The 72,089-nt window shown below is 40.9% G+C and overlaps 1 protein-coding gene across 6 annotated transcripts; it reads right to left on the bottom strand.

Annotated features, from left to right (window-relative positions):
* Positions 1 to 52,464: 52,464 nt before the first annotated feature.
* LOC110607439 lies at positions 52,465 to 65,627 on the bottom strand. 6 transcript variants are annotated; one of them, XM_021746544.2, is made up of 12 exons: positions 65,447 to 65,623; positions 64,619 to 64,736; positions 64,245 to 64,324; positions 63,289 to 63,471; positions 63,069 to 63,180; positions 62,960 to 62,993; positions 61,107 to 61,144; positions 60,907 to 60,941; positions 60,670 to 60,822; positions 53,402 to 55,968; positions 53,113 to 53,199; positions 52,465 to 52,800 (listed from the first exon to the last, which is right to left on the bottom strand). In XM_021746544.2, the coding sequence occupies exons 3-12, from the start codon at positions 64,313 to 64,315 to the stop codon at positions 52,733 to 52,735; spliced, it is 3,348 nt and encodes a 1,115-aa protein (XP_021602236.1). In that variant the 5' UTR covers positions 64,316 to 64,324; positions 64,619 to 64,736; positions 65,447 to 65,623; the 3' UTR covers positions 52,465 to 52,732. The 6 variants fall into 6 exon arrangements, 4 of the variants coding, with proteins under 4 accessions (XP_021602236.1, XP_043816853.1, XP_021602235.1 ...); XR_002486724.2 differs by lacking the exon at positions 64,619 to 64,736 and having other exon boundaries at positions 53,334 to 55,968; positions 65,447 to 65,627; XM_043960918.1 differs by lacking the exon at positions 64,619 to 64,736 and having other exon boundaries at positions 64,245 to 64,383.
* Positions 65,628 to 72,089: the final 6,462 nt, after the last annotated feature.

Here is a 72,089-nt window from a genome sequence, read left to right as displayed (position 1 = left end):
GAAAAACTCCTCCATGTGGTTTTCCGCATCATCTGCAGACTGGAGCTGTGCCAGAGCTTGAGCCACTACCTATTCCCAGACCTGACTTGACTTTACTCCAGAACTTACTCTTTGTTCCTTTTGCTCTATCCCATCTTTTACTACTTGGTGTGGGGGCGTTAGAACCCGAAGCCTGTGCCTTTGACTGTTTCTGAATGTTGGCACTAGCTTCCATTTTCCTGGCTGCGTCTACTATAGTATGGAAACTCTCCTTTTCTGCTGGAAGAATCAAGGAAGCATACCTGGGATGCAGTCTCATAGTATATCTCCTTGCTTTCTTCTGATCAGTATCATAGGCTTGACCCACGTACTGAAGCAGATCCAGGAACTTATCTGTGAATTCATCAACACTCATCTCATCTGTCTGTCTCAACTGTTCAAATTCAATTACTTTCATCTCCCTCGAACTGTCAGGAAAAGCCCACCCTGCAAACTCATTGGCGAACTCTCCCCATGACATACTGTCCATTCGAGGCTCCACATAATTCTTAAACCATTCTCTGGCTTTCTTGCATTTTAATGTGAAACCTGCCATCTCAATGGCTCTCCTATCATCCGCTCCCAATTCACTCGTTATCATCCTAACTGCTCTGAGGTAATCAAATGGATCATCTCCCGTGTTGTATTTAGGAGCATCCAATTTCAAGTACTCCGTCATTTGGACTTTACCTCCAGATGAGCTAGGTTCATGCCTGTCAACAACAGGGACTACTTGTAATACCCGGCTAAACCCGGCATCGGAATTCTTACCGTCCGGTGGGATTCAAGGATGTCAGAGGTTTCCTGAGGGTAGAGTGAAGGTTTTCTAAAATGTTTTAAAGTATTTTAACAGTTTGATTAGGAAATAGTTGAGTTTTAGGGAGAAATGGCCAAAGGAGTTTCTGTCATGTTCGGCCCCCGAATGTTAAGTTCGGCCGCCGAAAGTGCCCAATGTTCGGCCCCCGAAGTTTATGTTCGGCCTCCGAAAGTTGCATGGTTTTGCATGCAGTTTCGGCAGCCGAAGCTGGGGTGGTCGGCTCAGCTGTGCATGCGCCTCGGTCCGTGGTTTGGCCAGCTGTTGCTTCCAGATCATGGCTAGAGGGTTATGCCACGTCTCCCATGACTCATCTATACACTTTTAATCACTCATGCACAGGTTTGAGGGTGGTAAAGTGTTTAGAACGTTTTGAAACAAAAGAAGAGAGTTTTGGTGTTTTGGTGAAGGGAAAGAGGTGTTGGTGCATAGTTTGGTGTTTAGGTTGTCCAGCTTCTGTTTTCAGGAGGTAAGGGAAGTCTTTATACTTGTTTTAATGATTTCTAATAGCTTTTAAAGTGGTTAAGGGTAGAGTGGCATGTTTAGATTTTAAAGTTGAGTTTTTGATGTTTTAATGGTGTAAGCATGATTATGTGTTATAGTTGCTGTTTTGTTGGGGTTAATAGGTAGTTTTGGACCCCTTTGAGCATATACCAGAGTATATGCAAGTTGAGGAGTTGTGTATGCAGGATTGTGTAGGGTTGGTGCTTGGCAGGAGATGGTTGTGCATGAAGCTGAGTTCTGGATGAACTCAGGTTCGGCCGCCGAAGGGAGGATTCGGCCGCCGAACCCCTTGTGAAGGCAGTTTCGGCTGCCTAAGGTTGCCTCCGAAAGAATGGACTTTCGGATCTGTCCAGCACATTCGGCCGCCGAAGGTGCCGCCGAAGGTGTCCTGCCTAGTTTTTCCTATGCATACTTTATGTGATTGTTTTATGAGCTTTTAGAGGGGTTTTGGGGAGTTGTTTAAGAGTTGATAAGAGTATGTTTGACACCTCATTCGAGTCCCTTTGTGTAGGAGTGGACCCGACAGTTCAGGGAGGTCGTCAGGATTAGCAGTTGCAGAGTCAGTCAGGTTTCTGCTTGAAGAGCAGAGGTGAGTAGAACTAAACTTAATCTTTTATTAAAGAAACATAATGCTTTAGCATAGTTCATGCATCATGAATGCTATGATATGTATTAGAATGTGCTTTTGCCTATTGTTTAGTGTATGTTAATCCCTAGTGTATGCATGTATCCTGTTTTACAGTTGCATGATGAGCAATGAGTCAAACCAGGCTTAATAACATGTTGTGTTTCGAAAACCCAGTGAATTATAACTGTGAGGGAAGACAGGGTTTAATTCCCTTGACCCAAGACCAGTGCGGAGGAAAGATCAGGTTTGATTCCTGTGATCCATAGAGAGGCCAATAGAGAAGATCAGGTTTGATTCCTGTGACTCTATGGTAGCCAAGTTAACTTATGATATGCTGACCCTTACAGAGTGGGTTCTATGCTGCAGAGCGCATAGGGTATGGAGGTTACTTGGTACAGCATCACTGGTGTATTACAGATAGCCCTGAGGGCTAGTTCAGATCAGTATGTCTGAGCATTTGGTTCATATGATTGGACCTATAGTACAGTGTTTTAAAGGTTAAGTCTGGTAGTTTTAAAGACAAGTTTTAAAAAGTAATAGTCCTGTCGGATCATGTATGGGATTTTATCAGGTACACAGAGTTCATAGCAGGCTTACTACGGGTCCCGGCGGCCTTAAGCCGATCTGGATCCTAGTGCCGAGCAGTTTGGGCCGTTACAAAGAGGGTACCGATTTCCGGGCTGTTACAGATGGTATCAGAGCATAGGGCCTCTGAAGTACGGTGTGTTGAGCATTTTTTGTTCAAGGATTAGAGATCCCACATCGGAAAGAGGTTGATTCAGTCATAGGAAGGCAAAGCACAATAAGTATAATCATGTCCACTACGATAGGAAGTTGTTTTGCATACTGATGTGAAATGCACATGTATATTCATGGGTATTAATGTGATGCTATGTATGCATATATATGTTTTATGTTCATGTGTTTCATATGAACTCTATGTGTGCTAATGTTTGTGTCTTGTGTTGTTCTTCAGGATAGCTAAGATGAGTGGTGTTAGTCCGCATATTGATTCAGATCCGTCTGAAGCATCTTATGATGAAAATAGAGGAGGCATGGTTTTAGGAAATAGGAGAGAGTTGGGAATAGATGTGCAAAGAAAGGATGTAGGATTACAGGTGAATATGGATGACGAGTCTTTAGATGATGCTCAGACCAAGGATACCAAAATGTCAGGTATAGGAGAAAATGATCCTTCTACTTGGAGTACAGCTACCTGGAAAGGAGCAAAGTGGGGGAAAGGTAAAAAGAAAAAGGTTAGGGGTCTTAAAGGGAAAAAGAAAAGAGAATATTGGAATAGGAAAGAACTTAGTTCTGGTGGTGGTGTTGATTCGAGTTCTGGTATAGATAGACCAAAATGTTTGAGGTGTGGAAGATTGCATAAGGGAGTTTGTCTTGTTGGCATGACAGGATGTTATAGATGTGGTCAGGAGGGACATGTGATTCGTGAGTGTCGTACGATGCCTTGGATGATTCAGTCCCGGCAGACATTTTCTGGTAGAGCTGTTCAGCAGGGGATAGTCCCATCAGATTCAGTGATGCCAGGTATGCTCATTTTGAGAGTTTTGATGTGTATGATTCTTTTGTGGACCCTAGTGGGATTGAGAGAGATAGATCAGAAAAAGAAAAAGAGGAAAAGAAAAAGTAACAGTGATCTTAGAAAGAGATTAGAATTAGTCTGGGATTGGGTGGTAGTGAGGCAAGGAAAAGGGTGAGCCTTTTCTTCAGCAGATTCCCGAGAGAGGTTCCATTAGCTTTGGCTTGGATCATCACCCTGATTCTATAGGAGGCTAACATATCGAATACGGCGACGTTAGGTACGTTTGCTTGTGAGTATTCGGATGTGTATGCTGTTTGTGTTGGACCCTAGTGTTTCGCTTTTCCTGTTGTTGTGAGCTATTGTTAGGATGGGTTTGATGACTTCTGGGCTTAGCGTGTTTTCTTTGGGTCAGTGGACCGGAGTGTGATCCATCTGAGGTAAAGTCAGTCAGTTCAGTTCAGAGGTTATGGTGAGTAGATGCAATCCAGCTGACCTTATGGTTCTAGAAGTGACTGTATGATGTCATTCTAGGGCGGATTGATGCATTACTCACAGTACTACCTGAGTCCACAGAGACAAGGTAGCAACGTTCAGAGCTAAGGATGGATCAGAGGTAGTCCTTTAGTGGGACAGTGTCTAGTGGTGCCTAGAAGTTGATGTCAGTCCATCAGGCTCATGGTTATTCAGGAAAGGTTATCAGAGGGTTGTGAGCAAGTTTGTCAGGACAGGGAATCAGCCTCAGTGCCCTTTACTAGAAGAGAGTTCTAGATGTTTCCCAGAATAGCTGTCAGGTTTACCATCTGTTAGGGAATTAGAGTTTGGAATAAGAGTGGTATCTGGACGCAGAATCATTTCTTTCCTTCTACCCTACAGGATGGCACCTGCAGAGAAAGAGAGAGTTCAGAAGAGTCAGAAAAGTATAAGAGAGCTTAGTAGATAAAGGGTGTATCTGACTTAGTACCTCACCCTGGAAGATTCCAGTGTTGTTGTGGAAAACGAAGGATAGACTCTTGCGATTTGATTATAACCGTTTTCAGGTAACAAGATCACTACTAAGCAGTTACAGGTGTTCCTAGATAGGATTGAATGCTCTTTTGAGTGGATTTACAGATTGGTATGATCAGAGTACAGATTGGTATCTGTTGAAAGAATTAAAGACTGAGAGTTTCACCAAGAGATTAGTCTAGGTAAGAATGATGATCTACTAGCTGATTTGACAAAAGAATTGATTATTATTTTGATGTAATCCGAGATTTGAGTATCACCTATTGAGAGTTAGACAGTGAAAGTTAAGAAAAGATAAAGAGAAAGAGGAGTAATGATCAGAGTAGCGCAGCGGAAGCTGTGAAGTTTAAGAGTAGTTTAAGAGCTTGATGTTCTTTGTTTGTTTGTTTGTTTTTAACATTCGAGGACGAATGTTTTTGTAAGGGGGGTAGATTGTAATACCCGGCTAAACCCGGCATCGGAATTCTTACCGTCCGGTGGGATTCAAGGATGTCAGAGGTTTCCTGAGGGTAGAGTGAAGGTTTTCTAAAATGTTTTAAAGTATTTTAACAGTTTGATTAGGAAATAGTTGAGTTTTAGGGAGAAATGGCCAAAGGAGTTTCTGTCATGTTCGGCCCCCGAATGTTAAGTTCGGCCGCCGAAAGTGCCCAATGTTCGGCCCCCGAAGTTTATGTTCGGCCTCCGAAAGTTGCATGGTTTTGCATGCAGTTTCGGCAGCCGAAGCTGGGGTGGTCGGCTCAGCTGTGCATGCGCCTCGGTCCGTGGTTTGGCCAGCTGTTGCTTCCAGATCATGGCTAGAGGGTTATGCCACGTCTCCCATGACTCATCTATACACTTTTAATCACTCATGCACAGGTTTGAGGGTGGTAAAGTGTTTAGAACGTTTTGAAACAAAAGAAGAGAGTTTTGGTGTTTTGGTGAAGGGAAAGAGGTGTTGGTGCATAGTTTGGTGTTTAGGTTGTCCAGCTTCTGTTTTCAGGAGGTAAGGGAAGTCTTTATACTTGTTTTAATGATTTCTAATAGCTTTTAAAGTGGTTAAGGGTAGAGTGGCATGTTTAGATTTTAAAGTTGAGTTTTTGATGTTTTAATGGTGTAAGCATGATTATGTGTTATAGTTGCTGTTTTGTTGGGGTTAATAGGTAGTTTTGGACCCCTTTGAGCATATACCAGAGTATATGCAAGTTGAGGAGTTGTGTATGCAGGATTGTGTAGGGTTGGTGCTTGGCAGGAGATGGTTGTGCATGAAGCTGAGTTCTGGATGAACTCAGGTTCGGCCGCCGAAGGGAGGATTCGGCCGCCGAACCCCTTGTGAAGGCAGTTTCGGCTGCCTAAGGTTGCCTCCGAAAGAATGGACTTTCGGATCTGTCCAGCACATTCGGCCGCCGAAGGTGCCGCCGAAGGTGTCCTGCCTAGTTTTTCCTATGCATACTTTATGTGATTGTTTTATGAGCTTTTAGAGGGGTTTTGGGGAGTTGTTTAAGAGTTGATAAGAGTATGTTTGACACCTCATTCGAGTCCCTTTGTGTAGGAGTGGACCCGACAGTTCAGGGAGGTCGTCAGGATTAGCAGTTGCAGAGTCAGTCAGGTTTCTGCTTGAAGAGCAGAGGTGAGTAGAACTAAACTTAATCTTTTATTAAAGAAACATAATGCTTTAGCATAGTTCATGCATCATGAATGCTATGATATGTATTAGAATGTGCTTTTGCCTATTGTTTAGTGTATGTTAATCCCTAGTGTATGCATGTATCCTGTTTTACAGTTGCATGATGAGCAATGAGTCAAACCAGGCTTAATAACATGTTGTGTTTCGAAAACCCAGTGAATTATAACTGTGAGGGAAGACAGGGTTTAATTCCCTTGACCCAAGACCAGTGCGGAGGAAAGATCAGGTTTGATTCCTGTGATCCATAGAGAGGCCAATAGAGAAGATCAGGTTTGATTCCTGTGACTCTATGGTAGCCAAGTTAACTTATGATATGCTGACCCTTACAGAGTGGGTTCTATGCTGCAGAGCGCATAGGGTATGGAGGTTACTTGGTACAGCATCACTGGTGTATTACAGATAGCCCTGAGGGCTAGTTCAGATCAGTATGTCTGAGCATTTGGTTCATATGATTGGACCTATAGTACAGTGTTTTAAAGGTTAAGTCTGGTAGTTTTAAAGACAAGTTTTAAAAAGTAATAGTCCTGTCGGATCATGTATGGGATTTTATCAGGTACACAGAGTTCATAGCAGGCTTACTACGGGTCCCGGCGGCCTTAAGCCGATCTGGATCCTAGTGCCGAGCAGTTTGGGCCGTTACAAAGAGGGTACCGGTTTCCGGGCTGTTACACTACTGGTTCTGGTGGTGGTACTGGTTCATTTGGCTCTAGGTGTGCTGCACTTGGATGGGTAGGGGAAGATGGATACATCGGATATGGTGGGTAATATGGAGGATAAGGCATATAAGGCATATAAGGAGGATATGGCACAAAACTCGAGTACTCCGACATACCTCCCATCGGATACTCTGGATAGCCAAAACCTGAGGTCTGAGCACCTCCCTGTGACTCTCCCATACCTTCCTCAAAACTGCCTATACCCATGCTGTCATCTCTAGACTGATCAATCTCCATAGCTTCCCTCCTTTCTTCTGATCTTCCTCCCCTAGCTGTTCCTCTTCTGCTCTCGTCGACAGACCTTCTAGGGTCTATTGACGTACCTTCCCTGCTAGATCTCTGAGACCTTGCCCTTGGCAATGCAGGAGGATGAGCAGCTGGTCTCTCATTCTCTGGTGGGACTCCAGTCAATCGAGCTGATCGACGAGTTCCTCGCATCGTTACTCTGGAAACACAACATATAACATACCACTTTAGCACATAAACATCATATATCAATCAATCATACACATACAATATTCATGGCATATCAGAGCAGATAGGACTCAAGACCCTATCCTAGTGGACATGATTTCCTATTGTGCTTGACCACTTCTAACCTGTCTGAGCCCAACACTGTCTCTATAGGTCCGATCATATGAACCTAGGGCTCTGATACCAATCTGTAACGACCCCAAAATGGACCGTCACCGGCGCTAGGATTCAGGTCGGCTTAAGGCCGCCAGAACCCGTAGCAAGCCTGCTATACTCTCTGTGTACCTGTAAACCTCATACATGATCATACATTTTATGTGAAAATAAAACTCTTTTCTGAACCAAGGCTTAACCTGTGCATGCACTATCTCTGTACTCTGTACTCATGTACTCTGTACTCTGTATCCCTGACTAGAGCTTGCTCTAGATGGGTTCACTCATACCTGTTAAGCCTGGTTTTCACATATAGGAAAACATATATACATATACAGATCATGTACAAAACATACATCACTAGGTCAAGCAACAACTATTACATCTCTTTAATATTACATGTCCACTCTAAGCTATTACAGATCTCTTTACTTTTCCTGTACTCTGCTGGACTGTCCCTGTACACTGTACACTGAACCTGCAAAACTGGGGTTAAGGGAGTGGGATGAGCTCTATAGCCCAGTGAGTAGAACAGTAAAACATCTCAGTAAAATATGATCTCATGGAATGCACCATATCACAGACAAGCCACATCAAGAGTAAACCTGTCACCACATAGTCCCAGTAACTCTGTGCCAGGGCGTAGAATCGAGCACCTGGTCTTCCTGTCATATATGTATATGTGTATATAACACCTCTGTACTTACCATTGCCAGGGCGTAGTCAAAGGCTCCTGGACTTTGCTATACCTGCCAGGGCGTAGTCAAAGGCTCCTGGACTTCCTGTCTGAGACTATTGGATCATTCAGCATTCACTCACATTACCAAATAACGATGCAATGCAACATATTCGTGAATACTAATGCAATCAACCTATGGCATAAACATGATGCATGAGATATGCTAAAAGCAGTTTGTGGTTCAATTAAAAGTCATAAGTTTAGTTCCACTCACCTCTGGCTATCTGGACTGACTGACTTGCAGGCTCTGAACCTCTGGAGCAGTACTCACTGCTGCTCTCTTTGGTTCCTCTGGTCTGTACCTATACAGATGGACTCCAATGAGGGACCAAACAAGTATAGAAATAACTCTCTTAACTTCCCTAAGAATCCCCTTATACTCACTCAACTATCCATGCAAAGCATGCAAAAGAAAGCTGGACAGGACACTTTCGGCGGCAGGTTCGGCGGCCGAAAGTCCTCTCCAGAGACGAAACTCAAGCATCTTCGGCGGCACCTTCGGCGGCCGAATCCCCCAAACAGAGCCGAACATGCACAACTCGCGGGGGCAAGCTGTGGCAGCCTAAGCCACCATGCAAGAGGTTCGGCGGCCGAATGAACCTTCGGCTGTCGAACCTGAGTTCATCCAGAACTCAGCTTCAACGGCAAACCATCTCCTCCTTCCTTTCAACCACTCAACCCATATATACTCCAACTCCTCAACACACATATACTCATGTATATGATCACAGGGGTCCAAAACTATCTAATAACCCCAAACAACAAATCAAACATAACACATAAACATGTATACATGCATCAAGCATCAAAACTATCATTACTAAGCCTACATCTCCTTCCACAAATCCCCCTAAAACCTTCAGAAAACATATTCAAGCACATCACTTACCTCCTGACGCAAGAAGCTAAACACTCTGAACACGGGAAAACAGACCAACTCGTCTTAACCTCTCAAACGCTCTCAAACACTTAGCTTTGTGAATGATCTGCATGAGCGGCTCAAACTCAGCAAATAAACCAAGGAAGACGTGGCCAACTTCTGGACATGCTCGAGTGATAACATCTGTCCAAAAGGCTGACTAAGGGATACATCCCTGCTGACTAAGCAACTCAGCTTCGGCTGCCCAATCGCATGCAAAACCATGCAACATTCGGGGGCCGAACTTACCTTCGGAAGCCGAACATTGGGCACTTTCGGCGGCCGAACTTCTCTTCGGCGGCCGAACTTGGCTCCTCTGCCTTGGTTCATTTCAACTCAAAACTGTAAAACTGTAAACCATAAAACACCTCATAACACTTAGAAAACAAAAATTCTACCCTTTTATCGAATCCCAGCACCCCGGATTCCACCAGACAACAGGAATTCCGGTGCCGGACTCAAGCCGGGTATTACAGACCCTATGTGTATGGTATCCCTTTTTAAGGCATGATCACTATTATTATTGATGAGATGAGTAATCAAGCTTAATGTATGTTATTGATACCCCATTGGAGCATGTGATGAGGGCTCCAGTGTGAGGTTTATGGTTATGTTAGTGTGCATGCACAGGTTAAGCTTGATTTATGAAAGAAAAAAAAAGTTACATGTTTACGTATTTGTATGATCATGTATGGGATTACACAGGTTTACAGGTGGTATGTCAGGCTTGCTACGGGTCCCGGTGGCCTTAAGTCGATCTGGATCCTAGCGCCGGTAGCGGTCCGATTTTCGGGTCGTTACATTCTTTTTCAAAATTTTAAAAGTTATAATTAAAAAATATATGTAGACAATCAATAATAAGTCTTATGTTTATTTTTTTTATATATTTTAATGTTTTTCTAATTGTATATACTTTATTTTATTTTTTATTTTATTAATAATCTTTTTTCTTAAAAAAATAAAATATCCACACTAGTAAACTTCTAATTATAAATAATATTGAGACCAACACAAGATTAATATAAAATTTTTTATGCATCTAAATACTCATCTAATATATATAATTGGCAAAATCTATTTTAGTTTTTCTTAATTTTTTTAGAGAGAATTTTTCTCTTTTCCTTTAGTTTCTCTTCCTAAGGATTAATCCCTTCATCCTTACCGTAAAGTTGGCTTCAACATTTCTACTCTCCTATCTGATAATGGTTTGCTTCCTCTCCACCATTGAGTGAGTTGTATATACTACTTTTTTGGTTCTTTAGAGGCAAATATGCACGAGATTTGTGAGAGTTACTTTCACATGTTGTTTCTCATGATGTTTATGTTGCTTTTGTCCTTACATGTTGGTTTTGGCTTTTGCATGTTTGTCTCTTTCACCCATCGATGCTGTGTGCATTCTTTGGTGGCTGCCTTCTTCAACTTTTTGGAAGTTGGGTATTGTCTCTGGAATGTCCATGATGCCTTCTTTGGGTTGCTCGATCCCCAGAGCTCTACCTCTTCAACGTCTTTTGAATATATTTTAATGCTACCTCAACAACTTCAGCCGGATCACTAGAGATGGTCAATATTACCAGGAAAAAAAAAATTTACTCTATCATAGATATCTTGAGAAATATCATATTTATATACAATTTAAGATAAGAAAAGAACTAACTATACTATTATAGAAACAATCAATTTTCCTTGTTTTCTTGAATAATTGAATCCCTTAATACCCTCGTGACTTGCGATTGTCGAAACCGGTAAAAAATAACCTTTCCGGTTATCAATAATATTACTACTGCAGATAGTGGTAAAGGATCGAATCTACAGAGAATTGAAAACTTACCTATCTTCCTTATCAAGACCAAGAGAATTAACGGAAATAAAAATAAAGTGAAAGAGAAATAAACTGAAAGCGACTAAACTGAAAGTAAAATGGGGGGTTTTGAGATTGATTTAATTAATCTAAAACTGAAAGCAATAAAAATAAAGCAAATAATAAAAATAAAGAGAAATCAATACTAAGAAAGATCTACTTAAAGAATTGGATCCACTTCAGTTGTTGGGATTGATCATTGACACTTAGTTTCTTTTGATTGATTCAATAGATTAGTTATGGAGATGGAAGAAGTTTCTCACCACCATGTCTCTCCTTATGATTAAAACAATTAGGGTACGTTCTCTAATTAATTACTAATTAACAAATTGCCAAGGAACGTCCTTGAGCCTTAGGCATCAAAACAATTGTTAATTACATTAAGAAAGAGAGACATCTAATCCTAGTTACCCAAACGTATGGTGACAACATTAGATCATGCAACTTCCTTAGTTTTTACACTAAGTGTCCTTATGTTTGAATAAGTCAAGCAATTACAGACTTAAATAATCCAAACTAACATATTATTACTTTGCAATCTAGAATCAACATAGATCTAAACAACAAAACAATATTGAAATCAAGCATGAAATTGCATAAATATTGAACAACCAAAAGTTAAACAATGTTTGATCAAGTCTCCCAATCCATAAAACAACTAAAGTATCACCTAATCTTCAACTAGAATAAAAGGTTTCAGTCTCTCATGGCTGAAACAAAAAACCAAAAATAAAAGAAAAGAAGAAAGGTAGAAGAAGAGATGTGGCCACTTGCAATCCCGTAGGTGTCTCCAAGGGGGGTTGAAAAAGCATGGAGAGGCTCCTTATGTGTCTTTTTATAGTTGAAAAGTGTTGCCCTAGGTCATACTTGCTTCCTTATTAGTGAAGAAGCTGCCCAAGGTGCTGAAAAGGAAAGAATCGCATTGCAAACTCTCCAGAATGAAGGAGGCGCGCGGCTTGCACTGAAGAAGGAAGGTGTGCGCGCGACTTGGATTCAGAAGAGGAAGGAGAGGCATCGCTTGAGCTTAGAAGGAAATAGGCACGTACCAAGGGATTTAGAAGAGGAAAGAGACGTGCCTTGGTCTTCAAAAGGCAGGTGGTGTGCGCATGCTTTCAGAAGAGGCAGTGGAGCGCGGATCATTGATTGTGCAGAAGTGGAAAGATATCTATCCTGTCTTTCCTTTTTAGGTGGAGCCTTCGTTTGAATTTTGAATGCTGAAATGCAGAAGAGGCAAGTGCGTCTTCATGAAATCTTGCTGCCTAAATAGGAAGATATGACTGCTGCAGTGTGTGCACATCTTTGAAGAAGGAAAGAAAGATATGCGAATTGAATTTCAAATAATCTTCTAACTGAGCTTTCCTTATTTGCTTTTACTTCTGCACTTTCCTTATTTGAAAACTTTCCTTTTCTGAAAACTTTCCTTATTTGAAAACTTTTCTTTTTTGGCACTTTCCATAATTGACACTTTTTGGCAGTTTTAAGAGCATTTTCTCCAGAATGTAATACCTGGCTAAACTCCGGTATCGGAATTTCTACCGTTCAGTGGAATCTCGGATGTCGTAAATCTCTAGAAGGGTAAAAATCATGTTTTTATAAAATGTTTTAAAGTATTTTATGTTTTAAGCAAGAAAGAAAATGAGTTTATGCATGGAAATAACCTTGGAGGAAAACTCAGGTTCGGCTGCCGAACATGCATGCGCTTTGGGAGTGCTTTAGGCCCCCGAAGGCATAAGAGGGAAATCCAGGTTCGGCCGCCGAACCTCAAGTTCGGCCGCTGAACATGGCATGCAAGCGGAGGCACGTTAGGCCCCCAAAAGTGGCCTGGCCAGCCACCTATAAAGGGGTCCCCTGTCCGAAATGGGCAAGCTTTTCTCCCCATTTTCGGCCAAGGTGAGTTCTCTGCTGTCCCTCGTCGATTTTGAGTTTCTTCCTTTGAGTTTTTATGATTTTCATGAGTTTTCAACTTGGTTTTGAAGATTTTCAAGCAAAGATCGAGTTTTGGGAGCTTGGAGACCAAAGAGTTGATTTCTCCCCATCTCCAAGCTAGGATCATCTTTCCTCTCGATTTTCAAGAGGTAAGCTTAGATCCTACCCTTCTTGTATGTTTTAAGTAAGTTTTAAGTTGATTTATGGGGTAGAAATGCATGTTTAGGTTAGTTTTTGAGTTTATGAGTTAATGTTGAGTTTTTGAGCAATGTGGGTTGTTTATGTATGTTGATGTGTTGTAGTTGGAGTTTAGGATAGTTTGAGACCCCTATATGCTTGTAGGCTTGAGTTTGCTTGTTGTAGAATAGGTAAATGCATGATTGAATAGTTTGGGAGGCATTTGTGCATGTTGGAGGCTGAGTTCTGCCCTTTGGAAGAACTCAGGTTCGGCAGCCGAAGGGACTTTCGGCCGCCGAACTTGCCTGTGGAGGCAAGCCCTTGGCTGCCGAACCCTGCCCCCGAAAGTGGACTTTCGGCTCTGGAAGGGAGTTTCGGCTGCCGAACATGCATGAGTTTCGTCTCTAAAAAGAACCTTTGGCTGCCGAAAGTGCCGCTGAAGGTGCATGACTTTCATCTCTGGAGGGACTTTCGGCCGCCGAACCTGCCGCAGAAAGTGCCCTGTCCAGCCTTCCTTTGCATGATTTCTTTGATTGTTTTAAGGTGTTTTAGGGGGGTTTTTGGGGAGTATCTTAGAGTCATGTTCATGTATGTTTGATCCCTCATTTGAGTGCACCTGTGTAGGTTCGGACCCGAGGAACCGAGGACCTCAGCAGTGAGTCAGCTGCTTCAGTGTCTTGTCAGAGCTAGCCAGAGGTGAGTGGAATAACTCTTTATGTTTCAAAGTAAATAATAAAAGTTTTAGCATGATTCACGCATCATGAATGCCATGAGATATATATCAGGGTGCTTGCATTAGAATTCACGAATATGTTGCATTGCATATTATGTTGTTGATGTGGATGAATGTTGAATGATGCATTAGTCCTCATATGTTATGACATGATGATATGATATGAAAGTCCAGGCGTGCCTGCTCTACGCCACTGGCACTATGTAAGAGAAAGTCCGGGTGTGCCTGCACTACGCCCCCGGCACGATTGGATATGTATGTTATGATATGGAAGTCCAGGCGTGCCTGCACTACGCCCCTGGCATGATTAGACTATATGGAGGGCTAAATGGTGACAAGTTCATCCTTGATGTGATTTGTTTGTGCTGTGATGCATTCCATGATATCATATGTTTTAAATACAATGTTTTATTATTCTGCTCACTGGGCTCTAGTAGCTCACCCCACTCCCTTAACCCCAGGTTTGCAGGTACGGGATAGACCAGGAGGTCAGCTAGAGTAAAGTCATGTTTGTGTAATAGCTAGCGGTGGACATGATAAATTATTGAAGTGTAATGTATTGTATAGTAATGTAATAAGCAGTATTGAACAGTTATGTAATATAATGATGTTATTGAAGATTAGAGTTGTGCTTGTGTAATATCCGGCTCGAGTCCGGCCTCGGAATTCCTGTAGTTCGGTGGAATCTCAAGTGTCAGAACCCTCGAGAAGGGTAAGACATATGTTTTCATGTGTGTTTTAAGAGTTTTGAATGTTTTCAAGTGTGAAAGGAAATGAGTTTTGAAAGAAAAGCAACAAGGGAGAAATGCAAAGGTTCGGCCGCCGAAGGTCACTTTCGGCCGCCGAACATTGCATGGTTTCGAATTCACGTTCGGCTGCCGAAGGTGGTCTGGCCAGCCACCTATAAAAGGGCCAAAGGTCGGTGAGAGGAGGGTATTTTCTCCTCCACTTGCAGCCAGAGGTGAGTTCCAGCCTCTCTCACGTTGACTTTCATGGTTTTTATGATTTTCTTCAAATCTTTCCAAGGTTTTAAGAGTTTTGATGATTTTTGAAGGTTTTAAGCAAAACGAACAAAGGTTGAAGCTTGGAGAGTTTGAGAACGGATTTCTCTATATCTCCACATTAGGATCGTGTAATCTCTTGTTTAGAAGAGGTAAGTACAGATCCTGAACCTTCTTTGTTGATTTTTGAAGGTTTTATGAAGTTTGTATGGGTAGTATGCATGTTTAGGTTTAGGTGAGGTTTTTGGTGATCTTTCATGTTTAAGTGTTATGTGCTATGTTTGTTTGGTTGAGGAGAGTTTGAGACCCCTTTATGCATATCTATGTGTATGTGCTAGTTAGGAGTAGTTGATATGCATGTTGTAGGTTTTTGGGCAAAGTTGGCATGAAACAGAGCAAGGTTCTGTCCCCTGGACAAAACCAGGTTCGGCCGCCGAAAGAAGGTTCGGCAGCTGAACATGCTTGGAGGCAGTTTCGGCTGCCAAAGCTTGCCCCCGAAAGCTAAGCTTTCGGTTTAGAAAGGGACTTTCGGCCGCCGAAAGAGGGAGTTCGGCCGCCGAAAGTATGTGAGTTTCGTCTCTGGACGAGACCTTCGGCCGCCGAAGGTGCCGCCGAACATGCATGAGTTTCGTCTCTAGAGAGGGGTTTCGGCCGCCGAACCTGCCGCCGAAAGTGCCCTGTCCAGCCTTCTTTTGCATGTTTTCTGTGCATGGTCTAGCATCGTTTAGATGGTTTTTGGGGAGTTTCTTAGAGATGTTCTTGAGTTAGTTTGGTCCCTCATTTGTGTCCACCTGTGTAGGAACGGACCAGAGGAACCCCAGAGAGTAGCAGTGAGTACAGGGTCAGAACCTGCAGAGTTAGCACAGAGTCAGCCAGAGGTGAGTGGAACTTACTTTAATGTTTTCATATGAGAAATGGATATTTTATCATGTTTCATGCATCATGACTATGCTATAGGCTGAGTGCATTAGTGTACACGAATATGATGCATTGCATTTATCCTTGATTCTATGACTGTATGGACACAGTAAGGATTCAATAGCCCTCGGAGGAAAGACCTGGAACAGCCCTACGGGGACCAGGCATAAAGACGTGGAACAGCCCTATGGGGACCAGGCACAAAGACCTGGAACAGCCCTACGGGGACCAGGCATATGGTATAGAGGGAGTGTTGATCCGTCCATGCTGAAATGTGATTACTTGTGATGTGATACATTGCATAAGAGCATGTTTTATCACCTGTTCTTTATTACTGTTCTACTCACTGGGCTATAGTAGCTCATCCCTCTCCCCTAACTCCAGTTGTGCAGGTTCAGAATTCAGAGGGAAGTCAGCAGGGTACAGGAAGAGTATAAAGGTTGTAATAGTTAGTCAGTGTGGACATGTAATATGTGTACAGTGTATAGAACGGTGCTTGAGTATAAGAGTTGTAATCCCTTTTTGTGTTTTTACATGATCAGTTTATGTTTATATATTGTTGTATGTTTATGAGAAAACCAGGCTTAACATTATGAGTTTTATCCGCCTAGAGCAATGAGGAGCTTTAGTAGGGATTGGTAGAGAACAGAGATAGTGCATGCACATGTTAAGCCTTGGAATGAAGAAAAGTTTTATGTTTTTACAGAAAATATATGATCATGTATGGGATGTCACAGGTTCACAGTCAGGATAGCAGGCTTACTACGGGTCCCGGCGACCTTAAGTCGATCTGGATCCTAGTGCCGGTGGCAGTTCGGTTTCCGGGCTGTTACAGATTGGTATCAGAGCATTAGGTTCACATGGTCGGACCTATATAGACAGAGTTGGGCCTATAGAGGTTTTAGCAGGTCAGGCACCATAGGGAAACATGTCCACTAGGATAGGATGTTAGTCCTGTCGCTATATGCTGATGTGCAATGCCATGATTCATACATGTGCATTAGTTTATATGTGATGTATGCTGATATGTGTTGCTTATGTGCTCTGTGATGTGTTGTTTTCCAGAGAGAGTTAAGATGCGAGGAACTCGTCGATCCGCGAGATTGACTGGAGTCCCACCTGTAAGTGAGGGTACAGCTACTCGTCCACCTGCCTTGCCAAGGGCAAGATCTCACAGGTCAAGCAGGGAGGGAACGTCAAGAGACCCTAGAAGGTCTTCTGACGAGAGCAGAAGAGGAATAGGCAGAGGGGGAAGATCAGACGAAGAGAGAGTTTCTATGGAGGAGGATCAGAGGAGAGAGGTCAGTATGGGTATAGGAAGGTCAGAAGAAGGTATGGGGGAGTCCCAGGGAGGCGCACATGCCTTAGGGTTTGGCTATCCACCCTTTCCTCAGGGCCCAGAGTATCCGATGGGAGGCACGTCGGATTACTCCAGCTTTGCCCCATATCCACCCTATATGCCATACATGCCCTATCCTTCCTTTTATCCACCATATCACATGTATCCACCCCCACCTTTTCATCCAAGTTCAGCATCGCCTGAATCCAGAGAAACAGTACCTCCACCACCACCACCTGAACCAGTAGCCCCTGTTGTTGAAGCACAACCCAGTTCTTTAGGGGGAAATAAGGTGAAGATGACCGAGTACTTAAAGTTGGATGCTCCTAAATTCAATACAGGAGATGATCCCTTTGAGTATCTCAGTGCAGTGAGAATGATAACAAGTGAGTTGGGAGCAGATGAGAGCAGGGCCATTGAGATGGCAGGGTTCACTTTAAAATGCAAGAAAGCCAGAGAATGGTTCAAGAACTATGTGGACCCCAGAATTGACAGTATGACATGGGAAGAGTTCGCCAACGAATTTGCTGGGTGGGCTTTCCCTGACAGTTCCAGGGAGCTAAAGGTTGTGGAGTTTGAGCAGTTGAGACAGACGGAGGAGATGAGTGTTGATGAATATACAGATAAGTTCCTGGAATTGTTACCATACGTGGGTCAGGCGTATGATACAGATCAGAAGAAGGCAAAGAGATATGCCACAAGGCTTCATCCTCGGTATTTCTCTTTGATTCTCCACGCGGAGAAGGAGAGTTTCCACTCCATTGTGGATGCTGCTAGAAAGATGGAGGCCAGTGCCATTAGTCAAGGAGTCGTTAATCAACCAAAGGCACAGTCTTCTGGTACTAAACCAGGTTCCTCCTCACAGAGTACAGCAAGTGCGAGTAAGAAGAGATGGGACAAACTCAGAGGAAAGAGAGGCAAGTTCTGGAACCGGATTAAAACGGGTCTGGGAATGAGGAGCGGCTCTAGTTCTGGCACAGAAATTCCAGTTTGCAATAGGTGTGGGAGACCACATAGCGGAGCTTGTTTGCTGGGATCTACAACCTGCTATAGATGTGGGCAGGAGGGACATTATGCACGGGAATGTCCTCAGGCGACTTTGGTTACACCATCCCAGCAGATGACCTCAGGTAGTGTCGTTCAGTCAGCAGCTTCAGTCCATCCACCAAGCAGTGGTAGAGGTAGAGGAAGAGGGGCAGCCTCTTCATCAGGGATGGGTTCCCGAGGTGCAGCTCCGTCAGCCCCAGCACGGATTTTCACCATGACTCAACAGGAGGCAGACACTTCGAACACAGTGGTGTCAGGTAATCTCATCATTGGGTGTTCAGAGGTGTATGCTTTGATGGACCCCGGTGCTTCTCACTCTTTCATTTCTTATAGAGCCGCAGAGAGATTGGGGTTGATAGTCTCCGAGTTAGAGTGTCCTCTTTGGGTCAGTGGACCTAGATGTGACCCATCATTGGCAGAGTCAGTCTGTCAGTTCAGTCCAGTGTTTATAGAGGATAGATGCCTTCCAGCTGACCTTGTGGTTCTAGAGTTGACAGATTTTGATGTCATTCTAGGAATGGATTGGTTATCTACCTATAGTGCTACCTTGCATTGCCGGGACAAGGTAGTGAGTCTCAGAGACCAGGATGGGTCAGAGTGTGTCTTCAAAGGAGACAGGAGAGGGACACCTAGGGGTTTAATATCAGCCCTCCAGGCTCGTAGGATGTTGCGGAAAGGTTGTCAGGGGTTCCTAGCTTATGTGAGAGGGCTAGACAGTCGGGCTAGGGAACCGTCCTCAGTACCAGTTGTGAACGAATTCCCAGATGTGTTTCCTGAAGAGCTTTCAGGACTACCACCCGATAGGGACATAGAGTTCGAGATAGAGTTGATGCCCGGTGCTAGACCGATCTTTATTCCTCCCTACCGGATGGCACCAGCAGAGTTGAAAGAGTTGAAAGAGCAGTTGCAGGATTTGGTAGCTAAGGGTTTCATCCGCCCGAGTACCTCACCTTGGGGTGCTCCAGTATTATTTGTCAGAAAGAAGGATGGCCTACTTAGACTTTGTGTCGACTATAGACAGTTGAACAAAGTCACGATAAAAAACAAGTATCCTTTACCCAGGATCGATGATCTATTCGACCAACTGTCAGGAGCAGGTTATTTTTCTAAGATAGATCTGAGATTCGGATACCACCAATTGAAGATCAGGGAAGGAGATGTCTCCAAGACTGCTTTTCGAACCAGATATGGGCATTATGAGTTCCTAGTGATGTCGTTCGGGTTGACTAATGCCCCTGCAGCATTCATGGATCTCATGAATAGGGTTTTCAGGGAGTACTTGGATCGTTTTGTGATCGTCTTTATAGATGATATCTTAGTGTACTCCAAGAATGCAGAGGAGCATGCCCAGCATCTGAGGATAGTTTTGCAAACTTTGAGAGAGCATGGCTTGTATGCCAAGTTCTCCAAGTGCGAGTTCTGGCTAAGGAGCATTGCCTTTTTGGGACATGTAGTATCAGAGGAAGGAATAACAGTAGATCCCAAGAAGGTAGAGGCAGTAGCCAACTGGCCTACACCCACGACAGTGACAGAGATCAAGAGTTTTCTGGGTTTAGCAGGCTACTATCGGAGGTTCATTCAGGACTTTTCGAAGATAGCTGCTTCGATGACCAGACTGACGAGGAAGAATCAGAAGTTCGTATGGACAGACGATTGTGATGAGAGTTTTGACGAGTTGAAGAGACGGTTAACTTCAGCACCGGTGTTAGCTCTGCCGATCAGTGAGGAAGATTTCACAGTATTCTGTGATGCATCCCGAGTGGGATTAGGTTGTGTGTTAATGCAGAATGACAGAGTGATAGCTTATGCTTCCAGACAGTTGAAGAAGCACGAGCTAAACTACCCGACACATGATCTTGAGATGGCAGCTGTTATCTTTGCACTTAAGATGTGGAGGCATTACCTCTATGGGGTAAAGTGTGAGATCTATACGGATCATAAAAGCCTGCAGCACATCTTGAGTCAAAGAGAGTTAAACTTGAGGCAGAGACGGTGGGTAGAATTGCTCAGTGATTACGATTGTAAGATCCAGTATCATCCGGGTAAGGCTAATGTTGTAGCTGATGCCTTAAGCCGGAAATCACTTGGCAGTTTATCCCACATTGCAGTAGAGAGAAGACCGGTAGTGAAGGACTTTTATAGACTCATGGATGAAGGACTACAGTTGCAGTTATCTGGTACAGGTGCTTTGCTTGCACATATGAGAGTTACACCAGTGTTTCTAGAGCAAGTGGCTCTGAAACAGCACGAAGACCCTGAGTTAGTGAAGATTGCCAGGACTGTTCAGTCTGGCAACAGTGCAGAGTTCAGATTTGACAGTGAGGGAATTCTTCGTCACGGTAAGAGATTATGTGTACCAGATGACGCCAGTTTAAAGGAAGACATTATGAGGGAAGCTCATAATGCAAGATATAGCGTTCACCCTGGAGCCACCAAGATGTATCAAGACCTGAGAAGAGTATATTGGTGGCCAGCAATGAAGAAAGAAGTGGCACAGTTCGTGTCAGCCTGCGAGACATGTCAAAGAGTGAAACTAGAGCATCAGAAGCCGGCTGGAATGCTTAACCCACTGCCGATTCTAGAGTGGAAATGGGAGAACATAGCTATGGATTTTGTAGTGGGGTTACCGGCGACGTCTAACAGACTAGACTCCATATGGGTGATTGTGGATAGACTCACCAAATCTGCCCACTTCATTCCAGTCAGGAGTAACTATTCTGTGGACAAGTTGGCGCAGGTGTATGTAGACGAGATAGTGAGGCTGCATGGAGTTCCAGTGTCGATAGTATCAGATAGAGGACCTCAGTTCACCTCCAGATTTTGGCGGAGTCTGCAAGCTGCTATGGGTACAAGATTGGATTTCAGCACTGCTTTCCATCCCCAGACGGACGGTCAGTCAGAAAGGACCATCCAAACCATAGAAGATATGCTGAGAATGTGTGTGTTAGACTTTGGCGGTTCTTGGAGGCAGCATCTACCTCTGGTGGAGTTTGCCTACAACAACAGCCATCATGCTAGCATAGGGATGGCTCCTTATGAAGCTTTGTATGGGAGGAAGTGCCGAACACCTGTTTGCTGGGAAGAGGTAGGAGAGAAGGCTCTTGCAGGGCCAGAGCTAGTTGAGATTACCAGCAAGTTAGTGCCTATCATCAGAGAGAGGATTAAGACAGCTGTTAGCAGACAGAAAAGCTATGCAGACATCCGTAGGAAACAGATAGAGTTCCAGGAGGGGGATATGGTATTGTTAAAGGTGTCTCCAATGAAGGGAGTGGTTCGCTTTGGAAAGAAGGGTAAACTGGCCCCACGGTACATTGGTCCCTTTGAGATTTTGCAAAGGATCGGAAATGTGTCGTATAAGCTGGATTTACCTACCTCTATGGAAAGAATTCACCCGGTATTCCATGTTTCTATGTTGAGGAAGTTTGTGTCAGATCCAGAGAAGGTTCTTAGTGAACCTGAGGTGGAAATCTTAAGTGATCTCACCTATGTAGAGCAGCCAGTGCGGATCTTAGACACCCAGATCAGAAAGCTGAGAAACAAGGAGATACCAATGGTGAAAGTCCTATGGAACCACCACAATCTAGAAGAGTGCACCTGGGAGACACGGGAGTCTATGCTCCAACAGTACCCATATCTGTTTTAAGGTTAGTTTTTCCCCTTTTCTATGTGTTTTATGTTGTGTTAGGAACATTCGGGGATGAATGTTCTTAAGGGGGGGAAAATGTAATATCCGGCTCGAGTCCGGCCTCGGAATTCCTGTAGTTCGGTGGAATCTCGAGTGTCGGAACCCTCGAGAAGGGTAAGACATATGTTTTCATGTGTGTTTTAAGAGTTTTGAATGTTTTCAAGTGTGAAAGGAAATGAGTTTTGAAAGAAAAGCAACAAGGGAGAAATGCAAGGGTTCGGCCGCCGAAGGTCACTTTCGGCCGCCGAACATTGCATGGTTTCGGATTCACGTTCGGCTGCCGAAGGTGGTCTGGCCAGCAATCTATAAAAGGGCCAAAGGTCGGTGAGAGGAGGGTATTTTCTCCTCCACTTGCAGCCAGAGGTGAGTTCCAGCCTCTCTCACGTTGACTTTCATGGTTTTTATGATTTCCTTCAAATCTTTCCAAGGTTTTAAGAGTTTTGATGATTTTTGAAGGTTTTAAGCAAAACGAACAAAGGTTGAAGCTTGGAGAGTTTGAGAACGGATTTTTCTATATCTCCACGTTAGGATCGTGTAATCTCTTGTTTAGAAGAGGTAAGTACAGATCCTGAACCTTCTTTGTTGATTTTTGAAGGTTTTATGAAGTTTGTATGGGTAGTATGCATGTTTAGGTTTAGGTGAGGTTTTTGGTGATCTTTCATGTTTAAGTGTTATGTGCTATGTTTGTTTGGTTGAGGAGAGTTTGAGACCCCTTTGTGCATATCTATGTGTATGTGCTAGTTGGGAGTAGTTGATATGCATGTTGTAGGTTTTTGGGCAAAGTTGGCATGAAACAGAGCAAGGTTCTGTCCCCTAGACAAAACCAGGTTCGGTCGCCGAAAGAAGGTTCGGCAGCCGAACATGCTTGGAGGCAGTTTCGGCTGCCAAAGCTTGCCCCCGAAAGCTAAGCTTTCGGTTTAGAAAGGGACTTTCGGCCGTCGAAAGTGGGAGTTCGGCCGCCGAAAGTATGTGAGTTTCGTCTCTGGACGAGACCTTCGGCCGCCGAAGGTGCCGCCGAACATGCATGAGTTTCGTCTCTTGAGAGGGGTTTCGGCCGCCGAACCTGCCGCCGAAAGTGCCCTGTCCAGCCTTCTTTTGCATGTTTTCTGTGCATGGTCTAGCATCGTTTAGAGGGTTTTTGGGGAGTTTCTTAGAGATGTTCTTGAGTTAGTTTGGTCCCTCATTTGTGTCCACCTGTGTAGGAACGGACCAGAGGAACCCCAGAGAGCAGCAGTGAGTACAGGGTCAGAACCTGCAGAGTTAGCACAGAGTGAGCCAGAGGTGAGTGGAACTTACTTTAATGTTTTCATATGAGAAATGGATATTTTATCATGTTTCACGCATCATGACTATGCTATAGGCTGAGTGCATTAGTGTACACGAATATGATGCATTGCATTTATCCTTGATTCTATGACTGTATGGACATAGTAAGGATTCAATAGCCCTCGGAGGAAAGACCTGGAACAGCCCTACGGGGACCAGGCATAAAGACGTGGAACAGCCCTATGGGGACCAGGCACAAAGACCTGGAACAGCCCTACGGGGACCAGGCATATGGTATAGAGGGAGTGTTGATCCGTCCATGCTGAAATGTGATTACTTGTGATGTGATACATTGCATGAGAGCATGTTTTATCACCTGTTCTTTATTACTGTTCTACTCACTGGGCTATAGTAGCTCATCCCTCTCCCCTAACTCCAGTTGTGCAGGTTCAGAATTCAGAGGGAAGTCAGCAGGGTACAGGAAGAGTATAAAGGTTGTAATAGTTAGTCAGTGTGGACATGTAATATGTGTACAGTGTATAGAACGGTGCTTGAGTATAAGAGTTGTAATCCCTTTTTGTGTTTTTACATGATCAGTTTATGTTTATATATTGTTGTATGTTTATGAGAAAACCAGGCTTAACATTATGAGTTTTATCCGCCTAGAGCAATGAGGAGCTCTAGTAGGGATTGGTAGAGAACAGAGATAGTGCATGCACAGGTTAAGCCTTAGAATGAAGAAAATTTTTATGTTTTTACAGAAAATATATGATCATGTATGGGATGTCACAGGTTCACAGTCAGGATAGCAGGCTTACTACGGGTCCCGGCGACCTTAAGTCGATCTGGATCCTAGTGCCGGTGGCAGTTCGGTTTCTGGGATGTTACAGCTTGACCCTAGTTTGTATGTTAATCCCTTTTGATACATGATCTTTCAAATGTAATGGTTTAATGATGTTTTATGTAAACCAAACTTAATATATGTGAAGTTACCCCATTGGAGCATTTGATGAGGACTCTAGTATGGGGATTATGATTTGAGTTGTGCATGCACAGGTTAAGTTTGGTAAATGAATGAGAAAGTCTAAAATTTTTATGTAATTGTTGATCATGTATGAGATTATACAGGTATACAGATTGTATTTCAGGCTTGCTACGGGTCCCGGCGGCCTTAAACCGTTCTGGATCCTAGCGCCGGTAGCGGTCCGGTTTCCGGGTCATCACAAGAATGTCTCTTTACACCTAATATATGCAAAACATGATTAAAACCACAAAATTAAGCAGAAAAGATGTAAATAAACCTCAAGAACATAATGATAAAATGGATTAAAATATGCTCTATCAAATACCCCCACACATAGCCTTTTGCTTGTCCTCAAGCAAATAAACATAGTCAAACAAGCTTTCTTTACTCTATATCCTTTGTTTCCACTTAAGCTCTTACTCAAGACTCCTATTTTGAATCATTGCAGTGAAGAATATATGCATCAAGGTTACTCACCTTCTTTCCTTGTTTTCCTTTACTTACCATGGCTAGGATTTATTTTCCTCAAGAGAGAGATTACACATGCACATGTTCTTGTTTAGTTAAGACTTTTTCTAGCTTTCAGAGTGATTTGCCCTTATCTTGAAGTACTTTGTTCAGCTTTTTACACTTTAATCTTGCTTGAAAAAGTCACCAACCTTTTGACGTGAAGGTACATATTGGTGATACCCACCCCCAATTACTCAGTTGGTCACCTGTCCAAGTGGCTACTAGCTCTGTTTATAGTCTTTTGACCATTGGAACAATTTTCAATTTGTGCTTTTGAAGTCTAAGCCTTTGCTGAATTTGTTTTAATCAATGCATTGGACAAATCAACACCAATTGCTAAAACAAGTCATGTTAAGTTCTTTCACACAAATTTTAGTTTGTCCTCTCTAATGAGGGTCATCAATATATTTTTCACCATGGCAAGCTCAAAGATTCAATTCAAAAGGTAATTTCCAAACATGAATACAACTCACTGCAATTGATTCAACATAAGTTTAAAGAGTCATCACATCAATGGGGTCATGGAAAGAAAAGCTCATCTAACATAGTTCATTAGTTGAGTAGAGCAAATCAAAACTGAAATAAAATAAAAAACTGTGGCTATGTGAAAGCAAAAAAAAAAAAAAAAAAAAAAGAAAAAAAAATCACACTGAAAATCAAAGCAAAAATAAAAATAAAATAAAAATTCAGAAGTATGCATAATCACACTGAAAATCAAAGCAAAAATAAAAAGAAAATAAAAATTCAGAAGTATGCACCCCCACACCTAAATCATGCATTGTCCTCAATGTATAGGAAATATTAAAATGCAAAAGAAACTGAGTACTCCCCTGGGTGTGGTGTGCATGGTGCGATCCACTTGATCAAGGCTTAAGTAATTGGGGAGGGAAAAAGAGTCCCAACTGCATTGAGCAAAAAGTATAGCACTCATTTTGATTTGGTCATAACCCATCCTATTTTTTCCATGTACTCATGAAGCAACATGATTAGCTTCTCTTCTTTCAGATGAGGTGTGCCTCTAGCCCTTATGTTTACATTTTTGAGATGATTGGGAAGCACTTTGAAATCCAATTCATGTTTCTCCATGTGTAGTTACAAATTGGTACTAAAATCTGGCAAAACAAACTCTACCTTATCCGGAGGTTTAGGCAAGCATTGATCCACATGCTCCTTTGGTTTAGGCACTTGGAATTCCATATGTTCCATGTGAGTATGGGCTGTTTGCACTGGCTGAATGATGAGACTAGTTTCAGTTTTCTCCTTTTGCGCAAGGTCTATTTGCAAGGGAAGACTGGAAGGAGTTTCATGCGATGGAAGCTGAAGAAATGCGATTGGAAGTGTTGCAGGACTATCCTGCACAAGGCCTTTCTGCGAACTCATCTGAAGAGGTGCAATTGAGCTTTCTTCAGCTTGTGCAAGGTTGATCTGCACACCAGGCTGAAGTGGTGCGGTCTGCTTCTGTTCATTCTGCGCATGGCTGCAATCCACCTATTGGATGCAACAGTCAGTTTCCTTCAGTTCTGGCTCTTTTTGGGTCTCTGCCTTGCAAAAATCATTGTTCAGCATATCATCTTGATCTATATAAAAATTTTCCTGGCTCATACAATCAATGATATCTAAACTTTCAACAAGTTCTGTTTGATCAGTTTGTTTAGGCAAACAATTTTCTGGTAGTTTCTCTTCAGCAGCTTGTTCTTGTACTTGTGAACTTTCATCATTTGTCTCATCATCTTGAAACTCTTCCTCTCTTCTTAACATGTTTGCATTCATTGAGGTGGCCAGTTGTTCCATCTGCTGTTGGAGACCTTGCACAGAAATTGCCAATGTCTCCACCATCTTCTCAAAGTGTTGGTTGGAACTTGGAGGTGCTGGTTGGGTTTAATATTCTTGATAATTTTGGTAATTGTTAGCTCCAGCATAGTCGTAGTTTGGATGGTCTCTCCAATCTGAATTGTATGTGTCATGGTAGGGATCATGTCTTGGCTGTTCATAGAATCCTCCAAATGTATGCCTAGGCTGACTGTTGAATCTTCCATATGCATGTCTAGGCTGGTCATACCCATAAAGTGTAGGACATTGATCAGTTGGGTGTCCTACATATGAATAGATCCCACATGGCCTTGGTGGCTGAAATTGTTGAGCTCGACCTATGGCGCATCTATTCCAAAGAGAGGTTAGTTCAGAAAGATAAAAAGAAAGATCAGATATACTTACCTCATCCATGATTCAGATCTGTGGCTGTTTGGGCAAACACAACAATGTTTGCAAGGGCTGGTTCTGCAGTTACAGCAAGGAATTCTGTTTCGAGTGCAGCTTTTTCAGCGTGTGCTGTCTCTTGGACATCAGCAAAGTCTTGTTCTACAATTTCTGTAGATGTTGTTTTTGGGACAGCAACAAATTCAGCAGGTTGACAGCAGTTGCTGTCTTTGTTTTCAGCAGCTCGGATAGCAGATTTCGGTGTAGCAGATTCTGTTTTAGCAACGTGTGTTGTTGGTTTTGTTGGCACAACAACTTTCAATTCTGTCTAGGCAGTTTCAGCAAGTGCTGTCCCTTGGACAACAACAAATTCTAATTTTTGGACAGCAACGAATTTTGATTTTTGGACAGCAGCAGGTTCTGATTTTTGGACAGCAGGTGGACAGCAGTTGCTGTTTTTGGACAGCAACAGGTGCTACAGAGGGTGGGCAGCAGGTTGCTATTTTTGGACAGCAACAAATGCAGCAGGTGCTGCAGAATTTTCTTCAGCAAAAGTGTGTTGTGCAACAATGTTTATGGCTGTCTCTTGGACAGATTCGGTGGTGGCAGATTCAGTAGTGGCAGATTCAGTGGTTGCTGGTCCTAATCTCCTGATTGTACGCTCAATTTCTGGATTATAAGGCAGAGTGTGCTTGTGTCCAGATCTGGTCATGAAAGAAAAATAAACAAGTTAAATCAAGTCCCCGGCAACGGCGCCAATTTTTGACTCGTGGTTGTCGAAGCCGATCAAAAATAACCTTTCCGGTTATTAACAATATTACTACTGCAGATAGTGGTAAAGGATCGAATCCACAGAGAATTGAAAACTTACCTATCTTCCTTATCAAGACCAAGAGAATTAACGGAAACAAAAATAAATTGAAAGAGAAATAAACTGAAAGCGACTAAACTGAAAGTAAAATGGGGGGGTTTTGAGATTGATTTAATTAATCTAAAACTGAAAGCAATAAAAATAAAGCAAATAATAAAAATAAAGAGAAATCAATAATAAGAAAGATCTACTTAAAGAATTGGATCCACTTCAGTTGTTGGGATTGATCATTGACACTTAGTTTCTTTTGATTGATTCAATAGATTAGTTATGGAGATGGAAGACGCTTCTCACCACTATGTCTCTCCTTATGATTAAACCAATTAGGGAACGTCCTCTAATTAATTACTAATTAACAAATTGCCAAGGAACGTCCTTGGACCTTAGGCATCAAAATAATTGTTAATTGCATTAAGAAAGAGAGAGATCTAATCCTAGTTACCCAAACGTATGGTGACAACACTAGATCATGCAACTTCCTTAGTTTTTACACCAAGTGTTCTTATGTTTGAATAACTCAAGCAATTACAGACTTAAATCATCCAAACTAACATATTATTACTTTGCAATCAAGAATCAACGTAGATCTAAACAACAAAGCAATATTGAAATCAAGCATGAAATTGCATAAATATTGAACAACCAAAAGTTAAACAATGTTTGATCAAGTCTCCCAATCCATAAAACAATTAAAGTATCACCTAATCTTCAACTAGAATAAAAGGTTTCAGCCTCTCATGGCTGAAACAAAAAACCAAAAATAAAAGAAAAGAAGAAAGGTAGAAGAAGAGATGTGGCCACTTGCAATCCCGTAGGTGTCTCCAAGGGGGGTTGAAAAAGCATGGGGAGACTCCTTATGTGTCTTTTTATAGTTGAAAAGTGTTGCCCTAGGTCATACTTGCTTCCTTATTAGTGAAGAAGCTGCCCAAGGTGCTGAAAAGGAAAGAATCGCGTTGCAAACTCTCCAGAAGGAAGGAGGCGCGCGGCTTGCACTGAAGAAGGAAGGTGTGCGCGCGGCTTGGATTCGGAAGAGGAAGGAGAGGCGTGGCTTGAGCTTAGAAGGAAATAGGCACATACCAAGGGATTCAGAAGAGGAAAGAGACGCGCCTTGGTCTTCAAAAGGCAGGTGGCATGCGCATGTTTCAGAAGAGGCAGTGGAGTGTGGATCATTGATTGTGCAGAAGTGGAAAGATATCTGTCCTGTCTTTCCTTTTTAGGTGGAGCCTTCGTTTGAATTTTGAATGCTGAAATGCAGAAGAGGCAAGTGCGTCTTCATGAAATCTTGCTGCCTAAATAGGAAGATATGACTGCTGCAGTGTGTGCACATCTTTGAACAAGGAAAGAAATATCTGCGATTTGAATTTCAAATAATATTCTGACTGAGCTTTCCTTATTTGCTTTTACTTCTGCACTTTCCTTATTTGAAAATTTTCCTTTTCTGAAAACTTTCCTTATTTGAAAACTTTCCTGTAATACCCGGCTCGAGTCCGGCATCGGCATTCCTGTCGTCCGGTGGAATCTCGGGTGTCGGAACCCTCGAGAAGGGTAATGCATATGTTTTCCAAGGTATTTTCACTTGTTTTCATGTTTTGAGTTAAAAGACTTGAGTTTTGAAAGAAAGGCAACAAGGGAGAACTGCAAAGGTTCGGCCGCCGAAGGTCACTTTCGGCCGCCGAACATTGCATGGTTGCGGCTTCACGTTCGGCTGCCGAAGGTGGTCTGGCCAGCCACCTATAAAAGGGCCAAGGGTCGGTGGAAGGAGGTTATTTCTCCTCCACTTGCAGCCAGAGGTGAGTTTCAGCCTCTCCCACGTTGACTTTCATGTTTTCCATGATTTTCATCAAAGCTTTCAAGAGTTTTAAGAGTTTTGGTGACTTATGAAGGTTTTGAGCAAAAGAACCAAGTTTTGAAGCTTGGAGCGTTGGAAGAGCTTTTCTTCATATCTCCACGTTAGGATCCTTCAGCCTCAAGTTGTGTAAGAGGTAAGTGAAGATCCTGAGCTTCTTTGATGATTTTTGAATGGTTTTAGGAAGTTTGGATGGGTAGTATGCATGTGTAGGTTTAGGTGAGGTTTTTGGTGATTTGTGGTGTTCAAACATGTTTAAGTGTTATGTACTATGTTTGTTTGGGGTTTTAGGGTAGTTTTAGACCCCTTTGTGCATATATATGTGTATATGCTAGTTGGGCGTAGTTGATATGCATGTTTGTAGGTTTTTGGGCAAATTTTGCAGGAAACAGAGCAGGGTTCTGCCCTTCGGGCAAAACCAGGTTCGGCCGCCGAAGGAAGGTTCGGCCGCCGAAGGAAGGTTCGGCCGCCGAACCCCTTGTGGAGGCAGTTTCGGCTGCCAAAGGTTGCCCCCGAAAGCTAGGCTTTCGGTTTCGACAGAGCCTTTCGGCCGCCGAAAGAGGGAGTTCGGCCGCCGAAAGTGTGTGAGTTTCGTCTCTGGATGAGACCTTCGGCCGCCGAAGGTGCCGCCGAAAGTGCATGAGTTTCGTCTCTGGAGAGGGGTTTCGGCCGCCGAACCTGCCGCCGAAAGTGCCCTGTCCAGCTTTTCTTTAGCATGTTTTATGTGATGATTTGAGGATTATTTAGCGGGGTTTTGGGGAGTTTCTGAGAGATATTCTTGAGTGCGTTTGGTCCCTCATGTGAGTCCACCTGTGTAGGTACGGACCAGAGGAATCAGGGAGGTCAGCAGTGAGTCCAGTGTCAGAACCTGCAGAGTCAGGTCAGAGATAACTACAGGTGAGTGGAACTTAACTTAATGTTTTAATATGGAACTGAATCTTTTATCATGCTTCATGCATCATGAATATGTTATAGGGTGAGTGCATTAGTGTACACAAAGATGATGCATTGCATTTATCCTTGTACTTGGCACTGCTCCTTGTACATTGTTTCTATGAGACGGCACGGACTTCGTGAGGATTCATTAGCCCTCAGGGGAAAGACCTGGAACAGCCCTACGGGGACCAGGCACAAAGACCTGGAACAGCCCTACGGGGACCAGGCACATGGTACTCCGGTACCCCAGATGAGATAGAGGGAGTTTTGATCCGTCCGGCCGAGGTGATGTGATTATGTGTTGCATTCCATGAGAGCATGTTTTAGCACCTGTGATTTTCTTACTATTCTACTCACTGGGCTATAGTAGCTCATCCCTCTCCCCTAACTCCAGTTGTGCAGGTTCAGAGGTCAGAGAGAACTCAGCAGGGTACAGGAAGAGTACAGAGTCATGTAATAGCTAGTGTGGACATGTAAATGTATATGTATAGTGTATAGAATGGTGCTTGACTTATAAGACTTGTAATCCCTTTGTGGAGTCACATGGTCAGTTTATGCATGTTTCTTTATTGTTGTATGTTTATGAGCAAAACCAGGCTTAACATTCTGAGTTTGATCCGCCTAGCGCCATGAGGAGCTCTAGTAGGGATTAGTAGAGAACAGAGAGAGTGCATGCTCAGGTTAAGCCTTGGAATGAAGAAAAGTTTTATGTGTTTTACAGAAAATGTATGATCATGTATGGGATTTCACAGGTATACAGACAGGATAGCAGGCTTACTACGGGTCCCGGCGACCTTAAGTCGATCTGGATCCTAGTGCTGGTGGCAGTTCGGTTTTCGGGCTGTTACAGATTGGTATCAGAGCCCTAGGTTCACATGGTCGGACCTAGAGAGAGAGTTGGGCTCATAGAGAGGTTTAGCAGGTCAAGCATCATAGGCAAACATGTCCACGAGGATAGGATGTTCTGCTGATGTGCAATGCCATGAGTTATGCATGTGCATGTTTTTGATGTGTTGCTGATGTGTTATGTGATTTGTTGTTTTCCAGAGAGTGAAGATGCGAGGAACTCGTCGATCCGCGAGATTGACTGGAGTCCCACCTGTAAGTGAGGGTACAGCTGCTCGTCCACCTGCCTTGCCAAGGACACGATCGGACAGGTCAAGCAGGGAAGGAACGTCACGAGACCCTAGACGGTCTTCTGACGAGAGCAGGAGAGGAGTAAGCAGAGGGGGAAGGTCAGTAGAAGAAAGAGGTGTGATGGAAGAGGATCAGAGTATAGATGTAAGCATGGGTGTAGGAAGGTCAGAAGAAGGTATGGGGGAGTCCCAGGGAGGCGTTCAGGCCTCGGGGTTTGGCTATCCACCCTTTCCTCAGGGTCCAGAGTATCCGATGGGAGGCACGTCAGATTACTCCAGCTTTGCCCCATATCCACCCTACATGCCATATATGCCCTATCCTTCCTTTTATCCACCATATCACATGTATCCACCCCCACCTGTTTATCCCAGTCCATTACAGCCTGAAGTGAGGGAACCAGTTCCTCCACCACCACCTCCTGAACCAGTAGCCCCTGTTGTGGAAGCACATCCACAGCAACCCAGTTCATCAGGGGGAAGTAAGGTGAAGATGACCGAGTACTTAAAGTTGGATGCTCCTAAATTCAATACAGGAGATGATCCCTTTGAGTATCTCAGTGCAGTCAGAATGATAACAAGTGAGTTGGGAGCAGATGACGGTAGAGCCATTGAGATGGCAGGGTTCACGTTAAAGTGTAAGAAAGCTAGAGAATGGTTCAAGAACTATGTGGACCCGAGACTTGAGAGTATGACATGGGAAGAGTTCGCCAACGAATTTGCTGGATGGGCTTTTCCTGACAGTTCCAGGGAACTAAAGGTTGTGGAGTTTGAGCAGTTGCGACAGATGGAGGAGATGAGCGTTGATGAATATACAGATAAGTTCCTGGAATTGTTGCCATATGTCGGTCAGGCATATGACACAGATCAGAAGAAGGCAAAGAGATATGCCACAAGGCTTCATCCCAGGTATTTCTCTTTGATTCTTAATGCGGAGAAGGAAAGTTTCCACTCTATTGTGGATGCTGCTAGAAAGATGGAGGCCAGTGCCCTAAGTCAAGGGGTAGTCAAGGCACAGTCTTCTGGTGTTAAACCAGGTTCCTCCTCACAGAGTACAGCAAGTGCAAGTAAGAAGAGATGGTAGAAATTCAGAGGAAAGAGAGGCAAGTTTTGGAACAGACTTAAGTCGGGTCTGGGAATGAGTAGTGGCTCCAGTTCTGGCGCCGATTTTCCAGTGTGCAAGAGGTGTGGCAAACAGCATAGAGGAGCTTGTCAGTTGGGATCCACAGCCTGCTATAGATGTGGGTAGGAGGGACATTATGCACGGGAATGTCCTCAGGCGACTTTGGTTGCACCATCCCAGCAGATGAGTGCGGGCAGTGTAGTACAGCCCGTAGCTTCAGCCATACCACCAAGCAGTGGCAGAGGAAGAGGAAGAGGGGCAGCCTCTTCATCAGGGATGGGTTCCCGAGGCGCAGGTCCGTCAGCCCCAGCACGGATTTTTACCCTGACTCAGCAAGAGGCAGACACGTCGAACACGGTGGTGTCAGGTACTCTCATCATTGGGTGTTCAGAGGTGTATGCTTTAATGGACCCCGGTGCTTCTCACTCTTTCATTTCTTCTAGAGCTGCAGAGAGGTTGGGTCTGAGGGTGTCTGAGTTAGAGTGTCCTCTATGGGTCAGCGGACCCAAATGTGATCCATCTTTGGCAGAGTCAGTCTGTCGGTTCAGTCCAGTGTGCATAGAGGGTAGATACCTTCCAGCTGACCTGGTGGTTCTAGAGTTGACAGATTTTGATGTCATTCTAGGGATGGACTGGTTATCTACGTATGATGCAACCCTGAACTGCAGAGACAAGGTAGTCAGTGTCAGAGACCAGGATGGGTCAGAGTGTGTTTTCAGAGGAGACAGGAGAGGGACACCTAGGGGTTTGATATCAGCCCTCCAGGCTCGTAGGATGTTAAGGAAGGGGTGTCAGGGGTTCCTAGCTTATGTGAAAGAGCTAGACAGTCAGGTTAGGGAACCATCCTCAGTACCAGTTGTTAGAGACTTCTCAGACGTGTTTCCTGAAGAGCTTCCAGGACTACCACCGGATAGGGAAATAGAGTTCGAGATTGAGTTGATGCCCAATGCCAGATCGATCTCTATTCCTCCCTACAAGATGGCACCAGCAGAGTTGCGAGAGTTGAAACAGCAGTTACAGGATTTGGTAGCTAAGGGTTTCATCCGCCCGAGTACCTCACCCTGGGGTGCTCCAGTATTATTTGTCAGAAAGAAGGATGGACCTCTTAGACTTTGTGTCGACTACAGACAGTTGAACAAAGTCACTATCAAAAACAAGTATCCTTTACCCAGGATCGATGATCTATTCGACCAGCTGGCAGGAGCAGGTTGTTTTTCTAAAATAGATTTGAGATCCGGATACCATCAGTTGAAGATCAGGGAAGGAGATGTATCCAAGACTGCTTTCAGAACCAGATATGGGCATTATGAGTTCCTTGTGATGCCGTTCGGGTTGACTAACGCCCCTGCAGCATTCATGGATCTCATGAACAGGGTTTTCAGGGAGTACTTGGATCGTTTTGTGATCGTCTTTATTGATGATATCTTGGTGTAATCCAGGAATGCAGAGGACCATGCCCAGCATCTGCGGATAGTGCTGCAAACCTTGAGAGAGCTTGCCCATTATGCCAAGTTCTCCAAGTGCGAGTTCTGGCTAAGGAGCATTTCCTTTTTGGGACATGTTGTATCAGAGGAAGGCATAGCAGTAGATCCCAAAAAGGTAGAGGCAGTAGCCAACTGGCTTACACCCACTACAGTGACAGAGATCAAGAGTTTTCTGGGTTTGGCAGGCTACTATCGGAGGTTTGTTCAAGACTTCTCGAAGATAGCTGCTCCTATGACCAAACTGACCAGAAAGAATCAGAAGTTTGTGTGGTCAGAGGAATGTGAGGAGAGTTTTGTAGAGTTGAAGAGACGATTGACTTCAGCACCGGTGTTAGCGCTGCAGATTTCACAGTGTTCTGTGATGCATCCAGAGTGGGATTAGGTTGTGTGTTGATGCAAAATGACAGAGTGATAGCTTATGCTTCTAGACAGCTGAAGAAGCACGAGCTCAATTACCCGACACACGATCTGGAGATGGCAGCTGTTATCTTTGCACTTAAGATGTGGAGGCATTACCTCTATGGGGTCAAGTGTGAGATCTATACGGATCATAAGAGCCTGCAGCACATCTTAAGTCAGAGAGAGTTAAACTTGAGGCAGAGACGGTGGGTAGAATTGCTCAGTGATTACGATTGTAAGATCCAGTATCATCCGGGCAAGGCTAATGTTGTCGCTGATGCCTTAAGCCGAAAGTCACTTGGCAGTTTATCCCACATTGCAGTAGAGAGAAGATCGGTGGTGAAGGATTTCTACAAGCTCGTGGAAGAAGGGTTACAGTTGCAGTTATCTGGTACAGGTGCTTTGATCGCATAGATGCGAGTGATACCAGTGTTTCTCGAGCAAGTGGCTCTGAAACAGCACGAAGACCCCGAGTTAGTGAAGATTGCCAGGACTGTTCAGTCTGGCAACAGTACAGAGTTCAGATTTGACGATGCGGGGATTCTTCGGCACGGTAAGAGGTTATGTGTACCAGATGATAGCAGGTTGAAGGCAGACATTATGAGAGAAACTCATAATGCGCGGTATAGCATTCACCCGGGAGCCACCAAGATGTATCAAGATCTGAGAAGGGTGTATTGGTGGCCAGCAATGAAGAGAGAAGTGGCACAGTTCGTGTCAGCCTGCGAGACATGTCAAAGGGTGAAGCTAGAGCACCAGAAATCGGCTGGAATGCTTAACCCACTGCCGATTCTAGAATGGAAATGGGAGAACTTAGCGATGGATTTTGTAGTGGGGTTACCGGCGACGTTTAACAGACTAGACTCCATATGGGTGATTGTGGATAGACTCACTAAATCTGCTCACTTCATTCCAGTCAGGAGTAACTACTCTGTGGACAAGTTGGCGCAGGTGTATGTAGACGAGATAGTAAGGTTGCATGGAGTTCCAGTGTCAATAGTATCAGATCGAGGACCTCAATTCACCTCCAAGTTTTGGCGGAGTCTGCAAAATGAAATGGGCACAAGGTTGGATTTCAGCACTGCTTTCCATCCACAGACAGACGGTCAGTCAGAGAGAACCATCCAGACCATTGAAGATATGCTGAGAATGTGTGTGTTAGACTTTGGCGGTTCTTGGAGGCAGCATCTACCTCTGGTGGAGTTTGCCTACAACAACAGCCATCATGCTAGCATAGGGATGGCCCCTTATGAAGCTTTGTATGGGAGGAAGTGCCGAACACCTGTTTGCTGGGAAGAGGTAGGAGAGAAAACTCTTGCAGGGCTAGAGTTAGTTGAGCTAACCAGCAAGTTAGTGCCTATCATCAGAGAGCGGATCAAAACAGCTGTAAGCAGACAGAAAAGCTATGCAGACATCCGTAGGAAGCAGATAGAATTCCAGGAGGGGGATATGGTATTGCTCAAGGTGTCTCCGATGAAGGGAGTGGTTCGGTTTGGAAAGAAGGGTAAACTGGCCCCACGGTACATTGGTCCCTTTGAAATCGTGCAAAAGATCGGGCCTGTGTCGTATAAGCTAGATTTACCGGCTTCTATGGAAAGAATTCACTCGGTATTCCATATTTCTATGTTGCGACAGTTTGTGTCAGATTCAGAGAAGGTTCTTAGTGAACCTGAGGTGGAAATCGTAAGTGATCTCACCTATGAAGAGCAGCCAGTGCGGATCCTTGACACCCAGATCAGAAAGCTGAGAAACAAGGAGATACCAATGGTGAAAGTGCTGTGGAACCACCACAACCTAGAAGAGTGCACTTGGGAGACTCGGGAGTCCATGCTCCAGCAATACCCATATCTGTTTTAAGGTTAGTTTTCCCCTTTTCTATGTGTTTATGTTGTGTTAGGGACATTCGGGGACGAATGTTCTTAAGGGGGAGAGAATGTAATACCCGGCTCGAGTCCGGCATCGGCATTCCTGTCGTCCGGTGGAATCTCGGGTGTCGGAACCCTCGAGAAGGGTAATGCATATGTTTTCCAAGGTATTTTCACTTGTTTTCATGTTTTGAGTTAAAAGACTTGAGTTTTGAAAGAAAGGCAACAAGGGAGAACTGCAAAGGTTCGGCCGCCGAAGGTCACTTTCGGCCGCCGAACATTGCATGGTTGCGGCTTCACGTTCGGCTGCCGAAGGTGGTCTGGCCAGCCACCTATAAAAGGGCCAAGGGTCGGTGGAAGGAGGTTATTTCTCCTCCACTTGCAGCCAGAGGTGAGTTTCAGCCTCTCCCACGTTGACTTTCATGTTTTCCATGATTTTCATCAAAGCTTTCAAGAGTTTTAAGAGTTTTGGTGACTTATGAAGGTTTTGAGCAAAAGAACCAAGTTTTGAAGCTTTGAGCGTTGGAAGAGCTTTTCTTCATATCTCCACGTTAGGATCCTTCAGCCTCAAGTTGTGTAAGAGGTAAGTGAAGATCCTGAGCTTCTTTGATGATTTTTGAACGGTTTTAGGAAGTTTGGATGGGTAGTATGCATGTGTAGGTTTAGGTGAGGTTTTTGGTGATTTGTGGTGTTCAAACATGTTTAAGTGTTATGTACTATGTTTGTTTGGGGTTTTAGGGTAGTTTTAGACCCCTTTGTGCATATATATGTGTATATGCTAGTTGGGCGTAGTTGATATGCATGTTTGTAGGTTTTTGGGCAAATTTTGCAGGAAACAGAGCAGGGTTCTGCCCTTCGGGCAAAACCAGGTTTGGCCGCCGAAGGAAGGTTCGGCCGCCGAAGGAAGGTTCGGCCGCCGAACCCCTTGTGGAGGCAGTTTCGGCTGCCAAAGGTTGCCCCCGAAAGCTAGGCTTTCGGTTTCGACAGAGCCTTTCGGCCGCCGAAAGAGGGAGTTCGGCCGCCGAAAGTGTGTGAGTTTCGTCTCTGGACGAGACCTTCGGCCGCCGAAGGTGCCGCCGAAAGTGCATGAGTTTCGTCTCTGGAGAGGGGTTTCGGCCGCCGAACCTGTCGCCGAAAGTGCCCTGTCCAGCTTTCTTTAGCATGTTTTATGTGATGATTTGAGGATTGTTTAGCGGGGTTTTGGGGAGTTTCTGAGAGATATTCTTGAGTGCGTTTGGTCCCTCATGTGAGTCCACCTGTGTAGGTACGGACCAGAGGAATCAGGGAGGTCAGCAGTGAGTCCAGTGTCAGAACCTGCAGAGTCAGGTCAGAGATAACTACAGGTGAGTGGAACTTAACTTAATGTTTTAATATGGAACTGAATCTTTTATCATGCTTCATGCATCATGAATATGCTATAGGGTGAGTGCATTAGTGTACACAAAGATGATGCATTGCATTTATCCTTGTACTTGGCACTGCTCCTTGTACATTGTTTCTATGAGACGGCACGGACTTCGTGAGGATTCATTAGCCCTCAGAGGAAAGACCTGGAACAGCCCTACGGGGACCAGGCACAAAGACCTGGAACAGCCCTACGGGGACCAGGCACATGGTACTCCAGTACCCCAGATGAGATAGAGGGAGTTTTGATCCGTCCGGCCGAGGTGATGTGATTATGTGTTGCATTCCATGAGAGCATGTTTTAGCACCTGTGATTTTCTTACTATTCTACTCACTGGGCTATAGTAGCTCATCCCTCTCCCCTAACTCCAGTTGTGCAGGTTCAGAGGTCAGAGAGAACTCAGCAGGGTACAGGAAGAGTACAGAGTCGTGTAATAGCTAGTGTGGACATGTAAATGTATATGTATAGTGTATAGAATGGTGCTTGACTTATAAGACTTGTAATCCCTTTGTGGAGTCACATGGTCAGTTTATGTATGTTTCTTTATTGTTGTATGTTTATGAGCAAAACCAGGCTTAACATTCTGAGTTTGATCCGCCTAGCGCCATGAGGAGCTCTAGTAGGGATTAGTAGAGAACAGAGAGAGTGCATAATCAGGTTAAGCCTTGGAATGAAGAAAAGTTTTATGTGTTTTACAGAAAATGTATGATCATGTATGGGATTTCACAGGTATACAGACAGGATAGCAGGCTTACTACGGGTCCCGGCGACCTTAAGTCGATCTGGATCCTAGTGCCGGTGGCAGTTCGGTTTCCGGGCTGTTACATTTCCTTTTTTGCACTTTCCATATTTGGCACTTTTTGGCAGTTTTAAGAGCATTTTCTCCAGAATGTCTCTTTACATCTAATATCTGCAAAACATGATTAAAATCACAAAATTAAGCAGAAAAGATGTAAATAAATATCAAGAACATAATGATAAAATGGACTAAAATATGCTCTATCACCCCGCAAGTTGAAAAATGAATATCAAGTATTCCCAGAAAATAGGTAGAGCCAATAGTTTAGTGAAAATGTCAGCAAGTTAAGCAGATGTGGAGATAGAAAATAATTTTAGAATACCGGTCTGAACTTTTTTCCAAACAAGATGACAATCCATTTCAATGTGTTTTGTGCACTCATGAAAAATAGGATTAGCAGCAATATGGAGAGCACTTTAATTATCATAAAAAACCATTGTAGGAGATTGATAAGTAACCTATAAATCATGAAGCAAATAAGTTAACTATTGTAATTCACAAGTGAAAGCAGTAAGGGCTCGATACTCAGCCTCAAAAGATGAATTAGAAACTTTGTATTGTTTCTTGGACTTCCATGATATCAAGAAAATGATATCAAGAAAGAGCCGAGAAAGACATAAAAGCTAGTCACAAATCTTCGAGTGTAATACCCGACTAGACTCCGGTATCGGAATTCCTACCGTCCGGTGAAATCTCGGATGTCGAAAGCCCCTAGTAGGGTAGAAACATGTTTTCATAAAATGTTTTAATGTTTTTCATGGTTTTAAGTGAAAAGGAAATGAGTTTTTGTATGAAAACAACTTTGGAGGAAAACCCAGGTTCGGCCGCCGAACCTCAAGTTGGGCCGCCGAACATGCAGACATTTCGGGTGTGCCTTAGGCCCCCGAAGGCATAAGTGAGGGAAGTCCAGGTTCGGCCGCCGAATCTCAAGTTCGGCCGCCGAACATGGCATGCATGCCGAGGCACGTTCGGCCCTCGAACGTGGCCTGGCCAGCCACTATAAAAGGGTCCCTTAGCCGAAAACGGGCGAGTTTTTCTCCCCATTGTCGGCCAAGGTGAGCTCTCCGCCGTCCCTCACCAATCTTGAGTCTTTTCCTTCGGATCTTTCAAGATTTTCACAAGTTTTTGCTTTCCTTTGAAGATTTTCAAGTTTTGAGCAAGTTTTGAACTTGGAGACCCAAGGAGCTAAATCTCTCCCAACTCCAAGTTAGATCGCCTCTACTCTCGATCTTCAAGAGGTAAGAGTCGATCTCTAGCTTACATTATGTTTTAAACAAGTTTTATGCAAGTTCATGGGGTAGAAAATGCATGAGTAAGCTTATGTTGAGTTTATGGGTTTTGATGAGTTTTTGAGCAATGTGGCTTGTAAATGTATGTTTGATGTGTTGTAGTTGGGGTTTAAGGTAGTTTGAGACCCCTAAGAGCTTGTATGCATGTTTTGGTTGAGCTATATGCATGATGGTATGAGTTTGGAGGCATTTGTGCATGTTTGAACCAAGTTTCTACCCTTTTGGGAGAAACCAGGTTCGGCAGCCGAAAGGACTTTCGGCCGCCGAACCCTCTTGTGGAGGCAGCATTCGGCTGCCGAAGCTTGCCCCCGAAAGAGGACTTTTGCCTCTGTCTGGGAGTTTCGGCCGCCGAAAGTGCCGCTGAACATGCATGAGTTTCGTCTCTGTCTGGGAGTTTCGGCCGCCGAAGGTGCCGCCGAACCTGCCTGACTTTCGGCTCTGGAGGGACTTTCGGCCTCCGAACCTGCCGCCGAAAGTGCCCTGTCCAGGCCTCCTTTGCATGTTCTTCTATGGTTGTTTCATGATGTTTTAGGGGGTTTTTGGGGGATGTTTTTAGAGTTATGTTCTAGTTGTTTGGTCCCTCATTTGAGTCCACCTGTGTAGGTTCGGACCCGAGGAACCGAGGACCCCAGCAGTGAGTCAGTTACTTCAGTCAGTGTCAGAGCTAGCCAGAGGTGAGTAGAATAACTCTTTATGTTTCAAGTAAATAAATCAGTTTTGAGCATGTTCATGCATCACGGATGCCATGTGATATTTTAGGTTGTTTGCATTAGAAATCACGAATATGTTGCATTGCATAATATGTTGTTGATATGGATGAATGTTGAATGATCCATTAGCCCTCATATGTTATGACGTGATGATATGATATGAAAGTCCAGGTGTGGCCTGCACTACGCCCCTGGCACTATGTAAGAGAAAGACCGGACGTGGCCTGCACTACGCCTCCGGCACCATGGATTATGTATGTTATGTTATGTATAAGAGAAAGACCAGGTGTGGCCTGCACTACGCCCCTGGCATGATTGGAATATGTAGAGGGCTAAATGGTGACAAGTTCATCCTTGATATGATTAGTTGTGATGTGATGCATTTCATGTTATCATATGTTTTAAATGCTTTATTATTCTGCTCACTGGGCTCTAGTAGCTCACCCCTTTTCCCTAATCCCCCAGGATTGCAGGTACGGGTTAGACAGAGAAGTCAAGAAGAGTAATGAAGTTTTATGTATGTAATAGTTAGAATGTGGACATGACAGATTGTATAATGATGTATAGATATGTAATGTAACGATATTAAGGTTAGAAGTGTGCTTGACCATAGTATATTGTAATCCCTTTTTGATACATGATCTTAATGTTTATTGATGACTATGTTTAGCCAACTCAACACTTGTTATGCCATCCATTGGGGGCATTGATGAGATCCCACAGAGGGGTCAAGTTTATGATTATGACTATGTTCAGTGCATGCACAGGTTGAGTTTGGTGTATGATGGAATGTATGAAAGAAAAGTTTTAAATTTTTATGTATGATTGTTGATCATGTATGGGATTAAACAGGTTTACAGGTTACATGTCAGGCTTGCTACAGGTCCCGGCGGCCTTAAGCCGATCTGGATCCTAGCGTCGATAGCGGTCCGATTTTCGGGTCGTTACATCGAGTGTCAACACATCTAGCCCAAGAAGAATTACTAAAACCTTTTAACTGAAGATCAGATATTGCAGAAAAGAAAATATCAGAACCTGGACAGTTCTTAATATTTCTTAGAACCTTGTGGGTTGCTTGCAAATGAAAATCAGTAGGATTTGATAGGTACTGACTTAACTGTTGAATAGAACAAGTTAGATCGGGTCTTGTAGTAGTAAGATATAATAATCTGCCAATAAGTCTTTTGTATATAGAAGGATCAGGTAAAAGAGTGTCTTTATCCTTTTGAAGTTTAAGGATGCTGCTCATTGGTGTCTGAACAGATTTAGAGGCAAGGTAACCTACATCAGAAAGAATATCTAAAATATATTTTCTTTGAACCCTTAGAAGATTTGGCAATCTCTAATCCCAAAAAAATTTTAATATTTCCCAGGTCTTTGATTTTGAAGGAGGTGTTAAGAAAATCATTAACAAGATGTATTTCTTTTATATCATTGCCAGCAAGGATAATGTCATCCACATAGATTAATGGAGCAGTAAAAGAAGAAAAATTATTTTTAATAAAGAAAGAATAATAAGATTTACTCTAAATATAACCAAGATTAAGTAAAATAATAGAAAGTTTGGAGAATCATTGTCTGCTAGCTTACTTGAGGCCGTACAAAGACTTGAGAAGCTTGCAAACTTTATTAGGTGTAGTGGTATGAAAACTAGAAGGTAAAATTATATAAACTTCCTCATTAAGATTTCCATGGAAGAAAGCATTATTAGCTTCTAATTGTTGAATATGCCAATTATATACAGCAGCTAAAGCAAGTCAAAGTCTAACAGTAGTCATTTTAGCCATAGGTGAAAAAGTATCAAAGAAATCAATACCTTCTGTTTTGGTATAACCTTTGGCTACAAGTTGAGCCTTTTATCTTTCAATAGTTTCATTAGCTTTGAATTTGATTTTGTAAACCCATCTGTAACCAATGGATTCTTTGCCTGGTAGTAAATCTGTAATACCCGGCTAGACTCTGATATCGGAATTCCTACCGTCCGTTGGAATCTCGGATGTCGGAAACCTCTAAAAGGGCAAAATCATGTTTTTATAAAATATTTTCATGTATTTTATGGTTTTTATGAAGAAAGGATTTAAGTTAAAGTTTTAAAGAAAAGAAAGAAAGAGAATGAAGGAAGAGCCCAGGTTCGGCCGCCGAACATGGGGTGCATGCGGAGACACGTTAGGCCCCCGAAAGTGGCCTGGCCAGCCACCTATAAAGGGGTCCCCTGTCCGAAATGGGTGAGTTTTCTCTCCCCATTTCCGGCCAAGGTGAGTCTCCGACCTCCCTTGTCGATCTTGTGTTCTTCCTTCAAGTCTCTCATGTTTTTATGAGTTATTTAACTTGGTTTTGAAGATTTTTGCAGCTAAGATCAAGATTTGAAGCTTGGAGACCCCGGAGCTTTCTTCCTCCATTTCTCCAAGTTTAGGTCGCCTCCCCTCTCGATCTTCAAAAGGTAAGGGTAGATCTTTAGCGTATCCCATATTTTAAACAAGTTTTTAAGGGGTTATGGGGTAGAAATGCATGTTTAGGTTAGTTGATTGTTGTTAGGGTTAATATTGAGTCTATGGATAATGTATGTGTAATGTGTATATGTTTTGTGTTGTTGTTGGGGTTTAGGATAGTTTGAGACCCCTATATGCTTGTTTGCATATGTATGCATGTGGTAGAATAGCTAAATGCATGTTTGAAAGGTTTGGGAGGCAAAATGTGCATGAGGAGGCTGAGTTCTGCCATTTTGGAAGAACTCAGGTTCGGCAGCCGAAGGCCCTTTCGGCCGCTCCTGCCTGTGGAGGCAAGCTTTTGGTTGCCGAACCCTGCCCCCGAAAGTTGGACTTTCAGCTCTGGAGGGGAGTTTCGGCCGCCGAAGGTGCCGCCGAACATGCATGAGTTTCGTCTCTGGAAAGGACTTTCGGCCGCCGAAGGTGCCGTCGAAAGTGGCTGAGTTTCGGCTCTGGAGAGACTTTCGGCCGCCGAACCTGCCGCCGAAAGTGCCCTGTTCAGCCTTCCTTTGCATGATTTCTATGATTGTTTTATGATGTTTTAGGGGGTTTTTGGGGAGTTGTTTAGAGTCATGTTAATGTATGTTTGGTCCCTCATTTGAGTCCACCTGTGTAGATTCGGACTCGAGGAACCGAGGACCCCAGCAGTGAGATAGCTGCTTCAGAGTCTTTTCAAAGCTAGCCTGAGGTGAGTAGAATGACTCTTTATGTTGCAAAGTAAATAAATAAATTTTGAGCATGTTCATGCATCACGAATGCCATGAGATATATTAGGTTGTTTGCATTAGAATTCACAAATATGTTGCATTGCATAATATGATGTTGATGTGGATGAACATTGGATGATCCATTAGCCCTCGTATGGAATGATATGATATGATGATGATACGGTACAGAAGTCCAGGAAGACCCATTCTACGTCCCTGGCACTATGTAAGAGAAAGTCCAAGAAGACCCATTCTACGTCTCTGACACATTGGAATGTTATGATATGTTATGTAAGGGAAAGACCAGGACCCATTCTACGTTCTGGCACTATTGGATATGTAGAGGGCTATTGGTGACAAGTTCATCCTTAATGTGATTTGTTTGTGATGTGAATCATTTCATGAAAAGCATGAATATTTAAAATAATATTTTACTATTCTGCTCACTGGGCTCTAGTAGCTCACCCCATTCCCTTAACCCCCAGGTTTGCAGGTACGGGATAGACCAGGAAGTCAGCAAGAGTAAAGGAGTCATGTTTTATGTAATAGTTAGAAGTGGACATGAAAGATAATGTATTGTAATATTGTGATGTAAAATATTGTATAATGTCTATGAGGATTAGTATTGTGCTTGACCCTAGTATGTTTAGTTAGTCCCTTTTTATACATGATCTATGTAATGTTTTATGTAAACCAAGCTAATGTATGTTATGTTACCCCATTGGAGCATTTGATGAGGGCTCCAGTGTGGGTTTATGTTCATGAGTATGAGTATGCACAGGTTAAGCTTGGTGAATGAAAGAAAAAGTTTAAGGCTTTTATGTATATGTATAATTATGTATGAGATTTAACAGGTATACAGGATGTATGTTAGGCTTGCTACGGGTCCCGGCGACCTTAAGTCGATCTGGATCCTAGCGCCGGTAGCGATCCGATTTTCGGGTCGTTACAAAATCAATGAGAATCCAATTTTTGTTTTGCTCAAGAGCAAAGAATTTCAGCTTGCATAGCTTCTTTCAAACAAGCAGATTGAACTACTTGATGATAAGTTTTTGGATCAGTAATAATAAAAGGAGATAAAACAGAATATTTATAGGAGAAAGAAAGATGATCATAGAAAAGAACATGAGAAAGAAGGTGAAAACTATTAGTGGTAAGAATTAAAGAGACAGAGTTAAGTAAATGACAATGATAATCCTTCAAGTAGATAGTAGCAGTTTTACTTCGAGTGGACTTTCTGGGAATAACAGGAATTGACTGTTGAGAAACAGAAGCATGCTCAGAAGAAGAAAGAGAGTGAGTAGGGAAATAATCAAAATCAAGAATAGTGCAATCTTGAGGTAAAATAAGATCAGTCTGATAAGATCAGTCTGAAAGGAAGGACCAGAAGTGTGTTTGTCATAAGGAAAAACAGATTCATAAAACACCACATTTCAAGAGAAAAAAATTCTTTAATGGGCAAATCAAATAACTCAAAACATTTAACACTAGCCTTATATCCCCAAAAAATATACTTTCTTACTCTAGGATCAAATTTTATCATGTTTGCAATAAGAGTAGCAGCAAAACATAAAGAGCAGAAAAATTTTAGAGAAGACAAATCAGAAACAGAACCATTAAACAAATTATAAGGAGATTTATTTGCAAGCAAAGGTGTAGGCAATCTATTAATGAGAAAAATAGAATGTGTAACAACATAAGACCAAAACATCTTTGATAATTAAGCTTAAAAAAGTAAAGCTCTAGCCACATTCAAGATATGTTGATGCTTTCTTTCAACCATGAAATTTTGTTGTGGAGTTTCCACACAACTAGTTTGATGAATAATACATTTTAAAGCAAAAAACTGAGTCATAATGAATTCAGAACTATTATCACTTCTGAGAATTTTAAGTTTTATTTTAAACTGTGTCTGAATAAAATTAATAAAAGACTGAATTAAAAAAGAAGTTTCAGATTTATGCTTCATTAAGAAAATTCAAGTATACTTAGAAAAATAATCTACAATAGTTAAAAAATATCTATGTCTATGAACAGAAAGAACTTTAAAAGATCTCCAAATATCGGTATGAATCAAATCAAACAGGAAAGAGGACTTAAATGTACTTATGGGAAAGGACAATATTTTCTACTTAGCATAATGACAAGTATCACAAGTTTTATTATTTAAAAAAGTCACATAAGAGTGTGTATTCTGAACAAAATGCATAATATTCATGGAAGGATGTCCTAATCTAAAATGCCATATATTAAAAGCTGTATTAGAATCTTTTTCAGCAGAATCTATATCACAAGCATCTATGAATAACAAAATACTATTAACAGAGGATAAAACAGGTTCCATTAAGATGTAAAAGTCATTCTTAACCTCAGCTAAACCAATCTTCTTTAAGTATTATGCTCTTGTATAACACATTTACTATAATGAAAAATAAGAATTAATAAAAGAGAAGAAGTCAGTTTAGTCATATAAATAAGATTGAAAGTAAGCTCAGATATGTATAAAACTTTAGATAAATGAACATTTTGAAAAATAAACGGTCCCTAAAAAATTACCAAAAATAGTAGTACCATTTAGTAGTTTAACATGAATAGGCTTAATTTTTTTATATGTCATAAAGTAAGTAAGAGAAAAATATACATGAACAATTGCTCTAGTATCCAATATCCATGATTCAGTTTGCAATGCACAAGAAAAAATTAAGGAGGAATTACCTGCTGAGTTAGAACAAGAAGTTGCAAATGCAGAGCATCCGAATTTGCTGGGACATATGTGCTAACTTGATTTGCACTATGTATCTCCTGTTGAACCTTCTCAGGTTAAATTAGGGTGAGAAATCGTTGATATTGATCAGGTGTCAAGATCGGCACTAAATGCTCAGTATGAGATGCAACAGAATGGGTGAGCATTTGTTGATATTGATCAAGTGTGAAGATCGATACCGAATGCTCAATATAAGATGGAACAGAACCAGTATTGGGTATAGAGATAATGTCGGATTTAGTCTCATCCTTCTTTGCATAAGGGTTACGAACAACAGAATTATTCTTGATCTTAAAATCAGGAGAAAAACCATGTTTATGATAACATGTTTCCTCAATATGTCTTATTCTATCATAGAAGGTGCAGATATTAATTTTGGACTGAGAAGCAAATTTTTTATGATCACGATTAAAAGGAGGAACAACCATGTCTTTCCTATAAGAGAATTTTTGTGACAGAGCTTGAGAAGATTTAATAGTAAGGGCTCTAGGTTCAATAATTAGACTTATATTCAACTATCTCTCTTGTTGAATCACAAGAGAGAAAGCCTTATTGATGGATGGTAAGAGATCCATCATCATAATTTGAGATCTAGCATGACTAAAAAAATCATTGAGACCTTTTAAGAAAAAAAGACAGTCATTCTGTTTATGAGTTTTCATAGTCTTAAGAGCATCGCAATTGCAAAGATTTAAACACATTGTGTCATAGGTCTAAAATTATCTAACTTATCCCACAGAGTTTTAAGATGAGTGACTCGCGGTTCTCGAAACCGGTAAAAAATAACCTTTCCGGTTATCAACAATATCACTACTGCAGATAGTGGTAAAAGATCGAATCCACAGAGAATTGAAAACTTATCTATTTTCTTAACAAGACCAAAAGAATTAACTAAATGAGAAACTGAAAGCAAAATGAAAATAAAGTGCAATAAAATTTAAATGGGGGGTTTTGAGATTGATTTGATTAAGCAACTACTGAAAGCAATTAAATAAGCGAATAATAAAATAAGGAGAAATCTAATATGAGAAAGATCTAGTTGAAGAGTTGGATCCATTTCAGTTGTTAGGATTGATCATTGAAACTTATGTTCTTTTGATTGATTCAATAGATTAGTTATGGAGATGGAAAACGCTTCTCGCCACCATGTCTCTCCTTATGATTAAATCAATTAGGGAATGTCTTCTAATTAATTACTGATTAACAAATTGTCAAAGAACGTCCTTGGGCCTTAGGCATCAAACAATTGTTAATTGTATGAAGAGAAAGAGAGATCCAATCCTAGCTACTCAAATGCATGAGATGTTGCTAGATCATACAATTTCTTAGTTGTTACACCAAGTGTTCTTATGTTTGAATAATCAAAGCAATTACGGACTTAAAATTATCCAAACTAACAATATATTACCTTGCAATCAAGAATCAAGTGGCCAATTTGATCAAAATAACAAAGCAATAATAGAATCAAGCATGAACTGTATTAATATTGAATAACCAAAAGACAAACAATGTGTGTTCAAATCTCACAATCCATAAAACAATCAAAGTTTAAACCAATCTTCAACTAGAATAAAAGGTTTCAGCCACTCATGGCTGAATTAAAAACCAAAAAATAAAGAAAGGAAGAAGAAGAGATGGTATCAATTGCAATCCCATAGGTGTGTCCAAGGGGGTGTGTAAAAAGTTGTGTGGAGGCTCCTTATGTGTCTTTTTATAGTTGAAAGTGTTGCCCTAGGTCCGTACATGCTGCCCTTGCTGCCCAAGAGGTGCTTGCTGCCCAAGTTGTGTTTGAAAAGGAAATATTCGCGTTCCAAAATTATTCAGAAGGAAAGAGGCGTGCGCTTGCTCTTCAGATGGAAAGTGGCGCGCGGAATGGACTGCAGAAGGAAGGTGGCGCACGGTCATTGAATGCAGAAGGGAAAGTGAATCTATCCAATCTTTCCTTTTTAGGTGGAGCCTTCGTTTGAATTTTGAATGCTGAACGCAGAAGAGGCAAGTGTGTCTTCATGAAATCTTGCTGCCTAAATAGGAAGATATGACTGCTGCAGTGTGTGCACATCTTTGAACAAGGAAAGAAATATATGCGATTTGAATTTTAAATAATCTTCTGACTGAGCTTTCCTTATTTGCTTTTGTTTCTGCACTTTCCTTATTTGAAAACTTTCATTTTTTTGGTACTTTCCATATTTGGCACTTTTTGACAGTTTTAAGAGCATTTTCTCCAGATTGTCTCTTTACACCTGATATCTGCAAAACATGATTAAAACCATAAAATTAGGCAAAAATGGTGTAAATAGACATCAAGAATATCATGATAAATTGAACTAAAATATGCTCTATCAATGAGTAAAATAATCGGTAACAAATAAATCACCTTATTTTAAATTGTAAATTTCTTCTTGTAAATCAAATATTTGGAACATATCACCTTGTGAGAAGTGATCTTATAGATCTTTCCATGCATCGACAGCAGTATCGATCCAAATTATGCTTTGGGCAATCGCCTGAGAAAGAGATCTCGTTATCCACAAAAGAACTATATTGTTGCATCTATCCTATGCATCAAACATAGAATCACCTTTTTCTAGTTTCTTTAGACTTTCACTGATGAACCTGATCTTATTTTTGGATTGTAACGTCATTTTTATTGATCTTGCCCAAGAATGATAGTTCGAACTAGAAAGGACTGAAAACACCAAAATTAGTGCCAGATTTTCGTTCGGATAAAGAAAATATGGATTCGAAGGATTAGTAAGATAATCACTATTTGAACATGTGTTTCTGGTCGCAAATGATTCAACAGCCATGGATAAAACTCTCGAGACGGAAAGAAAAACTCTTGGGACGTATAAGAGAAATTTTGCGAGGAAAAACTCTCATAACAAAAGAAAAAACACTCGGGACTGATAAGAGAAACTTCGCAAAGGAAAACTTTCGGAACGAAAGAAAATCATTCATGACGGATGAGAGACTTTGCGTGAAAGAGAAGACTCGAGCTAGAGATAAGAGAGCGATTTTCTTTCTCGGGACAGGGAAAAAAGAAATACTTGAGACGATATTTATATATAATCTATGGTAGAAAAAGAATTAACTATACTACTTTAAAATAATTTATAAAAAAATTCTGCATGATCTTATTGTGAAGTAGGGAGCCGTCTCACTATCTCCGGCGCTGCCTGATCTAAACGGCGGGATGCTTCAGGCCTCTGACTACTTAAGGATTATGGGTTTTCTCTTTACAGGTCGAAGCCCTGTTCCTTTAAGGTTTAGTTTCTAGGTGGGTTATTCTTTGACCTAGATGTGGGTTTCTTATATGGGTGTTATTTTCTGACCACGAAGCTTGTATGTTGTCTTCCCTGCTTAACTGAAATCTGATACTGTAACAGCCCGAAAACCGAACTGCCACCGGCACTAGGATCCAGATCGACTTAAGGTCGCCGGGACCCGTAATAAGCCTGCTATACTGTCTGTGTACCTGTGAAATCCCATACATGATCATACATTTTCTGTCAAACATTTAAAACTTTTCTTTCCTCCAGGGCTTAACCTGTGTATGCACTCTTTCTGATCTATCAACTCATAATGTTAAGCCTGATTTTCTCATATGCATAACAATAAAGAAAACATACATAAACTGATCATGTATCTACAACAAGGGATTACAACTCTTATAAGTCAAGCACAAAGCTACACACTATACATTATCTCTTTACATGTTACATGTCCACACTAGCTATTACATAACTCTGCTTCTTGCAAACCCTGCTGGACTCCCTCTGGACTCTGAACCTGCACAACTAGGGTTAGGGGAGAGGGATGAGCTATACAAGCCCAATGAGTAGAACTATATAAACCATAAGTTGAAAACATGATCTCATGGAATGCACTACAGCACATCATCTCAGGGATAGACATGACCACCAACAATCTCACTGAAAGGATGCCTGGCCTAGCCAGGTCTGACAACCTCAATCTGCCTGGCCCGGCCAGGTCTTACACTCTGCCTGCCTGGTCCAGCCAGGTCTTACTATCTCTGCTGCCTGACCTAGTCAGGTCTTACCTACAGATGGCTGCCTGGCCCGGCCAGGTCTTATAACAGAGTTTGAGCTATTGGAGTCGCCTTGGTCTATCCACAGCCTCATACACATCGTATATGCAATGCGTCAACTTCGTGCAACTAATGCAAACACCCTACTATACTCGTATGATGCATGACATATGCTCAAAATAGTTTAGTTCTGAAAAGAGAAGTTTCACTCACCTCTGGCTGACTCTGTACTAACTCTGCAGGTTCTGACACAGTGCTCCCTGCTAATCTCTGGGGTTCCTCTGGTCCGTTCCTACACAGGTGGACTCAAATGAGGGACCAAACTAACTCAAGAACATCTCTAAGAAACTCCCCAAAAACCCTCTCCAAGCTCCCCCAAACAATCACATAAAATATGCAAAAGAAAGCTGGACAGGGCACGTTCAGCGGCAGGTTCGGCGGCCGAAACCCCTCTCCAGAGACGAAACTCATGCATGTTCGGCGGTCGAAGGTCTCGTCCAGAGACGAAACTCACACACTTTCGGCGGCCGAACTCCCTCTTTCGGCGGCCGAAAGTCCCTTTCTAAACCGAAAGCCTAGCTTTCGGGGGCAAGCTTTGGCAGCCGAAACTGCCTCCACAAAGGGTTCGGCGGCCGAACCTTCCTTCGGCGGCCGAACCTGGTTTTGCCCGCTGGGCAGAACCCTGCTCTGTTTCATGCAAACTCAACACAAACCTTACCCAACATGCATATCAACTACTTCCAACTAGCACATATCATAAAAACATGCATAAAAGGGCCTAAAACTACCTTATAACCCAAAAAAACACATCAAACAACACTTACACATGCTTAAACACTACCTCATGCAAAACCTCAACCAAAACCCTATTCATGCATACTATCCATATAACTCTCATAAAACCTTCAAAAATCATCAAAGAAGTTCAGGATCCACCCTTACCTCCTTAAGAACAAGAGATCAAGTGATCCTAACGTAGAGATATGAAGAAAAGCTCTTCCAAAGCTCCAAACGTCCAAACTTGCTCTTTTTACTCAAAACCTTCAAAACACACCAAAACTCTTAAAAACTTTGAAAGATTTGGTGAAAAACATGAAAAACATGAAAGTCAACGTGGGAGAGGCTTGAACTCACCTCTGGCTGCAAGTGGAGAAGAAATATCCTCCTTCCACCGACCCTTTGGCCCTTTTATAGGTGGCTGGCCAGACCATCTTCGGCAGCCGAACGTGAATCCGAAACCATGCAATGTTCGGCGGCCGAAAGTGACCTTCGGCGGCCGAACCTTTGCATTTCTCCCTTGATGCTTTTCTTTCAAAACTCATTTTCCTTTTAACACGTGAAAACATTCAAAACTCGTAAAAACTCATGAAAACATATGTCTTACCCTTCTCGAGGGTTCCGACACCCGAGATTCCACCAGACTACAGAAATTCTGAGGCCGGACTCAAGCCGGGTATTACAGATACTTTTGGGAAAAAAAAAATGACACATAATTTAAGACAATGTTTATATATGGATTCGATATTACAACTTTTTAATCTGTGGAGTGAACAAAAATTTTCGGATTACATAAAGAGGATGCCAAAATTAATTTAAAAAATTATTCCCATTCTCAAAAAAATGCTCTTTTTCTTTTTTTCCCCTCAAAGTCATTTCTCAATCTTTGGTTGCTTGCTTGCTTGACTGAATAACTGTAAAAATTAAGCACAAAACTACAATATGCATGCATGACGTAAATAGGGAAAATTAAGTTAATCATGCTCTAAGATATTTAAGTGAATTACTAGTAAACATTAACAACGTGATTATCGTGCACGAACTCCCAGATTTCAGAAGCATGCAGATCCTGAAAGTACACATTGGCACATGCGTTTAACACTTGATCAAATGCCGAACCATACAAATATGAAAGTGGCGAATAGAAATCTACTATTTTTTTTTTTTTCACAAGAAAAATCTAGTCTGCTTGCGGCTTCAAGGAGAACAGTTTATTGAATTTTTACAATAATCCCAATCAATGGAACTTCATCTCATTTGGTTTGCTGCCCCTAAATGCTGAAAGAGAGAAGAAGGACCTTGTTGCTGAAACACAAAACAGAACACCTCTGTCAGTCTGTCTAATTAAATTTAATACACGAGAGACAGGAGAGTGTTAAGTTGACTGAGATTGATCTTGAAAACCAGTCAGAGTTATTTTGTGTATTACATCTAGCCTTAACTCTAGGTCAATTAGTGTCTTGTATGTCTTGATCCAGGTAGTAATAAATCATGTCTTGTAAAAGCTGCAGTAAGGTTAGGTTGTTATATGTGAAAAGAAAGGTTAGGTTGTTATAAAAGCTTCTTTTGTAACTTTATAGCGGAAGGTTTGAATTTGAAAAGAAAAAGAGAAAAAACCTTTAGTTGTAGAAGCTGCTGATGATCCATGGCCCTTGGGCAACTTGTGTGAACTTTGGACTTCAAATTTGCTCAAGTTTGATTGAGCTGCATCCAGAATATCTCTAAATTATTCAGCATAATAAACTAGAAAACTATTAACATTAATTAGCACGCTTTCTAATTTGTTAAACAGGCACATGAAAACAAAAGTGGAAGGGAACAAGACCTAAAACTGTCACCTTTTTATTCATGTTAAGAAAAAAATCAGCATGAAGGAACTGAGAAAAGCCACAGGACGTGAAAGTACCAGAGTGAAGTTCATGAGGATCTACATTCTTTTCATGGCCTACAAAAAAGGTTGCATTTTGCTGTCCGTTGTTCTTTGAATGAAGTGCTACCTTCTTCAGCAGGTTGTCAGTGCTTCTCTTACTGATGGCTTTAGATTCCTCGGCATCATCCTCTCCTTCAGAAAAGACAGATGGGCTAGACAAACCTGTTAAACTTGCATCCCCTTTACTCTTCCGGGCAAATTTCAAGAGCCTCTTTAACCCTTTAGGAGCATCTTTTTGATAGACCATAGCAGGAGGATTTTCAGCATTTCCCCACTCAACTATTTCAGGTTCACTATTGTCTTCTTGCAGCATCTGTGACAAAGAATGACGAATGCGTGGACTTGATAATCCAAGTGGTGCAACATGGACTGGAGAAGCAAGTTGAGAGGTGCAATCATCATATGAATTCTGCATGTTCTGATGTTCATCTATTTCCTCCCATGCAATAGGAGAGATAACTGATTCTTCTTGGCATTGAAACATTGCTGTACACTCTGCTGTATCTTTGAAGCTGTCATCAAGATCAGTGGCAAGCTTAATGATGTTTTCAGACTCATCACCATTCTGATGACTAGTGACCATTGTTTCTAAACCCATAGTAGGGTTAGAATTATCAGATGATACAATATCCTGATCTTGATGCGGACTCAAAAGAGTGGAAGCATTAATGGTCACCTTATTGCTTAGAGTTTCAATTGTATTCCCACAATTCATGGAAGAATCCTCCAACCGAGAAGAATGTTTGGTCTTGCTCACAGTAGGACTTATGCCAACAGCAACTCCAGATCCTTTACGGCGTAAAGGTTTTGATTCCAGTGGCACAACAGTGCTTTTCCTGGTCATTTTGTTATAGAAACTAGGCTTTGACTGAACCATACTAGAACAGTCTGCAGTAGCAGCTGAAACTTTTGTTCCTGTTGTTTTTCCACTCTTGGTCACTTTTTGTTGCGTCTTTTCTTTCCCTCCCTTCAGGCTCCTGTCGGTATCAGTCTGGCTTTCCTTCACATTTCTAAGGCATGGCTGGGATCTCTCTATTTTAGCACTTGATCGGGGAAGGGATGGTGTTGACTGAGGTTTACGTCGTGTTTGTGTGGTACCAGACAGTGAGTTCCCAGATGGAGTTTTCGATGGTGATGGTCCTGCCACTCTAGTTGAAGGTGTAGGCCATGATTTACGAGTAGCAGGCAAGGTTGATTTTTTGGTTGAAACCTTCCTTGTAACAGAGGATTTTGGGCTCTCATTCCTGAGACTTGCAGATTGAGATGGATTTTTGAGTGATTTTTGGGGTTTAGGTGAAGGATGCTTTTTACCTACATCCTTTACACTTCTGGAGACCATTTCTGCTTTTCGCTCGTCAAGTGTTTGCTGCAATGCTCTAAATCTTGCTTCTTTTTCTGCTTTCTTTCCAGCATTCTCTCCTCGAAGTTTCTCATCCCTCTTCTCCTTGTAGTGATCATAAAATCCACCTCTATGATCAGAAGGGATGTTCTGGTTTCTGCTAGTTTGTGGCTTCCTGGTTCTCACGGGCTGACTTTCCATTGTTTTCTTCATCATAGGGTTCAACTCCACTTCCTTTTGTTGAGTCCATTCAGCAGAGGCTGCTGGCATTCCATTACTTTCCTGACCAGGTGTTGCACTAGTGTCTTCTTCCACGTCTAATTGATCATGTGTTTCTTTTTCCAGTCTCTTTAACTCTACATCAACTTTAGTAGTCTCAAGAAGATTTCGACATCCAGGTGCCACATCAGACTCCAATTTTTCTTTCACAGAAAGATTTGAATTCTCTTCATCCATTACATCACCACAAGAAAGAATTGAATTTTCTTCATCCATTACATCACCAGAAGACAGCAGAGCCGATTTTTCAGAAACAAGTTCTTGCTGGTAGGGAGCAGAACCTTCTATTGTACTAGCACTCCATCTTCTTAGCACAGATTTATTTGTGGAGAGAGAGAGATTTGATGAGCAGATTCTTGTTTGAGCATCTGCACTTTGATCCTTCTGTTTGCTTTCAAAAAGATTAATTGCATCTTGAACAGTCATCCTGGGCGCAATTTTCTCAGGTTTCTTACTGAATTGTTCAGAACCTTCATCTTCACTGCCATTTGCAGCTCCATCTCTATAATAGGGAATCCTCTCTCTAGCAGGATAATGACCGAGGTTCTTAATGCTTAATGCAGGAGTCCTACGTGACCCAGTTCGTGCTATTTGAATCCTCCGCATTGGCGACGCTGACCTTCTTGGTTGCACAGACCTTGTAAGAGTTCGACTTCTTTCTGCAGATATTTGATCTTCATTGCTTGAGTTAGAAGACTCCTCACTTTCAGTTGAGCTTTGTCGCTCAACTTGAGCAACCATCGCTGGTGAAACACCATATTTTACTGGTGTTTGCAATTGTGTGGATATCGATATATGAGTTTCTCCATTTGTCTTATTTGCATTGTTCCTTCTTGACATGCATGTAAATGAGTGCTTGTCATCATTTGTAAGTAGAGCTGTTTCGCTGTTATGCCTCAGTTCAAAGCATTTGGATAAAAAATTCCTGCAAGAGAAATTATCAAGATTAAATCTAGTAATCATAATTATTTCCTGAGTTAGCAACTTACTGTAACCCTTAAAAAAAGGAAAAGGAACATAGAGCGGTGGCAAATACTTTGAAGCGGCTCCTACCAATCATGGTTTCAAATAACGGCCATTACATAAGGTAACGACCGTTCAGGTTTGGAAGCTTGTTGGTGGCCATTATGGCTGGCTGATAAATAATGATAGAAAAAATTTGTTGCTATAACGGCCGATATAACCGTTACGCAATGGTAACGGCTGTTACTTTCCTTTATTTCAAATCACTTCAGGAATCTCATAGAAGTACCGTCACGTGAAAATGCATTATTAAATGGGAAAAAAAGTAAAAAAAAAATGATTTCTCTACTTTTTAGTCTTTTATCTCTAGTCTTTGCTCTTTCCATCCAGCACTCTCTCCAGCTCCAAGCTTCAGCACACAGCCACACAAAGAGTTCTTCCATAGTTTTTTTTCTTCCATATTTATTTCCAGCCTCCATTTCACATTTTTAAACCACAAACTACCATATTTCTCTTAAATTTTTTAAGAGCGGTCTATATACTTAAATTTCTATTCAAGCATCTGCCCTAGACGATTATTTTGATGATATTAATTGAGGTAAGTTACTATATATAATATTTAAAAGTTATGAATTTTATGTTTATTTGATATATTTGTATTTGTTATTAAGTTATATAACTTAATTTTGATTATATCTTTAAATATCTTTTAATTTCATAAACTTTACAAGTTAGGTGTTACAAGTTTATTGTTTTATGCTTTAAATATATTAAAAATTATTCTCTTAACTTAAAATGGTAGTTTTTTTAAACAACTTAAATGATTTTGCATAAAGTAAATTTAAATTTAAGTTAATTTGCACATTAATTTGATAATATATTTTTTGTTTTACAATATATTTTTTGATAATTTGAAAAATGCCAGAGAATCTGATAAAACAAGTCAAGATATTGGATTGAATTTTGCCACTTCTACAAGAAAAAAAAAAAGGAAAAACGACCTGTAATTTTTTGTGGTAAAAAATTAACTGGGGAAATAACTCGCTTGAAGCAACATTCAACAAATATACCAAGCCAAGTTGCTGATTGTCCAAAAGTTTCTGCACAAGTAAAAAAAGACATGAGGAATATGTTGAGAGGTTTTGAAGTTGCAAAAAAGGATAAAGCAAAGAGGATAAGGGAGTGGAAAGATGAAATCATGAAGATGACAGAAGTTGAGGGTACTTTAAATTCAGATGGAGAAGATATTAAACTAGAAATTGCGAGATGCAAAAGTATGCGGCACTTTCATGAAGATACTTATAGAAGAAGAGTTTCTCATTATGAAAGTGGTGGGACTAGCCATCAAGCTGAATTAGTCGTTCAACGACTGTTTGTGAGAAAGGTAGAGAAGCATCAAGATTTATCGAGCAAACATCAACACTTGCTTCTAGATTAGAAGCAACTGAAATTGAATTAAAAAAGAGCAAAATTATAAAGCAACCAAAGATTAAAACCAAATGACTTAAGTCGCAGAAAAAAAAGTTGCTTAAAAACTTTGGTAATTTTGTTATCCATAACAGATTACCTTTTAGTGTGGTTGAGTCGCCATGGACAAAGCCATTACTCAAAACAGCCGCTGAAGTGGGACCGCTAAAGTGAAATCGCTGAAGTGAGACTTAATGTATCACTACCTTTAGCATACAATATTTTTAAAATATATTTGAAAAATGAATACAAAGAAATGAAGAAATATATTGCTTCATGAAGAATTTTAAGAGGAATTTTTTAGTCTATTCCAATTGAATTGATCTTTACAAAGTTTGAGTATTTATATACAAAGAATCAACCTAAATTAGAAATATTTACAATAAGAATAAAATTCCTTAAATCAAGCATAATTAAGATCCCAAAGATTTGAATCATCCTAATTAGGAACCTTCTATGTTGGTCAACACTTCATTTGAGGGCATGTGGAACGAGAGAGGAGTTACTATCATGTGTGATGGAGCGGACCAACCAGAATGAGTATAATTAATTTTCTAGTCTACTCTCATCGTGAAACAATGTTCCATAAGTCCATAGATGCAAGCAATATTAAGCGAAAAGATGAAGAATATTACTTCAAGATCATGAAGAAGGTGGTTGAAGAAATTGGCCCAAGCAAAATTATCCAAGTGGTGATTGATAATGAAGCTGCTATTAAATCTGATGGCAAAAAGTTAATGTAGAAGTTTCCAAATTTGTATTGGATAGCAAGCAATGCACATTGCATTGATTTAATTTTAGAAGATTTTGGGAGGAGGAAGAGTATACAGGCCGTTATTGAGCAAAAAAAAGTTATCACCCAATTTATTTACAATCATAATTGGATGGTAAATTACATAAAGAAATTCACGGATGGTCGAGACATAATTTGCCTTGGGATTACCAGATTTGCAACTAATTTTATTGCATTGGAGAGTCTTCTTCGATGTAGAACGGGATTAAGAAATATATTTGAATCTGAACAATAGGTAGAAAGTAAATATGGCCAAGCTACCAGTGGACCAGCTTATGAAGCTAAGAAAATTGTTCTTAGCTTGGATAGAGAAGAAAAATTTTTAGGAGAAAGCCGAGCAAATTATGAAAATTCAAGAGTCATTACCTAAAGTATTGAAATTAGTGGATGGTCATGAAAAATCAACGATGGGATTTATATATGAAGAAATGGAACAAGCAAAATTGGCCATTAAATAAAATTGGCTATTAAGCAAAATTCCAGAAGTTATATAGACTACTGAAAAATTATTGATACTCGTTGGAATTTTCAATTATATCATGATTTGCATAAGGTCGATAAGAAGCACATAAACTTAATAATTAATACTTTAATAATTTCTATATCTTATAAATTTTAATAATAATTTTATAATTTGCAAGATTTTTTTGAATACTCAATATCAATATGGTCTACATGATATTAGAAATGATAGTAAAATCATGGCGCCTTAAAAATGTTATTCAAAAGCTAGAGAGTTATTTGGTAAATCAAGACCATGCATTGAACCAACTAAGTATATAATATATACCTAACTTCAGTAATTTTAATAAACAATTTTAGTATTTGCATGTATAATAAAGTAAACAATTTTTTTTGGATTGTTGCAAACACAACTCTATAAACATAAAATAGAGAGTTTTGGGTCTGCCTTAGCACAAAAAACCATTAAATTCATTGATCCAGATAAAAATATATCATTTACACATTATGTTATATTTTTAGTGTTCTAAAATATAAAAATCAAATATTTGAAAAAACAACCTATATTATTAAAATTATTATATGTTTTAATGCAACTGAATGGTGGATACATGATGGTGAAAGTGCTCTTGAACTAAAAAGAATTGCAGTAAGAGTGTTGAGTCAAACCACTTCTGCATCTAATTATGAAAGAAATTGGAGCACTTTTTTACTTGTACATACAAAGATGAAGAACAAATTACGGTATCAAAAATTGCATGCACTCGTCTTTGTTCACTACAATATGCGGTTGAAGTTGAGAAATTTGAGCAGAAAGAGTCGGCATAAGCTAAAAAAGAGATATAATCCAATTAATTTGGGTTACATTTTCGAGAAAGATGATTCACTAAATCCTTGGTTGGAGGAAAGGGAAAATCCGTATAGATGGTGAAGAAAATCCTTGGCTAGAGGAGGATGAGGCTGCTCCATCACAATCACAACAAGCTAATGCTCTAGACTCATGGACAGAATATTGGAGGCAGTGGTGATGCTGAACTTGAAGATTCTTGTATACTATTTAGTTCCAGTGATGATGATGATGATGATAGTGGTCAGGGTGGAAGAGGTGAAGGTCGTGAAACTACTAGTTCATTACAATCATATGATGATCCCTCTTCATATTAGAGGCATAGTCCATCTTCAGCTCCAGTTCCATCTTTGCAACTTACATATCAGAGATCACGTGGTTCTAGTGGTAGCAATGATAAGGGAAAAGGTGTTGCACATGGAGCGTGTTCTATGGATGCAGATAATTATAGATATGGGACTTATGGTACAAGTGAATCTTCAATGGAAGCAACCTCTACGGGTGATAATGGATATAGAGGAAATTCTCAATGGGATACTCCAATCCCTATCCATATCAACCTATGGATATGGAGGAAATTCTCAATAGGATACTCAAACCATATCAATATCCATATCAACCTCCTCCATTGTATTCTGATTTATCTTTGTCAGAACAATCATTCTCCACATCTAAACCCAGTCCAATCCTGCTGATCAATTTGGTATGGGTTCATTCTTCAATTTTGATCTATCACAGTACTATAAATATTATTAAGATCAAAGCTCTCAATCACAAGATGAAGGTGATGGATCTATTCAAGAACCTGGTAAACGGTCGTTCCGGTGGTAACTGAGTTAAGTTACTGCATATAATGTTTAAAAGTTATGTATTTTATATTTATTTGATATATTTGTACTTATTAATAAGTTATATAACTTAATTTTCATTATATCTTTCAACATATTTTAATTTCATGAACTTTACAAATTTTCTAAAAAAATTTGCGCCGCGACAGACCGTAACTGTTACTGACATGTTTCCTTTATCCGCAACCGCGACTGCGATTTGAAACCATGCTACCAATGCACAATAAAATTTGATAGACTACTTACTTTAAGTCGGCTGCTCCAAAATTATCACAAAATTCTATTATATTTGTAATATCTTTTGAGGAGCAGGTGGCACCAGCAGCTTGGTTTAGTGCTGCAGCTAACTCCCTTCTCAATGCTGTGAGCCTCAAGTCCATAGCTCGCAATAATTCATCCCTAGGAATATAATTTTCTGTGGCTTAGTGGATATACATCAAATGTAAAAGCCACGGGGAAAAGGCAGCTATCAAAAGGACTTACTTTGACGTATCTGATGATGCAATTTCTACTTCAGGCTATATATATGAGTAAAACAAAACATATTAGTGTCATTGTGATACACAACCACATAAACAAAATATAAATAAGAATTATATTTTTGAAACTATCAACAGGGAAACTTTAAAAGACCAAAAGAAAACAAATGGAACTTATAAAAATATGTATGCAAAAGCAATTACTTTGTGCGTTGGTAGTGTCTCAACAGAGTTGGATCCATCTGTCCAAAGGAGAGAAAATACAACAATGAATTTCATGAAAAATTGTAGCATTCACAATATTTTCGCAAAATCCTGTAGCAGTATCATCTCATGTCATGTCAACATGCCTGTAGGGCGCTACTAGCTGATGTACAGTAAACACAGGGATCAACTTATATGCTTAAATTCCTTAAATTTGTCTATTAGGATGGAAATTAAAATAAAACACATGTAAACCCAGAAAAATCAATCAAAATTCCTACAAAGTCGACAAAAATAATGAACATAAGCAGAAGTAAAGTATAAAGACCAAGGACAAACTTCTATTGCAATATTATAAGGGATATGACAAACTCAAAAATACAGACTTCTCCTTTAACAATTTTAGTTCAATAGAGGATGTAAGGTAAACTTATCCCTATGAGGTATACTCACTTCATGGCTGTATCCAAGGCCAATGTGGAACTCAGCCAAACACTTAGCTTCTTGGATAATGCCAAAACATGAAAATTAGGGGGGAATTACAATACTAAAAAAAAAATTACATTAGTGGTTTCAATCATAAATGGACAGTTACTAGTTTCTAAGAAATACTGTAAAAAAAAAAAGCATCAGAATTTCCTCATAGATACTGTTATCAATAACTGCTATTTTCTTTCTTAGAGCCTGTGAAAAAAACTATCACAAAACTAAAGGATTGCTGAAATGTTATTCTAATAATCTTTCCAGATGTAGAAGAAGCATTTATCCCTAATATATTCTCATTCCCCTAACTATGTAACCTTCAAATGAATGATTTGAAGACCTATAGCAAATCAATATCTTCTATTCTCTCATATGAATACCCACTGTGCCTGAAAATTCACATTTTCTAATTCACTCTCACAATGACGTATGCATGGATTTTGTAAGCCTCGATAACAATGAAAATCACATACCATTCCATGTTAGCATTTCATGATCAATCATTTCCACAAGCTAGGTATACAACTAAAGAACATTTATGGGGGTGAGAGAAAGAGAGAGAAGATCTTCAAAGTGCAGCATTAATGTTCTTCACTTCTTGCTCAATAATACATTTTTTAAATCTTCAAACATGCAAAACAATCTAATTATTTTATGACACTCGAAAAGGAAGTTTAGCATGCAAGAACATTTTATCAGTTTAGACGAAAAGAGCACCTTGTTGTTTTTCCCTTTATCTGATTTTAGTTCCAAGCGATTCCAGTTCGAAATGTTTCAGTTCATAAATGGTTTCGGTCTGAAGCATTTTCATTTCGTCCATTTCGAAATTTATTAAAGTTACAATGATATTAATATTCTATATATTGTAATATATAAATTTATTAGATATAGGTTTATCAAAATGTCATTTATATAGATTCTACAGTTGGGAAAAATTAAAGGGAACCAATACAATTTTTCTTTTTTCGGGTTGGTTCTGATTCTGATTCAAGGAGAGGAATATACCCAGCCCCTAAAATGGTCCGGGACCCATTCATGGTCTGAACCGAATCATGGCCAGCACTACATGAAACCACCAATGCAGGACCCTGCCAAGTGCATTCCTTGTGTCCTTATTCTCTTATAACTTTTCAAAGGATACATGAAATGCTTTTATGATTACAGGTTTAGCTAGTGATGCAACAAGGAAAACAGTTGAGCATCTTGAGAACAGCATCATTTCCAGGAATTCCTTTTGTTCCTTCAACATTCCTTTTCAAAAATAGTGTCAATTCCTCTCTTTAGTATTTGGTAAACTACCAATAAGAACTCAAGGATTGAAAAATGTTATGCAAACTGTGAACTCCACATTTGTCTAAACTGCAACTTACCTGTTTCCCCACTTTCAAACTGATCCTTGTGCCCCTGACAGAATAGAATTCATGTTAACCAGAAATACCAGGCAATCAAATACTAATCATGAAAGGGCTCAAGTATGACCTGAGTATATAAAGAAAGATGAAATTTTCTGGCCTCCTTCAATTGTGACATTTCACCTTCAATAAGCTTACTGGAATTCACTAAATCCGCAGAAGCAACAATTTGCAGAAATCTAAGAGAAAAAAAAAAAGGAAGGTAACAAGAGGAGTAGGCAGCTAAACTGGTCCATTAACTGATAAACAAGCGAAAAAGAACAAACAAGTAATAATATCACAAGGACCTGTTTAAAGTGGACTTTGTGAACCATGTTGTATCTTTCTGTCCTGGTACTTGAAGTTTAAAATTGGCATTAGATCCTCTACTATGCAAGTTTTTTACCCCTGGTAAATGTGGCAAGAGATGCTCCAGCAATCCAGTGGCTACTTTTTCCACTTCATCATCACCGCAAACAAATACCTCATATCTAAAATATCATCACATGGGCTAGATAAGTAAATACATAAAGTACAATGTAATATTGGAAAATATATGAACAATAAAGAAATATATAAATATGAATGAACATAAAACAGAGGAAACTAATAAGAGGTTACCAAAACCAGCAAGCTGTAACTGCATATCTAACTAAAAGAAGAAACTAGATTCATAAGTTCCATTGCACATACAATGCAAGGTGTCCCATTGGCAAAGACCATAAATACTCAAATTTTGATATTGGGAGATCCGAAGATGTATATAAAATATTCATTTTATACTCCACATCCATGTGTGTGCAAATGTGTGTAAATTCAAAATTATTAAGGAAACGATAATGATGACAATAACACAATAGTCATGAATTAAGACATAATCCAACTTTTTAGATAAGAAGGTATAGGGAAGCATTTTAACCCTCTGAAATAATTTAAGCAATTACTCAATGCTGGCCTTGCTTTTTGAGGGTGTTGTTTAGCAGAATGATCAAGGCAATCCACCTTTCAACAGTTTTCTTTACAATGTTAGCTCTCAACAGCCTGAGCCCTTGAATAGGCAACTGGAGACTTAAGCAATTCTACTTATCCTCTACTGAGCAAATCCCACCAGAACGTGGAACATCTTATTGAAGTGTGTGTGCATGAAGGTTCCAAGCTACTAGGCACAGTAATAATTGATCAACTTATATTTTCCTAACAGTTAGACAATTTTTATCATCTTGGATGGAACTTCTCAATTGATGTTTATTGCTAATCGTCTTACCTGTTTTGGGCTGGGAAAATCTGAATAGTTGCATAATCTAAAGCTGCATCAGCATCTATGCCACACTCCATTCCAACAATCTGTAAGAGAAAAATATGCAATATAAGAACTCTTCAAAGACTGCTTCACTTCTTGTGATCTGCAAAGTGTTCTGGAATTTTAGAGAGACAGTTTGTCGTGCATCAACTGCCGATTTTAGCTGACTAAAATGGCAAGCCTCAAATATGAATGCATGCACGAAGAGAAAAAGAAGAGGCGAGAAGGGTAAAATATACATTATCAATTTAAAGTCTAAGAATTATGAGATTAATGATCAAAGTGAGTGCAAGCTCGATAATAAACGTTACAGAAGGATTAATAGGAGAAATACAAACTTAGAATGTCAAAAAAGTTGAAGCCCACGTCATTTCGGACAGAAATAATGCATCTGCTATATGAGAGCCACCAATTTGACATGAGCGCCGATGAAGATGAAGCACAATTTTTAAAATGCTGTGATGCAGAGTATTCAAATTTTGATATGGCATTCAGGTACAGAGAAAAGAAAAAACTGTTTTCGTAATTGTATATATATGGCAAGTAACAAGGCATAGTCTAGAAAAAGTTGAGATGAAATCCTATCATTAATAGGGGCAACACGAAAACGTTTCTAACCAGGAACAAATCTCGAATGGGGTACATGCAGATACCAACCAAAGCTTATATTTTCAACCTCCAGAAATAATATAGATTCAAAATAATTTGCTATAGCCCCTTTGTGTTCAACAAGTAAAGCACATCCAGATTCAGCATCTGGATGAAAAGGTAATTGAGACTTAACTAAAAGAGTACATTGTGGAGCGTAATTCCTTTGAACGGCAGGAAAAATTATCAAACAATTTTAATGGAAAATGTCAGATCTAGTAAGCAGAAGTTGAAATGTAGCAAAAAGAACATTAAAAGAAAAGAAACAAGCAGAAGCAGCAGCAGCACAGTAGAACAACAACAGCGGGCGGTATAGGCAAAAGCAGTGAACATCAATCGAAGCGGAAAGAAAGTGAAATCAGTTTTAAGTTTAAATCTCAATTAGTCACTATAAAGCTCTCATTTACGAAAACTTGAGAGGCTTTTTTTCGCATTACGTAAAATGTTAGGTGAAATGTAGCTCCTAAATCCAAAAGACCAAGTGAGCGAGGAAGGGGAAAATGCAGATTTTGGCTCACCTGAAGCTAAAGAGACGAGGTTAGCTCAGAATCTCCCACAGATAGAAACACACAAGAGATCTTGAATGCGAGCCCCAAGATCATGTGTCATCTGTGTGCAAGTTATGTGGCTTAATTTATTGATTCTTTTCTTTTTGCTTTTCTTTTTTTTTTTTTTTTCCCTAAAGTTATTTGCTCTGAAATTTCTAGTTTAGCAGAAGTAAAAGCTATGGTGCAACTTGCTCGCAGTTAAACTAAATTTCTTTTTTAATTCGGTTGCGTTTCTAATCTAACAACAAGACGCATCCAACAGCAGTGGGTTTTTTGAAAAAAAAAAAAAAAAAACTAGCTTTGACAAAAAAAACCAAAAACAACGATAACGCAAAGATGACGAGGGCGGACACCACGCGCCTATAATACGCGCGATTGCATTCTAGGCATGCTTGTATTTTGCCTTGTCCATTCCTTGTCTTGCGTGCGAGCAAAAATTACCTTCCCAAGTCGTGGAATATATTTTAGTAATTAACTTTATTATATTTAATTAAATTAGATTAAAAAACATATAACAAATTAATTACATTTAAAATAATATTACATTGGATTTTAATTTCAGATATTAAATATTTTCTAATTTTAAAAATAATATTAAATTTAAAATATTTTTTCAATTTTATAATTTTTATTTATTTTACTTTTTCACACATATTAAAAAATAATTTTTTATTAATTTTCTAATTATATTTATTTTAAAAATATTAAATTTTATTTAATCTTAAAAGATATTTTAAAAATTTTTTAAAAATAAAATAAAATAAAATAGAATTATAATAGTTAATTTATATATTATTATAATATAATTGAGGAAATTGGATAAAAATTTTAAAACAATTGAATAAAAATTATGAGATGAAATATAATTAATTAATAATTAAATTAAAAATAAATATAAATAAACAGAGAGACGACCATACCTAATAGATTCTCTAGCTAAAGTATGAGTAATTAGAGTGATATGACAACGAATCCATCTAACAGAAATATCAATTCTAGAGTCTAACAAAAATTTATAATCATTCAAAATCAAATCCAGTTCAAAAATGTCTAAATGTGGAGATCGAAGAGATTGAACCACTTGCAAACAGTTCATAAGAATGCAGCTATTAAAAGACGAAAATTCTATCGTAAAGAGCAAACAGTGACGAAGAGCTAAAATTTCAACAATTATCGGCGTACCATTACCTTTTGAAAAACCAGAAACATCACGTTAAAATATGCTTTCAGAGTTTTCCATAACAAAACCGTAGCCAATAAAATCTTGAACTTGAAACAAAGTCCCATCAACTTGACAAAACCAATTAAAATTGTCCAAACTTGAAGATGACACACGAATTTGGAGAGGAATGACTTCAAGATCATGAGCAAGGTTGGAGGAATAAAACAAATTCCTGCTATGATATAAAGTAGCAGTGGTATTTTCATGCAAAGTACCAGCACATTGAGCAGCTTCCCAATCCAAGATATGATGCATGGCGTCTTCCACAAGGTGAGCTGCTGAATTTTGCACCTAGTTCCATAATAATAAATTCCTTGCTGACCATAATTTCCATGCATAGACCATTACAAAGGCTTTTCGAACCTTGTCATGGGACTTCAAAATCTGCAGTAAAAAATTATAAAAATTATCATTAGGCTGCAAATCTCCCACTCCCCTTAATCTCCAAACTTCATTGGACACATAACAATATAACAAAATATGATTGACACTTTCATCTTCATGACACCAAGGACATCTAGCATCCACATCTACACCCTTTTGCCTTAAGTTATCCTTTATAGGCAATATATTCCTACAAGCTCTCCAACAAAAATTCTTCACTTTTGGAGGGACCGAAACATTCCACAAACTAGTTCATAACTCACCCCCATATTAAAATATGATCTTCCTAACAATTCCATACAAACAAAGTATGCAGACTTCACCATATACACACCTCTTTTATTAAAGTGCCACAAGAAGAAATCTTTCTTATTAGTAATACTAATAGGAATACTAATAATAGCTCTGATATCTTTTGGAGAAAAAAGCTCCATTAAAATAGCAATGTTCCAATCCCTTTCATTACCTTCAAAAAGATCACAAACACGCAAATGTGGTTCAATAAAATCGGGGCCATCATCCACAAAAAATGTATCCTCAGATGTAACGACCCCAAAATGGACCGTCACCGGCGCTAGGATTCAGGTCGGCTTAAGGCCGCTAGAACCCGTAGCAAGCCTGCTAAACTCTCTGTGTACCTGTAACACTCATACATGATCATACATTTTCTGTGAAAATAAAAACTCTTTTCTGAACCAAGGCTTAACCTGTGCATGCACTATCTCTGTACTCTGTACTCTGTACTCTGTACCCCTGACTAGAGCTTGCTCTAGATGGGTTAACTCATACCTGTTAAGCCTGGTTTTCACATACAAGAAAATATATATACATATACAGATCATGTACAAAACATACATCACTGAGTCAAGCACAGTTCTAACTTTATACACAACTATTACATCTCTTTCATATTACATGTCCACTCTATGCTAGTACAAATCTCTTTACTCTTCCTGTACTCTGCTGGACTGTCCCTGTACACTGTACACTGAACCTGCAAAACTGGGGTTAAGGGAGTGGGATGAGCTTTATAGCCTAGTGAGTAGAACAGTAAAACATCTCAGTAAAATATGATCTCATGGAATGCACCATAGCACAGACAAACCACATCAAGAGTAAACCTGTCACCACATAGTCCCAGTAACTCTGTGCCAGGGCGTAGAATCGAGCACCTGGTCTTCCTGTCATATATGTATATGTGTATCTAACACCACTATACTTACCATTGCCAGGGCGTAGTCAAAGGCTCCTGGACTTGCTATACCTGCCAGGGCGCAGTCAAAGGCTCCTCAACTTCTCTATACCTGCCAGGGCGTAGTCAAAGGCTCCTGGACTTCCTGTCTGAGACTATTGGATCATTCAGCATTTACCCACATCTCCAAATAACGATGCAATGCAACATATTCGTGGATACTAATGCAATCACCCTATGGCATAATCATGATGCATGAGATATGCTAAAACATTCCATTGTGCAAGTAAAAGAGTTAAGTTTAGTTCCACTCACCTCTGGCTAACTGGACTGACTCTGCAGGCTCTGGAGCAGAACTCACTGCTGCTCTCTCTGGTTCCTCTGGTCTGTACCTATACAGATAGACTGAAATGAGGGACCACACTAGCTTATGACCAACGCTATTAACCTCCCCAAGAATCCCTTTAACCTCACTCTAAAACTCAAGCAAAGCATGCAAAAGAAAAGCTGGACAGGACACTTTCGGCGGCAGGTTCGGCGGCCGAAAGTCCTCTCCAGAGACGAAACTCAAGCACCTTCGGCGGCCGAACTTCCACTTTCGGCTGCCGAACCCTTTCGGGGGCAAGGTTCGGGGGCCAAAAAGCACTCCAGAGACGAAAGTCTCTAACCTTCGGCGGCACCTTCGGCGGCCGAATCCCCCAAACAGAGCCGAACATGCAAAACTCGCAGGGGCAAGCTGTGGCAGCCTAAGCCACCATGCAAGAGGTTCGGCGGCCGAATGAACCTTCGGCTGCCGAACCTGAGTTCATCCAGAACTCAGCCCCGACGGCAAACAAGCTCCTCCATCCCTTCAATCTCGCAAAACATGCAAACTTCAACTCCTCAACACACATATACTCATGTATATGTACAAAGGGGTCCAAAACTACCTAAAAACCCCAACAAACACATCAAACAGAACACATAATCATGCGTACAAGCTAAACCATCAAAAACACCCTTTGTCACCTAAGCATGCATTCTCTACCCAAACCTTCAGAAAACCTCTGTCAAACAGTAAAACATGTTCACGATCTTCACTTACCTCCTGTAAACAAGAAGATGACCGATCTGAACAAAGAAAATGGATCACCTTCTCTTCAAACGCATAAACACTCAAAACTAAGCTTTTTCACTTCAAAACCTTCAACAACTTTTGGAAACCAACAAACACTCTGCATGAGCTGGGCTTGCAAATAAATCATGGGAGACGTGGCCAATCTTTTGGACAGGGTTTGGAGCCAACACCTGTCCAAAATGCTGACTACGGAATGCTCAATAGTTAGCTAGCCATCTCAGCTTCGGCTGCCGAATCGCATGCAAAACCATGCAACATTCGGGGGCCGAACCTGAATTGTGGAAGCCGAACATTGGGCACTTTCGGCGGCCGAACTTTCCTTCGGCGGCCGAACTTGGCAAAAAAGTCTCCATAGACTTTTCTCTTCACAACTCAAACCAACTCAAACCAAAGCAACGAAAAACCTTAAAATACATCATAACACTGTATGAAAACATATATCCTACCCTTCTAAGAATTCTGACACCCCGGATTCCACCAGACGACAGGAATTCCGGTGCCGGATTCTAGCCGGGTATTACATTCTCCTCCCCTTAAAAACATTCGTCCTCGAATGATCCTAAAACAAACAAAGAACACATAAAAAGGAGGAAACTAACCTCAAAACAAATATGGATACTGCTGGAGCATAGACTCCCGCGTCTCCCAGGTGCACTCTTCTAGATTATGGTGGTTCCACAGGACTTTCACCATCGGAATCTCCTTGTTCCTTAGCTGTCTGATCTGTGTGTCCAGAATTCGCACTGGCTGCTCTATATAGGTGAGATCTGTATGAATCTCCACCTCAGGCTCACTCAGAACCTGATTCGGATCTGACACAAACTGCCGTAGCATAGAAACATGAAAGACCGGGTGAATCCTCTCCATAGAAGCAGGTAAATCCAGCTTATATGACACATTTCCGATCCTTTGCAATACCTCAAAGGGTCCAATGTACCGTGGAGCTAATTTACCCTTCTTCCCGAAACGAACCACTCCCTTCATTGGAGACACTTTCAGCAATACCCAATTACCCTCCTGGAACTCTAACTGCTTTCTGCGAACGTCTGCATAACTTTTCTGTCTGCTCTGCGCTGTTCTGATTCTCTCTCTGATCATGGCCACCACTCTACTGGTAAGTTCTACTAACTCTGGCCCTGCAAGAGCCCTCTCTCCTATCTCTTCCCAGCAAACAGGGGATCTGCACTTCCTCCCATACAACGCTTCATAAGGAGCCATCCCAATGCTAGCATGATGGCTGTTATTGTAGGCAAACTCCACCAAAGATAGATGCTGCCGCCAAGAACCGCCAAAGTCTAACATACACAGTCGAAGCATATCCTCTATGGTCTGGATGGTCCTTTCTGACTGTCCATCAGTCTGTGGGTGGAAAGCAGTGCTAAAATCCAATCGCGTGCCCATCGCACTCTGCAGACTCCGCCAAAAGCGGGAGGTAAACTGAGGTCCTCTGTCTGAAACTATAGACACTGGAACTCCATGTAATCTCACGATCTCATCCAGATAGACCTGTGCCAACTTATCCACAGAATAGTTACTCCGTACTGGAAGAAAATGAGTAGATTTCGTGAGTCTGTCCACAATCACCCATATAGAGTCTATCCTGTTGGACGTAGCTGGTAAACCCACTACAAAATCCATGGCTATGTTCTCCCATTTCCACTCTGGAATCGGTAATGGGTTAAGCATTCCAGCTGGTTTCTGATGCTCTAGTTTCACCCTCTGGCAAACCTCACAGGCTGTCACGAACTGCGCCACTTCTTTCTTCATGGCTGGCCACCAATAGACCTTTTTCAGATCCTGGTACATCTTGGTGGCTCCTGGGTGAACACTATGTCTTGTATTATGAGCTTCCCTCATAATGTCTTCCTTCATACTGCTCCTATCTGGCACACAAAGTCGACTCCCATAGCGAAGGATCCCTTTACTGTCAAATATGAACTCTACACTGTTGCCTGACTGAACAGTCCTGGCAATTTTCATCAACTCAGGGTCCTCATGCTGTTTCTGAGTTATCTGCTCCAGAAACACAGGTGTGACTCTCATCTGTGCTATCAACGCACCTGTACCAGACAACTCTAGCTGTAATCCTTCTTCTAAGAGCCTATAAAGCTCCATCACGACTGGTCTCCGCTCTGCTGCTATATGGGATAGACTGCCTAGTGACTTCCGGCTTAGGGCGTCTGCCACAACATTCGCCTTACCCGGATGATACTGGATCTTACAATCATAATCACTGAGCAATTCTACCCATCTCCGCTGCCTCAAATTCAGCTCTCTCTGACTCAAGATGTACTGTAAACTCTTGTGATCAGTGAAGATCTCGCATTTAACCCCGTAGAGGTAATGCCGCCACATCTTAAGTGCAAAGATAACTGCTGCCATCTCTAGGTCATGGGTAGGGTAATTCAACTCGTGCTTCTTCAACTGTCTAGAAGCATAAGCTATCACTCTATCACTCTGCATCAATACACAACCCAATCCCACTCGAGATGCATCACAGAACACTGTGAAATCCTCATTACTGACAGGCAAAGCTAACACTGGTGCTGTGGTCAATCTCCGCTTGAGCTCCTCAAAGCTCTCTTCACACTGATCTGACCAGACAAACTTCTGGTTCTTCTGAGTTAATTTGGTCATCGGAGCTGCTATCTTTGAGAAGTTCTGAACGAACCTCCTGTAGTAACCTGCCAGTCCCAGA

Source organism: Manihot esculenta, chromosome 10 (assembly GCF_001659605.2).
Source record: "Manihot esculenta cultivar AM560-2 chromosome 10, M.esculenta_v8, whole genome shotgun sequence".
Classification (NCBI taxonomy): domain Eukaryota; kingdom Viridiplantae; phylum Streptophyta; class Magnoliopsida; order Malpighiales; family Euphorbiaceae; genus Manihot; species Manihot esculenta.
The sequence above is the reverse complement of the archived record's forward strand: the minus strand, read 5'-3'. Positions and strand labels throughout refer to the sequence as shown.

What these genes read in the sequence shown, in the direction of transcription:
- LOC110607439 (XM_021746544.2), bottom strand. Translation starts at nt 64,315, where the DNA reads ATGGAGTGTGGCATAGATGCTGATGCAGCTTTAGATTATGCAACTATT. An exon ending in ATTTTCCCAGCCCAAAACAG is followed by an intron (nt 63,472 to 64,244) that starts GTAAGACGATTA and finishes ATGATATTTTAG; the next exon opens with ATATGAGGTATTTGTTTGCG. An exon ending in ACAAAGTCCACTTTAAACAG is followed by an intron (nt 63,181 to 63,288) that starts GTCCTTGTGATA and finishes TTTTTCTCTTAG; the next exon opens with ATTTCTGCAAATTGTTGCTT.